General features: G+C 42.9%; 2 protein-coding genes and 1 non-coding gene across 5 annotated transcripts; all 3 read right to left on the bottom strand.

Annotated features, from left to right (window-relative positions):
* Positions 1-31,737: 31,737 nt before the first annotated feature.
* On the bottom strand, positions 31,738-31,844 carry LOC136530031 (small nucleolar RNA R71). The gene has a single exon (XR_010777540.1). It is a non-coding gene; the product is annotated as a small nucleolar RNA R71 (small nucleolar RNA).
* A 9,498-nt stretch (positions 31,845-41,342) lies between these two features.
* Positions 41,343-43,711, bottom strand: LOC136529741 (pollen-specific leucine-rich repeat extensin-like protein 3). 3 transcript variants are annotated; one of them, XM_066522808.1, is made up of 4 exons: positions 42,829-43,711; positions 42,618-42,690; positions 42,337-42,449; positions 41,343-41,630 (listed from the first exon to the last, which is right to left on the bottom strand). In XM_066522808.1, the coding sequence occupies exon 1, from the start codon at positions 43,435-43,437 to the stop codon at positions 43,111-43,113; it is 327 nt and encodes a 108-aa protein (XP_066378905.1). In that variant the 5' UTR covers positions 43,438-43,711; the 3' UTR covers positions 41,343-41,630; positions 42,337-42,449; positions 42,618-42,690; positions 42,829-43,110. The 3 variants fall into 3 exon arrangements, with proteins under 3 accessions (XP_066378905.1, XP_066378904.1, XP_066378903.1); XM_066522807.1 differs by having other exon boundaries at positions 42,618-43,711; XM_066522806.1 differs by having other exon boundaries at positions 42,337-43,711.
* Positions 43,712-45,763: 2,052 nt separating this feature from the next.
* Positions 45,764-53,812, bottom strand: LOC136528911 (pentatricopeptide repeat-containing protein At5g61370, mitochondrial-like). The gene is made up of 7 exons (XM_066521904.1): positions 52,306-53,812; positions 51,794-51,910; positions 51,605-51,718; positions 46,946-47,224; positions 46,674-46,787; positions 46,197-46,269; positions 45,764-46,077 (listed from the first exon to the last, which is right to left on the bottom strand). Exons 1-7 carry the CDS (start codon positions 53,734-53,736, stop codon positions 46,040-46,042), a joined length of 2,166 nt encoding a protein of 721 aa, XP_066378001.1. The 5' UTR covers positions 53,737-53,812; the 3' UTR covers positions 45,764-46,039.
* Positions 53,813-72,089: the final 18,277 nt, after the last annotated feature.

Below are 72,089 nucleotides of genomic sequence, written 5' to 3'. Positions count from 1 at the left end.
GGATGGGCTATCTTGGACAAGTTTTTGATGAATTGGCCATAATATCCAGCCAATCCCAAGAAACTTCTGACTTCTGTCACATTACGGGGTTGATCCCACTCTTTCACAGCTTCAATCTTGGTTGGGTCAACTGCGACACCTTCAGCTGATAGTACATGGCCTAGGAAGGCAACTTCCTGTAGCCAAAACTCACATTTGCTGAACTTTGCGTAGAGCTGATGTTGGGCTAATTTCTCGAGCACAGTTCTCATATGATGTTCATGTTCTTCAGCGGTGGGTGAATAGACAAGGATGTCATCAATGAATACCACCATGAACTTATCCAGTTCATCCATGAAGACCTTATTCATCATGTTCATGAAGTAGGCGGGAGCATTCGTGAGTCCAAAGGATACCACAGTAAACTCAAACTAACCATACCTAGTCACAAAAGCTGTCTTTGGGATGTCACTTTCTCGAATCTTCATCTGATGATAGCCAGATCTGAGATCAATCTTGGAGAAATACTTGGCACCTCAAAGCTGATCAAGCAAATCATCAATCCTTGGCAAGGGGTACTTGTTCTTGATGGTGACTGCGTTCAAGTTCTGGTAATCAATGTGCATTCTCATTGAGCCATCCTTCTTCTTAACAAATAGAACAGGGGATCCCCAGGGTGAAGCACTGGGTCTGATATATCCCTTTGAGATGAGCTCATCAAGCTATTTCTTGAGCTCTGACAGTTCATCAACTGACATGCGATAGGGTCTCTTAGCAATGGGTCCCATTCCCGGCAACAGATCAATGATGAACTCTACATCACGGTCTGGTGGCATACCCGGTAATTCTTCAGGGAATACATCAGGATAGTCTCTGACTACTGGCACATCATGAACTATCTTCTCCTCTTTTTGTGATTCTGAACTTGCTTTAAGGGCACATAGGATAGAGGTGGACTTTCCAGACTAGGGTTCACATCTAATGACTTGGCCTGATGGGTGGGTCACTTGGACATATCTAGGTGAACATGATATGATACCTCGGTGAATGGTTAACCAATCCATACCTAAGATGACATCTAGGTTTGTGCAAGGTAACAGGGTTAGGTCGCCTTTAAAGATAAGACCCTCAATGGTAAGACTCACTCCCTTATAGATGTGGGTGCATTTTAGGTCTCCTAAAGGTGAGCTGGTGATGATAGGCTTTTCACATGGGGTTACAGGTAGGTCATGCTCTTATGCAAACTTGGATGATATGTATGAACAAGTTGCTCTAGAGTCGAATAGAACTGATGCAGTGTTGCCATTAACTAAAAACATACCGTACACCACGTCAGGGGCAGCTTGTGCTTCCTCAGCGTCCAGATGGTTGAGACGTCCATGAGTAGCAGATCTCTTGGGCTAAGACTTCTGAGCAGCTAAGTTCTAAGGGCACTCAGCGGCTTTGTGACCTGGTTGGCCACAAGCAAAACAGGTGAAGGGCGTACCGCCTATAGGGGTCGGTGTGGGTGCCTTCTAGTTTCCAGTGCCTGGTGCGGAGCGGTTCTGTGCTGGGCGTTCATTCGCTGAGTGGGGATGGTTGAAATGGTCCTGAGCATAACGGTCCTGGGTGTAAAGATCCTGAGCAGGGTGGGAGTATTTGGTGGTGTAGCCTCCACTACCCTTACTCGATCCCAGGTTGTCATCCCGGTTGTGGTGAGAGCGTTCCCTGGATGGTGCATCTCTGCAGAACCTCTTGCGATCACGACCACGGAGAGACTCCTCAGGCTTACGCTTCCTCTCCCTGTAGTCTTCTCTAGCTTCAGCATGGTCCTTCTCAATCTGGATACAGCGATCCACCAGAGCACGCAATGTGTTGCTCTCAATACCACCAAATTTCAACTTGATGTGTGGGTTAAGTCCCTTGCGGTAATAGTACAGCTTCTCCTTCTCAGAGTTCACAACATAGGAAGGTGCATAGCGTAGAAGGTTGGTGAAACGAGTAGTGTACTCAGTCATCTTGTCCTTTCCCATCTTGATGTTGTGGAACTCCTCAGCTTTGGCCTCCATGATACCCTTGGAATGTGGTACTCAGTGAATGCTTCGGTGAACTCATCCCACGAGATGTTGGTAGGGTCCTCATGGGAATCACTGAAACTTTCCCACCAGGCATGTGCTGCACCTGTGAGCTAGTGTGTGGTAGCTCCAACACACTCATCATTGGTGAAAGTAGTGAGGTCAAGCTTCTTCTCCATTTCCTTGAGCTAGTCATTGGCTACAAGTGGGTCAAGGTCAGTGCCATCATAGGTAGGTGGCCTTAGCTTCAAGAATCCCTCCAGCTTCCTTTGGAAGTCATTCTGCTAACCTCCCTAGCGACGGTTTGCTCCTTCAACAAGAGTTGCAAGAAGCTAGGTCTGCTGTGCCATCACTTCTACCAGGTTTGGTGGTGGTGGTGGAGGAATGTTCTCCTCAGGCGGTGGAGTATTCTCTAGGTGGAAGGGTATCCCTCCACATCCACAGCCATGGCCACGGCCACGGTTGTTGCCACCACGTCCCCCATTGGGTTCAACTGGTTCAGGGGTGGGTGCACGTCCTTGATTCATTAGGCGATTAGAACGGCGGTTCGGCATCTGCAACATGGATCATAGAGAGTTTAGTGCTTGTGCCCTAAGTGCTTATAATTCAATGTGATTACATAATTTTGATATTTTAAAGAAAAACATTTATGCTATCCAACACTCATTACAAAGAAGCAATAAGATTCATAAAGATGCAATAAGATCCGAAACATTCATTACATGGTTTTTATTACATAGCATCATCTCTAGTAGCTACACTTGAAGACGTGCGAGAATTGTTCTACGCATAGTGTCTCATAATACATCTCATAAGGGGTACATCATGGGGTACAACTTACAGAAGCTACTAACATGACTCATGACCATGCAGGGTCATCTACTCTAACTCATACACCGTAGCTAGGATATGACTGTTCTCGATCTCGATCTCTTCATCAGACTTGTGAAGTTGGGACACGTACTTTAAGGCCTTGGCAAGCTCCTCAGTAGGCTTGGCTCCAGGTAGGGTAGGGCAGGCATCTAGGTTGAGGCGAGTCGGGGCTAACTCAAACTCCTCTATCCTAGGCTTCATCTTGCTGCGAATCTCCTTGGGTAGCTGATCCCACATACCCTTCATCTCCCTGAGGCGCTTCCTATTAGACTTCTGCCAAGCCTGCCATGTCCTCTCACACTTGTCCTGTAGGTACTCAGTCTGCCTGAGTGCCTCGATCAGGTGACCTTGGTTGCAAACAGCCTTCTTCCTGAACTCCTCTAGCTCCTGAGTCAGGGTCTTGTTCTGAGATTGGATCTTTAGCATATTAATCCCCTTGGATCTCTCTCTATCTCCTCTGCGGTTGAACTCGGCCTTCTTGTCATCCAACTCACTCTGTAACTCCAAGACCTTGTTGTCAAGGTAGTAGTTCCTATTGCCTAGGTTGGCTGCTTTGTCCTGTAAGTCAGCGACCTTGGCTCTATGGACTTCCTCACGACGGTTGAGCTCGTCCTGCAGCTTGGCAACTGTCTCAAGTAGACTAGCTCGCTCCTATGCTCCCTGCGAGTCTCGCTCCTGGTACTCCCACTGAAGGGCCTGGTCCTGACATCTCCTCTGCTCTAACTAGGTCACGTACCTGTCCTGCTCCAGTAGGTGGATAGCTGAGACACGAAGGCATCTGTCCTCCTCGGCAAGGATAACTCTGCTGGCTGTGAAACTCTGATCACTAGGGGTAAGGCTGAGGTCGAGGGCTTGGGGAAGTAGACAGAACTCTATCATCTTCAGGTGCTCGTAGTGGTCCCTCATCACTCTGCGAAGTGCCTTATGCGAGATAGCTCGCAGTCCCTCCTCAACGGTGTCCTCTATAGTCAACTCGGTGGAAGCTGGGACAGAAGGTAAGGTAGTGCTAGCTGGGAACTCGACTGAGGTGACAATTGGTCCTTCGATTCCTCCTTCCTAAGCTAGCTTCCCGGTGCAGGTGACCTTAACAAGCTCGTCGGGGACACCTAACGTGATGAGAACTCAGCAGAGGGTTTGTGCAAAACCCCCGAGCTCACGTAGGTCGAAGGTAAGCTTGGCGTGGTCCAGAGGTAGCGGTCCTAGAGGTGGCCAGTCGACGTTCGTTGCCATCTGCATGTTTTAAGGAATAGGTGTTAGCAGGTCCATCATAGATAAGCCTTGCATAAAAGTAAATGCAGGGTCAGTATATAATCGAAAGAAGGGTTGGCCACGTCCTATTCTATCGTCCATTTCTAAGGGTTTCGTCCTATGGTCAAGTATGGCTCTGATACCAACTGAAACAACCCCAATTTCCGCAAAGGGAAATCCACAGAGTTGAAGTGTAATAAGATCGTGGTAGATCATATTACCCAAATTCTAGTCGAATATCACATCCATACAACGACAATATCAGAGTACAAATAGTGCAGAATTATATAAATTATTATATCGCCGCATTGGCAGAATCAAAAGTAGCATTCATTCAGAATAGCTTGAAGATAAGATCACCAAACTCGAGCATAGGCACGAACCCCTCAACCGTCAAACTCCTTGGAGCTATACTCCTCAGCAGAATATGTATGCCAAAATTTATCAGTATGATTTGTACTGGCCACTCCCAACCCTATGAGCATTGCTTTGTGGAAATTGGATGCAGGTTGGATATAGTCAAAAGGAACCTATAAGGCTGGGGTTTCCTATGTATTTTAGCATATCAAGTATATAACAGTATAGTCAAGTTTTAACACCATTCCCACACATATTCCACCCATTCCCATTCCAGAGCTAGGTTTTGATCCTAGGAATCGACATACCACCATCTCCACACCATCATCCTACCATACCATCGCTCAATCGACAGGCCAACTCCCTCTCGGCACTGTCTCAGGGCCCGTAGCCCTGGCTACGATCGAACACTCACTTCCAGGGGGAAGAAAAGAAGGACTCATCTCTCTATCTAGTTTAAGTGAAACCTAGGAAAGGTCCATAGCTGACAAGTCAGCACATGTATCGATCGATCAACCATACACTCTGCAGAGGTTTTACATAACCACAAGATCCGCCTTCCCTGCTGACCGTCGTCAACTGGGGGCTAATTCTGGCCGCTTGCTAGCCTAGGATAATGCCACTCTACCATTCAGCCCTGGTACACCCCAAGTCTAGTCTGGGGTGGCTGAAACTATGAGTCATGAGTTGGGTCCACAAGGTCTCCATGAAGTCTCAGAAGGGTGTAGGGGAAATCCTCCGCACCCCGTACCTCCCTCGCACTGTCCGCTATCAACCTAGCAGTAGTGGCAATATCCTACCAAGTAGTCCGGCCGTCTCGCACCATATAGGGCGAGTGGTACGTAAGGCTTCCTGGTGAATCTGAGTACTAGTAAGTCCTTAGGGTTGACCAAGCCAGAATGTCTTCATCAGGGTTTCCATTTACCATGCCACCATAGCACCTCCATCCCGGGCTCCTCCCATCACAGGTTCACACCCAGGACCACCTCATATACCCTTTACCCACCATAGGTATCCATTCTAGGGGTGCCCAGGTAGCACCTCATGGCAAGACTTGCCCCAGGCTCATCGTATACTCCAACTTGGTCGACACAACCCTCACCCTCCATGCACCTAAGTCACACACGCAGCACTCTCCTCATAGTTCAATTATCACCAGTTTCCAACACGCATCAATGTAGTGTAAGTGTAGTAGAAGTAATAAGCAAGCGTGTGACTAGCCTAATAGTAGGGTGAGCAGGGGTAAGGTTGTGTCAAGGTAAAGGCCATCAAGAAAGCATACTACCATGCAAGTTCTACCATAGTGTGATCATAACAACAAAGTAAAGCACTAGCATCTCTATTTTAGCCATGCGTAATAGGTGCTACGAGATTGGGTGGGATGTGGCATCTTTAGTGTAGTCATCTCCATACTCCTCATGGTACTCATGATCCTCGTCGGTCTGGTGCTCCTCCGAGTCTACAAATGATCGCATTATAGTCGCGTTAGCGATGTCTATAGAATAGCACAAAGGAGCAATGAAAATTCAAAAGAGCCAAATGCACTCAAACACGGGTTCATTGCGTAGGGCTCGATTTTAGATGAATTTTGGTCCTGGTTTCGTATTTTTCTGAGGTCATATGAATTAGTTATGAATTTCTGAAGTTTAAATCTATTTCTAAAAATAGAAAAAGGCTTAATTAATCCTGGGCTGACACGTGTCATGCTGTGGTTGGTCCACGTGGCTTGCTGATGTTAGCATGACATCATCAACGTCATCCACACCGATAGGTGGGGCCAAAGGCTATTGGGTCACTGACAGGTGGGTCCAGTCAAATTCAACGTCGGTCAACGGCGAGTCAACGGTCAACGGTCAACAGTTAGGGTCACTGACATGTGGGGCCTAGGATGATGTCAGCGTGACATCAGCAGCTGATGTCAGCATGACGTCACCTCGGCTGTGCTGGCTTCTGATATGTGGGCCCCACGTGATGCCATCATGACGTCAGCATCTAACGTGTGGGTCCAGAGTGTCTGTGCTACTGACAGGTGGGTCTAGGTCAACGGTCAACATTGACCAGTCAACGGTCAATACGACCGGGTCTCAAACGAGCTTCGGGTTGGGCCGGTCTGGGCCGAGCCGGGCCAAACACGTGGCGTGCTGTGGCGCAGCCATGTCACGGCCATGGGCCTCCACTGGGCCATGGTCCACGGTTCACGGTCCACGGTGGACGGGTGCGCCGGTCTACGGTGGACCGCGTCTTCTTCCGGTGAGCCACGTCCACCCCTCTCTTCCTCTGTCTATGGTTCACGTGCACTAGGTTTACGTGCGGGTGGCCAGCGAGGGGGTGTTCCCCTGTTTTTCTCCCGCGGTGGTGCTCCTACCGGTGGTGAGCTCGCTGTGAGCCTTCGTGGCGGTGCTGGTGCCCAATTAGGGAGGGGAAAGGCTACCCCAAGCTATGATGACTGCGATGGTGCGGGCTAGGTGGCGGCCAGGGCTCACCAAGGCACTGGCCATGGTGAACGGTAGCTCGGCAGTGCTCGCCGGTGGTGAGGTCACATTTGTAGGCTCTCCGGTGGCTTGACTGGGCAGATGTGGGCGTCAGCGGATCCGTGGGTGCACGGCAAAAGTGTCTAGGGCTCAAGGCGGGGCTTCGGTTTCAAGGTGGCCGTTAGGGGCTCCCCGGTGGCCACGGCGACCATGAAGATGACGGCGAGGCATGCGAGTACGCTACGGGGCTCCGGTGGGGTGGTCTCGGGTGTGCGCGTGGGTGCATGTGTTCCTACGGATCAGAGATGGCCCTAGCCTTTGCGCTCTCAGGGTGGAGCGCCATGGCAGACAAGGTAATGTCTGGTGGCGGCAAGGGGGATACCGAGAGGCTCATCATTGGTGGTGTGGAAGAGTGGATGGTGATGCAGTGGAGAGTCGCTGCCGTGTAGCTCCGGAAGCCGTGTAGTGCCGCGTTGCCTGCATCAGTGATGAAGACGACGGTGTCGTCTTCGGCTCCGGCAATCTCTTCCCCCCCCCCGTAGCGGCTTCAGTGCTTCCCCCTCTCCTTCCCCTTTCTCCCTCCTCCCTTGGTTTGGGTGCGTAGTGGATGGCCACCAAGTGGTAGTGGGAGATGGGACGATCGCTAGGGCAACTGAGGCTGTGGCTTTATAGCTAGAGCTCCGAGCTCCAAGGCGGATGCTGGGGATTGCGTCGAGCGCATCGAGTGGCATCGCGAGGCGTGGGTGGTTGGCACGGAGTTTGCGTGGGCGCGGCGCCAATGGGGCAAGGCCATGGTCCAGGCATGACCCCCTGGCCCGCTCTGCCATCGTTATCGGCCTCTGACCAGCTAGCGGTTGAGCGTGAGTGCGAGGAAGATGAGCAGGGGAGGGCTGTCATGCGGGGTCCATTGGCAGCGACTGCGAGCGAAGAGAAAGGGGCGCGTGGGTGAGCAGCGCTCAGTTGACGTGCGGGGCCCAGTGGCAGCGACAATGAGTGAAGGCGGGGAGGCATGGGGCGTGAGCGGCATGTGGGGCTAGCCGCTGGGCCTGCGCGTGTTGGGCCGGCTTACTGCGCGCTGGCGGGGCTATGCTGGCGGGCCGAGAAGCTAGGCTACGAGGCCTGAGCTGCGTGTCCTTCTCCCCTTTTTCTTTTCTTTATTGTTTTCTATTTTCTTTTTCCTCTCCTTTGTTTGAATTTAAATTTGGTTTGAATTTTGAATTCTAATTTGGTGCACCTTATTCATTGGAGTCTTTGGTTATGTGGCCCACTTCATTCTCTTTCATATATTAGGAATTTATTTAGCCATTTTGTATAACAAAAATGGGGTGGTTTTGTTATACAATAAATAGGATTAGTTTTTCCTTTTTAAATATTTATCCTTTGGTTTGAGTCATAATTTCTTCATGGTGTTTTCTTTAAAGGAGTTTTTAGACATGACATAAAATAAATGAAAACCCAAATCACTATTGAGTTGATAATGTGAGCTATGTTTCATTTGTCAGTAATTAAATACACTTGATAACAAATGACATGTCATGCTCATGAAACTGTCTTAGTTGGGTTACTTCTAAGCCAACACTTAGGGTTGGCTCCTACAATGTCACTCATCATCACATGGGGGTTTTTAAGAAAAATTTTGTAGTTGTGATTTTTGGTGTGTGCATTTTTGGGTTGTTACATGTATCGTACTTGTATTGTCTTGGCCAGTGAACTTAGCGAACTCTGGGAGATTGTAATTTGTGGGAAGAGCGACCAAATCATACCATTCTGGATATGGGTGTTTGTATGAAAAGGTCAGCCCTTTTGGCTTCAGACCAAACTGATTCTTCATCATCTCGGTCACCTTCAACAGCAACTCATCAGCATTTGAATTTGGATTTCTCTGTACTTGCTGACCCATCTATGGATTGAAATCCCATATGCCTTGATAACCTGGATTTGGAATCATGTGAAGGGTGTTATAGTCTGATCCATAGTGATATCCTTGTGGAACCTCTATCTGCTGGGTCCTTTGCTGGCTTGTTGCTTGAAGTCTCTGATTATAGACATAAGGATCTATATCTCTATGGATCATTTGAATCGATGGTGCTATTTTTTGGGCCAACGATGGTATGTGGCCTGATGTGCCAAAATTGATCACCTGGTTATGACTTTGCCCCACCGGCTGTTGCACATGCTGTACTGATGGTCTAGGGTTATACTGTATCTGATCCGTAGTAGTTCCTTGAGCATATCCAGATGAACCCTGAACTGTCTGGACATCACCATTACCAGCTGGTGCTGCTTCTTGATGGCTGGTACCAACTTGATTAGTTCCTTGGGTCGACAGATCTGGAATGTTGTAATAAGTCAGCCCAACTTGACCAACTAGAAACCCGTGAATTGCTTCTTCATGGCATTATGGAATATGTCCAAGAAAGCTTCATTTTGGCTTGATATGGCATCACAAATAGATTTGTCTACAACCTCCATAAAGAAATGCCTATCTTCAGCTTCAATTGTATCTATCTGCCCATGTAGTAGAACTCTTGGTAGTGGAAATTTCTGAACAATTATCTTGTCACGTGTTTTGGTGTAGGACAACAAACATTTGCTCTGAAATTCTTCTATAGCTTTGTCGATGACATCTTTATCTCCATTAGGTAGATCTTCATAATGCAGCATAAGGGTGTTGTTGTTCTAGTGAACCGCCATGATGATTGTGGTGTCCCACCGGGCGTGCCAGAAATGTGTGTCGACATAGAATTTTCGTCCCACACCGAGGACACACATAGCAAGCCAGAAGGGTCTGCTCGATGGAGCTAGAGATCCGCCTAGCTTTAGCGCAGGGATGGTCGATCCTGTGCACTCCTCCTGAGACATGCCAGTCAATTTAACCCTGCAATTGACAAGAAGAGAAAGTTTATCAGTAATTAAGGGCGAAACATGTTGGTGTTGCCAGACAGTCCCGAATGTACGGCTCTGAGAGCCGATATGAAAGGAGAACGACTAAACAGTCGATTCCAGCATATTCATAAGAATAAATCGGTTAAAGCTCATGGGGTTGTGTAAGAAGAATCGGTTATCATTCAGGATGAATATCATTCTTTAAACAAGTATTAGTCAATGGCAATAAGATATTAATAATAATTAGTTTATACTGAGCTAATGACTGTAAGTAACCGAACCCCTTTGTAAAAGAAATAGTTCATCATCATTCAACCATTTAATAGAGATAAATCTAATGAACATATTAGATCTCATCTATCGCTATGACCAGTGGGGCATGAGACAGAATTATGCAGGCCATAGAAACAACAATAGACTCGACGACCCTAACTTGTTACTAATATTATTGGGGCATGAGGCTGAATCATGTAGGCCATAATACAATAATAAGATCATGGGGCTAACACATATTTCAACCTATTGCTATTTCAACAGTCATGTGACGTGAACTATTCATAAAAGCACTCGATATCGGCTAAAACAGCCGATTCAAGCATAACGCACAGTTAAGATCATGCCCTCTCAGAAATAGATCTACCAAATTACGATCCCCACTCCTCGGTGCTAACAGTGGGGTGTGAGATAGAATCACACAAGCCATGATAATAGGCCATGGAATGGTTTTCGCTAACCAATAGATCTACTTAAGATCAGATATGTCCTAACCGCGCGCTATGCACGATTAAGATTGATACAAAACAGCCAATAAAACAAAACTCATCATTTAAAGTGCAGATTAGATCAAATTTAGATTAACAAATGATGGGTTAAACAAAATATAAGGCCGGTCTAGATCAATCCTAATCGGGTGAAGTGATATTGCTATAATTAAATAAATAATGGAAGCAATAAGCAATATCAATAACTTAATGAATCTATTCGAAGGAACGCCACCCTTAGATAGAGCCGATAACTTGACCTTAATCTAGTTCGAGTAGTGGAGGTCGATCGGATCAATGCAGCCGTACTTAAACTAGACAAGAGTCGATAACTAACTTATACCAGAGTCGCAGTGGAGGTCGATCGGATTGATGCAGCCGTACGAATAGAGGTTTAAGCCATGATGGTACATACAGACAAGCAGTGGAGGTCGACTGGATCAATGCAGTCATACTTGCTGAAGAACTCACCAAGATCTACTATACTCCTACTTCTAAGGGGTGGCCGGAGCCAAAAAAGTAAGTAACTTGTATTTGATTGATTGTGTGTCTTTTACAATAGCCGAGGTTTGATATTTATACCTAGGACCTGCGCATGGCTCCTGTCTAAGCATGACTCATCACAATTTTTGACCCTAGAGAAAACATTCCTAATTTAAGATAACTAGGACTCTAATATTCCCTTTTTGTAGAGTACAACATGTCTCGTTGAAAGGTCCTAATGGCTAGAGGGGGGTGAATAGCCTATTAAAAATTTCTACAACAACACTTAAGAAACCGGTTAGACAATTATGAGGCAAAGTAAATGTTGCGCTAGCCTAGTAAAATTGCAAGCCACCTACCACAATTCTAGTTTATATATAGTTTCTATCCACACAATAGCTATGTCACTATACTAAGTTAGTGCGCTCTCCAATGCTAACTAAGGAGCCACACTAACCAAACTAACAAGCTCTCACAACTAGCTACACTAAAGAGCTTGACAACTAGTTTGCGGTATTGTAAAGAAAGAGAGCAAGATAGTTATACCGCCGTGTCAAAGAATGAACCAATCAATCACAAGAATGAATACCAACCACCTTGGAATCAAATGATGACACAATGATTTTATCGAGGTCCACTTGCTTGCCGGCAAGCTAGTCCTTGTTGTGGCGATTCACTACCTTGGAGGTTCATGCGCTAATTGGCATCACACGCCAAACCCTCAATAGGGTGCCGCACAACCAATACAAGATGAGGATCACACAAGCCATGAGTAATTCACTAGAGTACCTTTTGGCTCTCCGCCGAGGAAAGGTCAAGAACCCCTCACAATCACCACGATCGGAGCCGAAGACAATCACCAACCTCCGCATGACGATCCTCACTGCTCCAAGCCATCTAGGTGGCAGCAACCACCAAGAGTAACAAGCGAATCCCGCAGCAAAACATGAACACCAAGTGCCTCTAGATGCAAACACTCAATCAATGCACTTAGATTCTCTCCCAGTCTCACAAAGATGTTGAATCTATGATGGAGATGAGTGGGAGGGCATTGGCTAAGCTCACAAGGTTGCTATGTCAATGCAAATGGCCAAGAGAATGGGCTTGAGCCAGCCGTGGGGCTTAAATAGAAGCCCCCATGAAATAGAGTCATTGCACCCCTTCACTGGGCACAACACGGGGTGACCGGACGCTCCGGTCATATCGGCCGGACGTAGGACCCCAACATCCGGTCGTGCGATGCACGCCATGTGTCCCCTCTCTTCAAATACTGAGTGCCCGATCCCAATGATCAAGTGATGACCGGACACGCTACTTGAAGTGACCAGACGCACCAACACCAACATCCGATCGTTTCCAGTAAGCTTCCAGAAGCAAAAAATTATGACCGAATGCGTCCAGTCATGCCCGACCAGACACACCTAGTGTCTGGTCACCAACATCATCATACATCATACTGACTGGACTCAAGTCCTGAGAGTCCGGTCATTTCTCGTGCCAGCGTCCGGTCATGAGACTGAAGAAGTACACTCACTGCTACCACTGACCGGACGCGTTGGTCCTACCGAGACCAACGTTCGGTCACTTATAGTGACCTTCGACTTTTCTTTATAGAGCGCCGGTGGCACCGTTGGACTGTCCGCACTCTATGGGCAAACACTCCGCCGGTGAAGTTCCAAACTCTTGCTTAAATGTGCCAACCACCAAGTGTATCACCTTGTGCACATGTGTTAGCATATTTTCACAAAACATTTTCAAGGGTGTTAGCACTCCACTAGATCCAAAATGCAAATGCAATGAGTTAGAGCATCTAGTGGCACTTTGATAACCGCATTTCAATATGAGTTTCACCCCTCTTAATAGTATGGCTATTGATCCTAAATGTGATCACACTCACTAAGTGTCTCAATCACCAAAACAAAATGGCTCCTACCATTTATACCTTTGCCTTGAGCCTTTTGTTTTTCTCTTTCTTCTTTTCAAGTCCAAGCACTTGATCATTACCATGGCATCACCATCATCATGTCATGATCTTCATTTGCTCCACCACTTGGACTAGTGCTACCTATCTCATAATCACTTTTGATAAACTAGGTTAGCACTTAGGGTTTCATCAATTCACCAAAACCAAACTAGAGCTTTCGATCTCCCCCTTTTTGGTAATTGATGACAACCCTTTCACAAAGATATGAATTGAAATTGAATTGAATCCGTGTTGCTTGTCCAAGCATATGTACTATGTGTAAAAGGATTTGGACAAGTTTCATGAACTCCATATGGTAGCAATTGCTCCCCCTACATATGTGCTAAGAGTTTGGATTGAAGCTTGCACATATGCTTAGATAGGAAATATAGGAGACAATGTCTACCAAATGATGCTAAGGTATAAAAGATGGACCTTTGAAGCGTGATACCAATCGGAGTGCACCAATATACCATCCTTAGCACCATAGTTAGCTCGTTACCACTTGGAAATAAAATCACTAGATAACCTATGCATGCTAGTTTTTCATTCCATCATTCAAACCTACAACTAGCATACACTACACAAGAATGGATATTGAAATTTAAAACTTGTGCCATGCAAGCAAACATATGAAATGCACATTCAAATGTACCATACAAGTTCATGAGCTTGCTCCCCCTACTTGTGTGCTCAAAAATTTTAATTGATCCCTTTTGTCATATCTCTCCCCCTGTGTCAAGTTCTCTCCCTTTGTTGTCTTTTCATTATCTTAGTACACTAATATCTTTGTTTTTCTCCCCATGTACTAATATCTTTGATTTTCACCCCCTTTGTCATCAATGACCACAAAGGTTCAAAATGTAGATAGGTTGAGATTATCAATGTCAATCAATGGGGTGAGGATCATTTTCCCAAATTTGGTCCAATCTAGATCATTTGCCAAAGATATTTAACTCGGTTTGATCCAAGGACAAGCTTCTTCACACCTCCAAATAAGGGTTATCTTGTACCATGTTGAGTTAAACACTTAGAGCTCATTTTCTAGATCAAACACTAGGTTTACAAGCCCACAAACATGTCATATGCTACCACTAGATCAAAATAAGCATAGAAGCAATAGTGGTACCATACAATCATCAAATTCATTTGATTTTCACGAATGAGCCTATTAAATGTAAAAGACGACTAGATGCACTAAGCATGTCCTTAGCAAGGATGTATGCCATGCCAATCAACTTTTACCTTGGATTGCTCGAAGGAGAGGCGGGTCATATAAGTGGGGGTGCATCAACACATATTTGAGAAATTCAATTTGTTCAACTCATTCCTTAGCTTGCAAAACCTTTTCTCATCCAATGGCTTGGTGAATATATCGACAAGTTGATCTTCGGTGCCTACACTCTCAATATAAATGTCCCCGTTTTGTTGATGATCTCTTATGAAATGGTGGCGGACATCAAGTGCTTTATTCTTGCATGTTGAACCGGATTGTTGGTTAACTTGATTGCACTCTCATTGTCACATAGCAATGGCTCTTTCTTGAATTTGATTCCAAAGTCACTCAAAGTAGCCTTCATCCAAAGTATTTGTGCACAACAACTATCAGTAGATATGTATTCGGCTTAGGCGGTTGATAATGCAACACTATTTTACTTCTTTGATGGCCATGAAACAAGTGATCTTCCCAACAATTAACATGTGCCCGAGGTGCTCTTCCTTTCAACCTTGCATCCCACATAATCCGAGTAAGAGTAACCAAATAGCTCAAACTTTGCTCCTTTGGGATACCACAACCCAATATTTTGTGTATGCTTCAAATACCTCAATATTCTCTTTGTAGCCTTCAAATGACTTTCTCTTGGTGAGGACTAAAATCTTACACACATGCATACACTAAACATGACATCCGGCCTTGATGCGGTCACATAGAGTAGGCTTCCAATCATAGACCGATATAATTTTTGATCCACCATATTGCCACTTGCATCACTATCCAAGTTGCCATTTGTTCCCATTGGTGTACTAATGGCTTTGCTATCACTCATGCCAAACTTCTTGATCATGTCCTTGATATATATGCCTTGACTCACAAATGTACCATTCTTCAATTGCTTGATTTGAAGACCAAGGAAGTAACTTAACTCTCCAATTATGGACATCTCAAACTCATTAGCCATCATCTTTCCAAATTCTTCACAAAAATCTTGATTGGTTGATCCAAATATGATGTCATCAACATAGATTTGCAACATAAATAAATCTTCTCCAATCTTCTTGATGAAAAGAGTGGTGTCAACATTGCCCATCAAGAACCCTTTAGAGAGTAGGAAGTCTCTCAATCTCTCATACCATGCTCTAGGTGCTTGCTTCAAGCTATACAATGCCTTCTTCAACTTGTACACATGGTCGGGCTTTTTGTCATCTTCAAAACTGAGAGGTTGCTCAACATATACTTCTTCATTGATGTAACCATTTAGAAATGCACTCTTAACATCCATTTGATAGTGTTTGATGTTGTGGGCACAAGCATAGGCTAGCAAGATTCTAATTGCTTCCAATCTAGCAACCGGGGCATATGTTTCTCCAAAGTCAAGACCTTCAACTTGTGTATATCCTTGTGCTACCAATCTTGATTTGTTCCTTACTACTATCCCATCTTGATCTTGCTTGTTTCTAAAGACCCATTTGGTTCCAATCACATTGTGTCCTTTTGGTCTCTCTACTAATTCCTATACTTGATTTCTTGTGAAGTTATTCAATTCTTCATGCATAGCATTCACCCAGTCAACATCCTTCAATGCTTCATCTATCTTCTTTGGTTCAATGGATGACACAAATAAGAAATGCTCACAAAATGAAGCCAATCTTGATCTTGTTTGTACACCTCTAGAAATATTACCAATTATAGTGTCCAATGGATGATCCCTTGCAATATTTGTTGGTTGGAGCATTGGAACTTGATTGCTTGTATTTACTTGATCATTGGGTTGAGATGATATACTAGCCACTTGATCTTGTTCATTGTCATGAGATTCACTTGTACTAGCTTGATTTGTATCATCTTGCATATTTGAGTTAGAGAGCACTTGCACTTGATCATCTTCATCATCATTCACTTGCCTAGGCCTCAATTCACCAACGTCCATGTTCTTCATGGCATTTGAAAGTTGAATGCCTCTAACATCTTCTAAGTTCTCATTCTCTTCTTGTGAACCCTTGGTTTCATCAAATTCAACATCATGAACTTCCTCAAGAGTACCACTATCCAAATTCCAAACTATATATGCTTTACTTGTAGTGGAATAACCAAGTAGGAATCCTTCATCACATTTCTTGTCAAACTTACCTAATCTAGTGCCTTTCTTCAAGATATAGCATTTGCAACCAAAGACGCAAAAATATGCAATGTTGGACTTTCTACCATTCAAGAGATCATTTGGTGTCTTCTCTTTCAATGGGTGACAATAGAGGCGGTTGCTACAATAGCATGTCGTGTTGATAGCTTTGGCCCAAAAAGATTGACTCACATTGTACTCACTAAGCATAGACCTTGCCATAACAATGAGTGTTCTATTCTTCCTCTCAACAAGGTCATTTGATTCTGGAGTGTACTTGGCCGAGAATTGATGTCTAATTCCAAATTCATCACACAACTCATCAATTCTAGTGTTCTTGAACTCACTACCATTGTCACCTCTAACTCTCTTGATGGTTGTTTCAAACTCATTGTGAATGCCCTTGACAAATGATTTGAATGTTGCAAACACATTACTTTTGTCCACTAGAAAGAATATCCATGTGTATCTAGTGTAATCATCCAATATCATAAAGCCATATTTGTTACCACCAATGCTAGTGTATTGAGTTGGCCCAAACAAATCCATGTGTAATAACTCAAATGCTTTACTAGTGCTCATCATGCTTTTCTTAGGATGGGTGTTTCCAACTTGTTTTCTGGCTTGACAAGAGCTACAAAGCTTATCCTTCTCAAACACAATATCTTTCAAGCCTCTAACCAAGTCATGCTTAACCAATCTATTTAATTGTTTCATTCCAACATGACCAAGCCTTCTATGCCATAACCAACCCATGCTAGACTTAGTGAACAAGCATGTAGATAATTTAGCTTCACTAGCATTGAAATCAACCAAGTATAGATTCTCATATCTAAAGCCTTTGAAGACCAAGTTAGAGCCATCTACACTTATGATCTCTACATCATCTACCCCAAATATGCATTTGAATCCAAGATCACACAATTGAGCCACCGATAGCAAATTAAAATTCAAGCTCTCTACTAGCAACACATTAGATATGCTCATATCATTTGATATTGCAATCTTACCAAGTCCTTTGACCTTGCCTTTGCCATTGTCACCAAATGTGATACTATCATAACCATCATTGCCATTGGTGTTGATTGAGTTGAACATTCTTGCATCACTGGTCATGTGTTGAGTGCACCCACTATCAAGAACCCAATGCCTTCCTCCAACTTTGTAATTGACCTACAAGAGAAGATCAATTCTTTTTAGGTGCCCAAACTTGCTTGGGTCCTTGAAGGTTAGTGACCAAGCTCTTTGGCACCCAAATGGCTTTCTTCTTTGAACCCATCCATGGTTTACCAATGAACTTAGCCTTTACACCATTTGCACCCTTGGTAAGCATATAGAAAGAATCAAGCTTAATGGAGGATACATTAATATTTTTGCTCTTGTTCTTGCACTCATGTTCTTTATGACCAACTTGCTTGCAACTAGTGCAAAATTGACCATTGTTCTTCACAAAACTAGTCTTGTGAGGAGCAAAGGTTGCCTTGCCTTTATTGGGGGTATAGCCCAATCCCTCTTTGTAGAGAGAAGCTCTTTGACTACCCAAGCACATAAGCAAGCGGTCCTCACCACCATAGGCCTTAGCCAAGGTGTGAGTAAGCTTATTGACCTCCTTCTTGAGGTTCTCATTCTCAACCATTAGTGAGGCATCACAAGTGAAACCATCACTACTAGATGAGGTGAAAGTAGAAGTACTACAAGAAGGGTTAGTGGGAGCAACATTGGTAGGCATAGATAATGATTCATCAATTATATCATAAGTTAAGCCTACATTGCAAGCCTCAACATGCTTCTTTTTATTTTGCTCATCAAGCAAAGAGGAATGAGCCTTTTTAAGCTTTTTGTGAGCCTTGCCAAGCTTCTCATGGGCTTCCTCTAGCCTCTCATGAGATGCATTGAGCTCATCAAAGGCTTGCTTAAGGGTTTTTAGTTCCTTACGCAGGCTTTTTCATTCCCTTCTCTTAATGTTAAAGTGTTCTTTAGCATCTTTTAGCATGTCAAATAGTTCATCCTTAGTAGGTTCATCATCATCACTATCACTTTCATTTTTAATTTCATTATCATGTTCCTCATCACTTCCATCATCACAAATTTATACCTTAGTGGCCTTAGCCATGAAGCATGATGGAGTGTCGAAGAGAGAAGGCTTCTCATTGATAGCAATGCTTGCAAGTGCCTTCTTCTTGGTGTTCTTGTCATCATCACTATCATCATCATCACTTGAGGAAGCATCACTATCCCAAGTGACTACATATGAACCACCCTTCTTCTTCTTGAAGGTCATCTTGTCCTTCTTCTCTTTCTTTTCCTTCTTGTCCTTCTTGTTCTTCTTGTCATCATCTTTGTCGCTATTGTATGGGCATTGAGCAACAAGATGATCTTTGCTTCCACAATTGAAGCACCTTCTTGACTCTTCCTTGTTCTTAGATGAAGATTTCTTCCTTCTAGAATGGTAGCCCTTCTTCATCATGAACTTGTCAAATCTCTTGACAAAGAGAGCCATCTTCTCATCATCATCATCATCATCCCATGAGCCATCATCTTCACTTGATGTATCTTGCTTTGCCTTGCCCTTAGATGATGTGGCCTTGAATGCCACGCTCTTTTTCTTCTCATCCTTCTTCTCATCTTTATTCTCCTTATTTTCTTCCTTCTCATCATCATCTCTATATGTATCATTGGTCATTATATCTCCCAACACTTGGTTTGGTGTCATGGTGTCCAAACCACTCCTCACTAGAATAGTGATCAATGTGCCAAATCTTGAAGGCAAGCATCTCAAGAACTTGTGGGAGAAGTCCTCGTCTTCACCTCTTCTCCAAGTGCTTTAAGATCATTAACAAGCACTTGAAGCCTATGGAACATTTCTGGCACACTCTCATCCTCCTTCATCTTGAAGCTTGCAAACTTCTCTTTGAGAATGTATGCCTTTGCACCCTTCATGGCTTGAGTGCCCTCAAATGATTCCTCCAATTTCTTCCATGCCTCATGAGCTCTCTCAATGTTCTTGATTTGCTCAAAAGTTCTTTCATCCAAAGCATCATGGATGGCACTAAGAGCAATGTCATTATTTTGGAGTAGCATTTCTTTGGTGGCGGTGGGAGCCTCTTCATCTTCAATCTCAATCTTTGTCTCTACCACCTTCCAAACCTTCCTATTGATTGACTTGATATAAGTTATCATCTTGGCTTTCCAATAGGGATAATTTGAGCCATTAAATTGGGGTGGCTTCTTGGTGTTGTTGATTTGAGCCATTTTTACACCGAAGGTTGTTAAGCCTCAAATCACGGTGACCTTGGCTCCGATACCACTTGAAAGGTCCTAATGGCTAGAGGGGGTGAATAGCCTATTAAAATTTTCTACAACAACACTTAGCAAACTGGTTAGACAATTATGAGGTGAAGCAAATGTTGTGCTAGCCTACTAAAATTGCAAGACACCTACCACAATTCTAGTTTATATATAGTTTCTATCCACACAATAGTTATGTCACTATACTAAGTTAGTGCGCTATCAAATGCTAACTAAGAAGCCACACTAACCAAACTAACAAGCTCTCACAACTAGCTACACTAAAGAGCTTGACAACAAGTTTGCGGTATTGTAAAGAGAGAGACCAAGATAGTTATACCGCCATGTCGAGGAATGAACCAATCAATCACAAAAATGAATACCAATGAAGACTAATCACCTCGGAATCAAATGATGACACAATGACTTTTATCGAGGTTCACTTACTTGCCATCAAGCTAGTCCTTGTTGTGGCGATTCACTACCTTAGAGGTTCACGCGCTAATTGGCATCACACGCCAAACCCTCAATAGGGTGCCTCACAACCAACACAAGATAAGGATCACACAAGCCATGAGCAATTTACTAGAGTACCTTTTGGCTCTCTGCTGGGGAAAGGTCAAGAACCCCTCACAATCACCATGATCAGAGCCAGAGACAATCACCAACCTCCACTCGACGATCCTCACTACTCCAAGCCATTTAGGTGGCGGCAACCACCAAGAGTAACAATCAAATCCTACAGTGAAACATGAACACCAAGTGTGTGTAGATGCAAACACTCAATCAATGCACTTGGATTCTCTCCCAATCTCACAAAGATGTTGAATCTATGATGGAGATGAGTGGGAGGGCATTGGCTAAGCTCACAAGGTTGCTATGTCAATGCAAATGGCCAAGAGAATAAGCTTGAGCCAGCCATAGGGCTTAAATAGAAGCCCCCACAAAATAGAGCCATTGCACCCCTTCACTGGGCACAACACGGTGTGACCGGATGCTCTGGTCATATCGACCAGACGCAGGACCCCAGCGTCCGGTCATGCGATGCATGCCATGTGTCCCCTCTCTTCAAATTTTGAGCGCCCGATCCCAACGGTCAAGTGATGACCAGACGTGCTGCTCGAAGTGACTGGACGCACCAACACCAGCGTCCGGTCGTTTCTAGTAAGCTTCCAGAAGCAAAAAATCACAACCAGACACGTCCGGTCAGGCCCGACTGGACACACCCCGCGTCCGGTCACCAACGTCATCATATATCATACTGACTGGACTCAGGCCCTGAGCGTCCGGTCATTTCTTGCGCCAACATCCAGTCATGAGACTGAAGCTACACACTCACTGCTACCACTGGCTGGACGCGCCGGTCCTACCGAGACCAGCGTCCAGTCACTTACAGTGACCTCTGTCTTTTCAGTGTAGAGCGCCGGTGGCACCATCAAACTATCCACACTCTATGGGCGGACACTCCACCGATGAAGTTCCAAACCCTTGCTCAGATGTGCCAACCACCAAGTGTATCACCTTGTGCACATGTGTTAGCATATTTTAACAAACATTTTCAAGGGTGTTAGCACTCCACTAGATCCTAAATGCATATGCAATGAGTTAGAGCATCTAGTGGCACTTTGATAACCGCATTTCGATATGAGTTTCACCCCTCTTAATAGTATGGCTATCGATCCTAAATGTGATCACACTCACTAAGTGTCTCGATCACCAAAACAAAATGGCTCCTACCATTTATACCTTTGCCTCGAGCCTTTTATTTTTCTCTTTCTTCTTTTCAAGTCCAAGCACTTGATCATTACCATGGCATCACCATCATCTTGTCATGATCTTCATTTGCTCCACCACTTGGACTAGTGCTACCTCTCTCATAATCACTTTTGATAAACTAGGTTAGCACTTAGTGTTTCATCAATTCACTAAAACCAAACTAGAGCTTTCACTTGTCTCACTCGTCCTGGTGCCGATCATAGCCTTTGTTGTTATCCGCTAGCACTATCTGAAGAAAGCCAATTCTAGTTTTGCATTCGAATTAGCTAATTCTGATCTGCACGCAATTGATTCCTTGATGATATAATCTTAGGAGCTCTCGAGTCCATGTGACCCTTCTTCCAAATTTTGGTGTAAATAGCAGTGTCCTCTATGCTCTTATTATCTAGCCTTGATTGTGAAGTTGGGATAAGTTAGATTTAGTTATTCTCACACATGTTTCCTAGAGTTCGATATAAAACTGGGTACTCTCTGTGAAGTGCTACATCAGTATAATGTTCGTGCGCTTATGGATTATTCTGTGTGCATTAATTTATACCAACAATGCCCCTACCCCACTCCTTGGAGCCATCCTAAAACCCTAATTCATATCCTCCTCATCAAGATCAGAGCCAGCTTTCAAGAGAAGATTAGTCCTCTATAGAATCTAGTCTTGTACCTAGAAAATAGTGAATTAGAGAGTGAGGGAGGAGTTGGGAGGAGGTATCGGCCTCTCAGTGCTACCTCTACAGCATATACTTTGGTGGATCTAGGCTTCTCCAAGTCTACATCTGAGATACCTCTGGTAATTGATTTTTGTTTAAAGTAAGTTTTGTGCTCTTTTGTTCATGTGTTCATATTTTGTTTGAGTGCTCTAGTCCTTGCTATATCTGTGGATTAGAGTAGTAATCGTTAGCATAAGCATGGTGCTTAGGCTATCGACTACCTGTGTTTGCTCCCTGCTTTTTGGTTGTGTGGTAGCAGCAGGAGGTGACAGCCCCATCTATCCTTTGTAGTCCACGCCGAATTGAGTAGGTTCTTAAATTAGTAGGACCGTAGTTGCGTCGGTAGAGTAATCTTTTAATGGTGCTTTACCATCTAAGCAGCGTCCCGAAGTAAACACTAGAATCATAAGCCTTGCTTTGCATAGGAATCCTCTCTACTCATACCTTAAACCTTGATTGCTATCCCTAGACAAACTAGTTGTTAGACAACACACACACGTTGCCCCATGGATACGATACTCAATAATCCTCTGGGTGAAAACTACTTTGATACCTGTGCGCTTGTAGATTTTGTCTCTATGTACCACCACAGGTGTCAACAAGTTTTTGGTGCCATTGCTAGGGAAATGGTTGCTATGATTTTGTCAAACTAGGTTTTTCCATGTATCTTTTATTTTATTTATCTTTAAGCATGGATAACATCACGCCTATCAATCAATTCGCTGCTCCCACAGGCGCATAACTAGAGCCACCAAAATCTTTGAAACCTATCCTTACATTTGGCTATGAGTTGCGTTCATCTTTAATAAATTTGGTCCAGGAACAATCGTTCTTAGGAGAAGGTGATGAAAACCCATATACCCACCTACGAGAGTTTGAGCAAACCTGTGCAAGCTTGCTTATCACAGGCATGTCACATGAAACTTTAAAGTGGAAGCTATTTCTGTTCTCTTTCAAGGAAGAGCTAAACACTGGTATACCTGAACCATAGGGAGTGTACAAAGAAATTGGGAAGCTCTGTGCTCTAGCTTTTACTTATCTTTCTTTCCCATCTCTAGAGTGGTTAGCCTTCAAATAGAGGTTCTATCTTTTAAACAGAAAGAAAAAGAATCTCTTGGTGCGGCATGGGCACGTTTTAATGACTTAGTCAACTCTGGCCCTGACCTTGCCATTCAAGACCCTATGCTTTTACAACACTTTTATATGGGTCTTAGTGGGGAGACCACGCAGCGTCTTGATACAACTTCTAGAGGTGCCTTGTTACACTGCTATGCTAGTGAAGGGAAAAACATCCTTAGAAAAATCCTAGATAACACCCCTGTAACAGAACCATTCAATTTATAAGAGCACAAGTACAATGGCACCCCGCAAGAGGTCACACTATTATACTTGAGCCTATATAAACCTAGTAGTCTGTCGAGTACCACGAAGGGTCTTGATTCATCACCAACATACAACCAAGATTGTACATGATTCAATATACATGCCACATATTACATAGAGTTCACAAATACATTGCCATCCATCAGAGCCCAATTAAAAGTTATTACAACCCTAGTTCAAATAAAGTAGTAGTAGCAGATGCAAAGGTAGTTTTGAAACTAACATCTCACACCATTGTTCAAATACTTGCCAGTTTGTAATCACATCCCACAAAAGCATCATAGATTAGATATATAGAAGCATCTTGCCCATGGCCTACTCCTCGTCCATGGTGGGACAGAAGCAGTTCTTACAATATCCATGATATACTGTGTTATCTGCAACAAGTGGGAAATAAACCCTGAGTACGAAAAGGTACTCAGCTAGACTTACCCGTCATAAACCAAAAATAAAGTGACTCCAAGGATCATGCAAGTCTTTATAAGTGGAGCTAGCTTGACAACATTTTGCATAAAAAGCCACTAATTTAGCTATACATTTTATAATTCGGTCATCAAGTTAATTATAGCTATTCATCTCTAGATTAGCAACTAACCTATGCCAAATATGTGGTATATCATTTAGTAGCATAACAATAGTAACCATAGCTGGTGTAATAATTCCATGTTCAGCATAACCATCAAAATCCATAGTTCAATTACTACGATGTTGGAGCTAGTCAAGTTTCTCACTATCCGAGAGAGACGGCGATTCGAATCGGTTGCGACTAGCTGGGCAGTATTCCTAACACAAACCTAGGTCTACTAGCCATGGTAGCCTTAGGTCACCTTTGGTACAACTCAGGTACACATTTTGTGGGTTCGATCAGCGCCACACAATTAGGGACTCATCGGTTGCCAGGATGATCAGGCCTACCCTACCCTTGGGCTCACGTCTGGCTCCTCGCACATCCTTACTACCTCTAGTGTGCGCACTCTTATAGAACGAGGCCTGACCTGAGTTGAGCTACTTGGCTTTGTGATCAGAATGAGTTATCTGGCTAGCTAAGTGAGAGGCATGTATTCAATCTCGACAGAAGTGCCAACAACGGTACGGTCCTTAATCGACACGGACAGGACCAACATAGCCAACCCAACACCATTGCATATAAGTTCCTACCTAGTCTCCACTTAATAACACCCCATGGTTATTTTCCATGATAGCAATATATAGCCAACCGTGCTCCAGTATCCACCTATATCTCATAGGTGATAGGAAATCACCTGGCTTCTACCAAGCTAAGCATGGCTAAGCATATATTTGATCCTAGACCTACATAGGGTTTAAGGTGTATTTCTAGAAAAGGAAGTGATATGCATCAAGTGTTTCCAATCAACTCCTATAACATAATTCATCAAACATAAAGGACGCAAGTGATATTTGTAAAAACATAGGAGGCTTAAAATGCTCCAGGGCTTGCCTTTCAGGAACGAAGTGGGTCGATGGTCAGGGCACTCTAGAAGTTCATTAGTGGCTGGCTCCTCTCCTTTGGGAGCTATGGTTTGCAGTGTCCCTAGATTGTCCTCTGCCTCTTCTTCGAATTCCAGTAGGGTTACTCTTTCGGGCGATCCTATATGCATGAGCACGAATAAGATATCATGGGTGCATAGGTAATGACATGGATGATATGATATGATGAAATGCATAATCATGAGTGTTCTTAATAACAAGGTATTAGGGTAATAACAAGATTAACTTCTTTTACTGAGTAGGTGCATATCTCCTCTCTCGTAATTAAACAAACACCTATTTAAACATTTTTGGGGCTACAAGACAGCAGCCACTTGTTTTGACCATAACTGGAGTTTTACACATCCAAACAATATGGTTGTGAACTTTCTAGAAAGCTTATGAAATTGTCTACAACTTTCTTTTAATCATCTTAAGGTGATTTAGTAGCTATCTAGGTCAAACCATTCAATCTTTTAGATCTATCCAGAGGACAAGAAAATTTGACAGCAGACTTCTAATAGCTATAACTCTTAAACCATTAGGCCTTTGACCATGAAATTTTAGGACAACCAAATGAGTAAGTTATATATAACTTTGTTATTAACAAGTTTCACAGAAGGGGTCATTATCATCATGCATTTGTCAACACAACAGAAACTACTCATGCAGCCATTTAGTTGAATTATAAAGCAATAATTAACTAGCTGCATATAACCAATTACTTCTATGCCCAATTAATAATATCAACAGATCATATACATCACAAGTACCATAGAAAACATCATGCTTAAGCCCAACTAATTTATTTATATATATTTATTAATTTCCTTATATAATAATGTGATTTAAAGGATAAAAACTTCTAATGCTCAATAACTTCTGAGAAAATTACAAGATCTTACATATGACCCTAATAGTCTATTGTACAAATCTCATGCTATTTGGATAAGTATAGACACCTCCACAAATATGACAAGTTGCATAGGCTTATTTTAGCAAAAATAGTTTAGCCTAGTGAAAAGTGTCAAACAACATATTTCATATTTTTCTTACTCTCGTCGCATCATAAGAACATTGTGTAGAAATTTGTATGATCATAAGTTATGTATTTTTACCCCAATTAATTTCACCAGAAACTAGCATTTAATTAAGGTGAAATAGAAAGACCATATTCCAAGTATACCCACTGTAGGTTTAGTATTTTTCCTAGCTATAGCATGGCAACATAAGACTAGTAAAATTAGAATTACAATGTTAGCACTTCACTAGCTCAAGTTATGCATTTTACAAGATAGAAACTAATTTAAAAGCACTTTACTAGCTTAATTTAATTCCCCTTGAAAAATACCCAAAATAGTATATTTCATATTTTTATCAAATACTACACTATAAGATTAATTCAACAAAATTTGGTTCACCCAAATTGGACAATCCTAGCTCAAGATATCAATTTTTGAAGTTTGCATTCAAATCTAGGAAAATAAATCAAGAAAATCATTTCAACTCTGACTAACAGCCGGGCCCCGCGGTCAACGGGTCCCACCCGTCAGTGAGACCAGCGCAGAGCACGGCCTTTGACCGGTAAGAACTCACCATCGGTGGGGTCATAGGCGACGAGGTCTTCACCGTCGTGCTCCCCACGACACCCCACGTTGAATGGTACCCATGGTTAGCTTGGCAGTTCATCAGAGCGACCTCACCGGCGAGCATGGCGGCTCGGCGATGATGCGCGGCAGCGTACTCACTATCTCTGGTGATGGCACAGTTAGGTAAGCATGGCTATAGCTTCTACTAACCCTTGCGGACCTCTACAATGTAGAACGAGCTACTGTGGCATGGCGGTGAGCTCCGGCCACGTGCATGGCGGCACGGCGGCGCACAGCGCACACGGTGACACTTACCATTCTGACGTGATGGTGGTGGGTGACGGGTCTTCATCATAGGAGATGGTGCTAGGGTTCATGGTGGCTTAGAAATGAACATAGGAGGGGGATGACGTGATCTAGCGAGGGCCAGCCATGGCAAGCTTGAGCTCACAGCCATGGTAGGTGGGCACGATGCAGTCACGTGTTCCTGCATGGTGGTGGCAGTAGCGATTAAACTAGCTACGGCGTGAGCATCAACCAATGGAGAAAAAGGTAGGAGGAGCAGTGGAGAGGGCTAGCCATGGTGAGCTCGGAGCTCGGCAGTGCTCCATGGCCATTGCGGCGACGGCGACGCACAATGCATCTTTACCTTGTCCCGGATGGTGGCACTACTGGGTCGGGGAGGTAGAGGAGATGGTGGCAGAGCTATGGGCATGATGGATTTTACAGCGGTGTTGTGGCTGTGGCGTGCGAGCGCAGTGAAGGTGTGCGGCGGCGATGATCAGCATGGCTCTTGGAGAGCTAGCGAGAGGGAGAGTAGAGCGAGATAGTGAGAATGAGCAAGCATAGTGGCTTCGACTCCCTTTTCTCCCCCTACTAGCCTGACCGACCAAGCCAATGCTGGTGAGCGGCCGCCACATGGCACGCGTGGCCTGGCAGTGGTTGGCCACGATGTGCTCGGCCGGCCGATTCAAATCGGCCGTCAGGTCGACTGATAAGCCATCTTCATACCACTGTTGCTCCTAATCCGTGCACAATTAGCAAAAACTCCCTTACTAAGATTTGTAGAGCTATAGGAGATCTACAACTTTGATTAAAAGAGTTTTGTCTAATTCACATTGGTTTTCAAACTATAATGCTCCAAAGTGGGCTACTTTCAAACTGAAAACCAGCTTTAGACTTAGCAAAATTTCAAAGTCCCTAAACAACATTTGATTACTACTTTGGAGCTGTTTTGACTATGTTAGGCACTGAATTAGCTCATAACCCTTACATAAAATTTGTTACTCGGGTCAAGAACTACAACTTTTATTAAGGATGCACTGCCATGCAAACAATCTATGCTATAGTTCAACTTTGGTCAAAGTAGGATCATGAAAAAAATGACATCATGAGTAAACTAGGACTTAGAAGCAAAATTGGCCCATGTCATAAATACAAACATTGTTCTATTTACCATCCTAGACATGTATAAGGTGTTTTTGTGACCTCACAACCATTTCTTGTATTGGTCACACATGATCACAAGCATATACATGTATATTATCCTCATCACATGTGATAAAGAGAAGGTGAATGACATGAAACTTCATATGCTCATACTCATGAATGCATGGATGATGCTTGTGCTCATGAAATGCGCATGCCAAATGCATGCTTACCACTAGGGTATTACAACCCCCTACACCAATGTGCGTGATGATGGCCCAAAAGACCTAGTTGAGAAAACTCCTAAGGAAGAACCTTTGATAGTTTAGCCCGAACCTTTAACTACTCCACTTGAAGCCTCACCTATCCTCCAAGTTCCTGAACCACCAAAGGAGGAAGAAAATTCACCTTTGGAAAATATGTTCGAATTCGAGGAAGATCTTTTCTCCAATTTTGGAAACACCTCGAATTATTATCAATAACAAAATCTTCGGCACCATCAGCATCTAACTAGCATCTTCCTGATCCAACCAAAGAGAAGTTCCTTAAAAAGACTATGAAGGAGTTGACAATGATCGTAAGCAATGAGTGGTTGAGAGAATCCAAGCTTTCTCCTAAACTTATTCGTTTAGATTCTCCTCCACCTCCATCCATTGTCATATTCATAAAACCTCCTTTGATGCTTTTTATAATCCGGTTGTAGGAGTAAATCTTATGTCTAAATCTTTTACACATACCCTTCCTAAAAATATGCAATTAACTCCAACAGCCAAACTCTTAAAAAGTCTCTCTGGGCAAATCCTTCCTAGTGAAGGAATTTTTTACCTCATCCCTATCAAAGTAGACAAAACCAAGATATATCTTAGCTTTTATGTATTCAATATCTAGGAGTTCGATCTTTTGATAGGGCATCCAATAGAGAGACTTCTACATGAAGGGAGAAAGGGGAGTATAAATGTAAGTCTTGGGAAAAGCCTAAACCTTTCTATCCCCATCACTCGCTCATTACATGTTAAGACTGAGTTCATTCCCGAGCAAGATCCAATGGAGGAGATTAAGGCAGCATCTCTCCTAAAAACTTTCGACAAACATCTTGAAGAAGATGCCCAGGATTTCATCCAAGATGAAGAAGAACCACAAAATCCTTTCCCTTTGGATGAAACTCAAGAGCCACCAAAACCCCCAATTGTGCTCAAATCCCTTCTTTCAGGTTTGAAATACACTTTTCTAAACAACAATAGGGTGTCACCTATGATTATTAGCGATAAACTCTCTGAAGATGAGACCCTCTAGCTCCTTACCGTTTTAGAAAAGCATCGCTCTGCTTTTGGCTACTCATCGAAGATCTTAGGGGGAATAGTCCTGCCCTTTGCACCCATCACATTTCCATAGATCCAGAATATCCACCTTCTAAGAAGCCCCAACATAGGCTTAACAATGCGATGAGAGAAGTTGTTAAGAAAGAGGTTTTTGTTGGCATTCCTTATCGACCAAATTCGACTGCCAAATAAGATACAAAAAGAGGAGAACTAGCATAACTTACACACATATGTTATTCATATTGATATATTTCCACTTGTATTGGAGAATCAATATTTTGTAGGACACATACTTGAATACAAGGGAATTATAGTCGAATACGCCATCAAACAAAGAGCGAAGCAAAGAAATAAGAAGAAGGCCCATCCAAACATCCAATCTGGGCCAACCACCGGTGAGGAAGCAGCCCAGGCCCACTCAGAGACTGACCAGAGGAAGGTGATGGTGAGGCGGCCCTACCTAGGTATGGACACACCTAGGGTGTGCCCGCACCTTGCCTCTACCAACTAGGCCTAGCTTCCTCTGGTGGTATCATCAATGCGCTAGGAGGTCAGTTTTGGTGGTTTCCTAATTTATCTCCAAACCAACCATAGAAGTAGTATATAAGAAGCGGGAGAGCTCCATTCACAAGACACACTACACTTGAGCTCTCTCTCTCTCTCCACTTGTATCTTTTACTATTTTTAGTAGTTTTATTTGGAGTAAGGCAAGTTTCATTGGAGAGCTTAAATCTCTAGGGGCAAACTTCGTATGAATAATATGAAGAGATCCCTTATGTTCTTGTTCTCATTTTATCTTTATAGCTATGTTATGAAATTAGAGAAAAGTTCTTATGTTATTCATTTAGCATATGTATCTTTATGCTTAATCTTTCATACAACATACATGCTTAGACCAAGACCTAGATTGAGGTAGTGAGTTCTACTTTAAGATTAGTTTTGGTCATTATATTCTTGTGGGTTCATCATCTGTCCCTGAGGTGCATGCTCTAGTAAGAGGACTCCTGATAAAGATGAAAGTTTCTAGCCACCGCTAGAGTAGTCACTGATAGCATATATGTGGTGTCTATGTTAGAAGTTACCTTTGTTTGCCTCGTATCCCATGGTTGAGGGGTAGGCGGCAGGTGGTGATAGCCCTATCTGTCCTTCATAATCCTCCACGTTCGTATATGGCATAGAGTCATAGGCCGGTCTCGCCTGGCAAACCAGATGTGATCTGGTGCCTGAAGTAAGTTTATAGTGACCAAAGATGTCTTAGCTTAGAATCTCTACCCTTAGAAATTCATGTATTTGTATGATCTGCTAATCTTAGCATAGCTATACAAGATGAGTCTGCTCCAGTTTAGGTATATTCTTTTATTCTTTATTCTTTCTTTTATCTTTATCCTTTAGTTTGGCTTGAGTGTGTGTGTCACACTATCCAAAATTTATCTTGGATTACCCCTGTTATGGACTTTGGTCTATTATACAGTCATGTTATGTTGACCATGTCCCTACTAGAGACTTTTATACCATGCCTTCCTTTGGAAAAATATAAATGAACGATACCCGAATACTTCTAGGTGAAATGCTACAATGATATATTCGTGTGCTTGCAGAATATTTCTGCATGTGTTCCAAAATATTGTCACAACATTTCTGGTGCCATTGCTATGAAATACCAATCCTAGTGATTGCGCTAAGAAACGCTAATAAGCATTTCTGGCGTCGTTGTCGGGGAGGGCACTGGTTAAAAGAATCTATTAGGACATGTTTATGATAATATGCATGTGTAGTAGCCATTGCTCATAACAGGATAGCTTTCCTTGTTTTCTCCTACTGTGGATGAAAACAGGGTAGTGTTAGATGGGTTTCGATTTGCTAATGAACTTCACCAAAAATCTAGAGGCACTCCTAAGGAAGAATAGGTCTCATGCCATTTCCTCTTTTGCCACTCCACCGATAAACGAACCAATTGCCCCCGCACCATCTGCTACTACTGATATGGCCCAAAAGTCACTCCATGAGTACTCCATCCCCGTTGTTGCCAATGTGCCCATTGGGCCCGCTATCAACACGGGCAACTAAAACTTTGAACTCAGGCCTAGGCTAATGATGATGGTGTAGGCAAACCCTTTCTATGGTTTTCCTAGCGAGGACGCCAATGCCCACCTTCAACACTTCCTTGAGTTGTGCAACACCATTGTCATCAAGGATGTTGCACCAAACGTCATCAGGCTCCGTCTGTTTCCTTTCTCCCTCGTGGGGAAGGTAGAACAGTGGTTCTACAAGGAGAAGGAAGCTATCAGCACATGGAACAAGTGTTCCACAGCATTCCTCATGAAATTTTTCCCCATTGGCAAAACCAATGCCATGCGGAGGAGAATTTCAAGTTTCTAGCAAAATACTATGGAATCCATCCCCGAGGCATGGGAGAGGCTGTAAGAAAACATCCTTGCCTGCCCACACCATCAAATGAAAAATTGGCTAGTCCTCCAAAACTTCTACAATGGGTTAACCCCCATGTCAAGAGGACACATTGATGCTGCTGCTAGAGGAGCCTTCCTCTCACTCACCATCAATGGAGCTATGGCTCTCATTGAGAAAATGGTGTCCAATCAAGGGTGGGGTGATGAGAGGCTCCAAGATGAACAACAAAAAGGCATGCATACCATGAAGGAGACGGATATGCTTGCCACAAAAATGGACCTCCTGATAAAAAGGCTTGATGAGCATACCCATAAGAAGGAAACAATGTACGGCACCATCAAGGCCATGGACTTGCATATCACATGCGAGGTCTGGGATGAAAGTGGACATTTAGGTAATAATTGCCATGAGACCCGTGAGTATGACACCTACATCAACAATTGGTTTCGGCCACAAGGAGGTAATAACGGGTGGAACAACCAATCACATCCACCATTCAAAGAAGGTAACTTGAACTTCAATTCCAATTACAATTCAAATTTTACAAATCAACCTTCCTTGATAGATCTTGTGTTAGGGCAAGCTCAAATAAATGAAAACTTGACAAAGAAACTTGCCTCTAACGATGAAATTTTTAAAACATTAATTCAAATTTAGAAGGCTTACACTTTTCCTTCAAAAATCAACTAAGCCTTAATAAAATGTTTGAAACCCAACTAGCTTAAATTGCTGCTACAATTCATGCATATGATTTTGAAAAGATCCCGGGGCACCCCGAGATTTCATTTGAAAATATCAATGCAGTAATCATGAGGGATGGTAAGTCCACTCGTGATCTACCATATCCTAACCATGCAGGAAGAGCTAAAAAGCATAGGGATACAACCCTGCACCATAGGCTTTGAGCTATCTTGGGGGAGAACCCCAACAAGGTAACATGTAACTTGCACTATCACCGCTTTCCATTACCTTGCCTAAAAAAGAGAGAAATAAATAAAAACTTATAGTCCTTTTGTTCACTATTCAATGTTTTCACCTCCGTTGGATAAATCTTGTTTATCCTTTCATGCTTCCTCTGTCTATGCCAACATGCTTTGGTTTGGAAGTTTTGATTTTACATCTTTTTAAATTAAGCATGGTGCTTAGTTTGAAGTTTGGATGTAATGACCATACTTCTATAGGCTTTTTAATGTAAGCATGGTGCTTAGGTTAAATAGCCTATCTTGATCAAATTAGACATGGTGTCTAGTTTGGTTATTGAATCAAAACTGCTAGTGTAGATTTTGGTTGATTATGTGGACTAACCCTTGTAGGAATTTATCAACTTCATGAGGGTAAGTCTTTGAGATGACAATAGAGGTGAAATTTTATCTGGTGAACCTTAATTAAATAAATGTTAAAAATAAATAAATAATAATAATAATAAACAATAATATTTATTCCACTCTACATATGTAAGTAAGAATGTTTAGTTTCTCCCTCATTGAAATGATGAATAGTTGCTTTGTCTTATAATTCATTTGTGCCTAGTTTATAACTTAGTATTCTCCATGATTTAAGTTTGTTGGCTAAAAATGTCTCATCCTAAAACTTGAAACTTGTGGGTTGCAATTGTATGATCCTTTTCTAAATTGTTGCGAGTTATGATATGGTGCAAATAGAATTTGCTGTGACTTTGTTCCAAGAGAAACTTGACATCCAAAGTTTTATTTCCAAAATTATAAAATTTGAAAAGTTTCTCAGTGATAGCATTTCCTACCAAGGCCATATGACACAAATACAAATATAAAACCTTAGTCATATGCTACCTATTATCATGTTGAGCTTTGTCAAATTGTTTGTGAACCTTATTGAGATTCTTGTCATGCACCCATGATCAAGATTCACATACACCCACAAATAAAATGTTAACTCTTACACTGAGAGTTATGCAAAAACATGTTTTTCCATCCACCGAATAAATACTCCATTCATTTTTTACCTGAGTTTCTCTCTAAAAGTTTTCATATGCAAAAAAGGAGTATGGGCTATGCTAAAAAAAGAGAGAAAGAAAAGAAATCCACGCCAAAGGGCATGAGAGAAAAAAAAGGCATGCCAAAGAGCATGAGAAAAAAAATCCAATGCTAAAAAGCATGAAAAAAAGAGAAGAGAGAAAGGTAGCCCTTACTTTCAAAGGCAACCATCAAAAAGAGAGAGAGTCATGTTCAAAGGTGTACAAAAATATTTAGAAATAAGAAGATTTCAAAATTCCACACACTTGCACACTTCTTGATCAAAGTGTATGACTTGTATCTCCTTGGATCCGGTTTTTGACTTAGCAATATTATGTGATGCAAGTATGCCTCTCTTTCATCCCTACCTAAAACTCCACAAAAGGCCTATTATAATGTAGGATCAAAAGAAAGGCAATATCAAACCTTTGGTGAGGAACATACACATTTGAGCAATTGAGTGAATCATTTGAGGAACTTACTTTTTATTTTACAAAACTCTTAAAAACCTCCAGAAAGAAAGTTGATCAAGGAATGAATGACTAGCGGTTCTATGAGACCGTTCTATCTTGCAACCACCCAAGACTTGGAAAAACAACAAGCCCCACAAGGATTAAGGTAAAAGGGTGGATAAAATGCTGACTTATTTGAATCAAGGAAGAATACTTTGTTATAAACAGGGTACTTGTGAATTGTAATCGGCATTACATCAACACCTGATCAACAACCAATGTCTTAGCTCTTGCACGGGATGAGCAAGGGGTAAGCTTGGGGGATCTTGTTGGCGTTCCTTATCGACCAAATTCGACCATCGAATAAGATACAAAAAGAGGAGAACTAGCATAACTTACACACATATGTTATTCATATTGATATATTTTCACTTGTATTGGAGAATCAATGTTTTACAGGACACATACTTGAATACAAGGGAATTATAGTCGAATACGCCATCAAACAAAGCGCAAAGCAAAGAAATGAGAAGAAGGCCCATCCAAACATCCAATCTGGGCCAACCACTAGCGAGGAAGCAGCCCAGACACACTTAGAAACTGAGCAGTAGAAGGTGGTGGTGAGGTAGCTCCACTAGGGTGTGCCCACACCCCTGCCTTTGCCAACCGGGTCTAGCTTCCTCTGGCAGTATCATCAATGCGCTAGGTCGGTTTGGGAGGTTTCTATAGCACCCGATTTTAAGAATAAAACTAGATACACACTATATGTGAGCCCAGGAAGTCAAATCTCACATATAGCTACAAATAAGGATAATATCGAAGGACAATGCTCAACATATAATGTACTTAGTATCAATGATATAACCTTAGATAGCCAACAACGGAAAGACAACTCCGATCTTTAAGTGAAGACTCCACTTCCATAGGGACAACTAACTGGTTGATCACAAGCCTAATTCCTCTAAACTCTAGCAATCTGGTACCCATCCGAGATTTTTATCCAAATAATTGAAAAATAAAGCAAGTGTAAGTACATGTCGTACTCAACAAATATAATATGGGGTTCATGAGGCTCAAAAGGCTAACACTGGTTTAACTGCGATTAGCTTTTAATGAGTTATCTTTTAGCAATTGGGTGGCAACAAGTTTATTCACAAGCCCATATAAACACATGATCAGGTAAACATGAATAATGAATAGCATAAACAGTAATCATTAGTAAGTATCTTCATCATCAGTATCATCTGTGTTCATCATCTATTCCGTAAGGGTTCCAAGGCCACTTGTGACCATTAGCACGGCTGATATGCCAGTTTTACACTCTGTAGAGGTTGTACACTTTCACTATGAGTCGTGATTTACCCTTTTGCCCAAGGTGATCAGCCTCTTTACCCACTACCAAGGAAGGTCAGCAGCGTTCACTATGAAGCCTTTTAAAGGTTCATCTAACAAGTTAGGGCCGCTAGGTTTCCCCATCAATAAGCATGAACTCCCCTCCAAGGAGTGATTGACAAAAGGTTAAGAAACCAAAATGCACTCAACCTAGCAGGCAAAGGTCATACCTGTCGGATCTCCTCTTGCGCCATAAAGGTAACCACTAAAAAGCTAGAAAAGGTCCTCATACTTGACTAAAGCTAGAGCCATGTAGCCCTCATAGTTGTACTATAAGTCCCGGATGATCACTTACAGATAAGTCCTTATGGAGAGGAATCTAGAGCACCATAAAATAGCCCAATGCTCTAGCCCCCTTGTTCCATGTTGCTAAAAACATCTTTTAGTGTTTATTGCATATTCCATTAGTCAAGTTACAAGATCATGGTCTTTAATTGAGCACTAGCATCATACTACCTAATGCATAATCACCCATGGTGTCAAGGTACAAGATATCAAATATCTAGGATATCCTTATTGGCAACAAGGTAGACACATGCAATATGAATTAAGTGATTAAAGGTGAATAGATAACAAGGATGGTCACATGCTATACTTGCCTTAAACTTAGATCCTTCTTCTATTGATTCGTAGCCTCCAAAGAACTGCTTCTTGATCACCACGTAAAACTCACCGACTGGACAAGATCATTAAGATCCACACAAGCATCCGAACAAACATGCATAGCATTCAAACATAACTATATTAGAACAATACACCAATCAGTCAAAAAGAATTTGAAATCAAATCTACGCGTTGCTACAATCACACAGACGTGAAAAGCATGCTAATCGGAGCTACGGTGAAAAAGATACAACTACCGAAAGATTTGTTTTAAAAAGAAAACTATAGGCTTCATTTATTTTAATTATAAAACATGTATAAGATACTTAAGAGAAATATCTAAATTGTTTTAAGCCAAATTATATTTGTATTAGAAAACCAATATAAGATTTAATCTTATTTTATTTACAAAAGACAGAGGTAAAAAGCCTAAGTTGCTTTTAATTAAAAAAATCCAATTGCATAATCATTATTCAAGTTAGGCATTAAACCATAAAATTCTCGAGCTCTTGACTTAGAAAACATTGATACTAATGTGTAGATTATGTCGTTACGAATATAACACAACTTGAATGGGTCAAATCGGAGTTAAAACGGAGAAGATAGGGCCTACCGAAGGTAGTGGCAATTTTGTAAATAGATGAAACTTGATTTTCAAATTTAAAATAAATAAAATCTGATTTTAAACCGGCCAAGGACTGCAGACACTATTTTATCAAAAGACAAGGGCTCTTTAACAAAATTGCAGGGACGACGGTTAGAACTTAAAATCTTGTGGGGGGCCTTTTGAAAATTTGTCAGACAAAAGGGTATCGCGTGATCTGGATCGTTGGATTGAGATTGGACGACTGAGATAGAAGAGAGGGAGATGGGGTCGTCGGAGTGGCGCTGTGCGCGGCGGTGCCATGGTCGGAATCGGCCCGACCTCGCCGGAGTTCGTCGATACAGCGACTCCGAGAATCATTGGTCCAAATAAAAAGCATGGGGAGGGAGAGAGGAGTACAGTGAACTCAAAGCAGGGATCGGAAAAGGCCACGAACAAGTGGAGGCAGTGCCGAGCTCGATTAGGTGGCTCGAGTCATCGCCGTTGCTCCAACAAGCGTGTTTACGCAAGAGGAAGGGAGGGAGAGAGCAAGGGAGGTACCGGTGTACTCCTTACCAGCTTGTGAAGCTCAGGGATGTGGTTACGGTGGCAGAAGAACAACAACGGCGGACATCAAAGCGGCGGCGGTGGATTAGGGTTCTGCGGCTGCTGTGGCTCGAGCGATGGTGGCACACGCGACTAGGGTCTTGATGGGATGGTGGCGCGGCACGAGCAACTACTATTTATGGTGTGGAGCGGCATGGGGTGCAAGGCAAGGGAGGTGACGGCGTGGACGCGGAGTTACCGGCGGCGGTGTCTAGCTCGGGCACGAGTGGGAGATAGAAGACGGCTGACAAGCGGGCCCGAGGTGGCAGTGGTACAGAGCGCAGGGCTGGGCAGTCAAAGAGACAGAGCACGGAGAGAGGGACAGCGCGGCAACGTTGTGCATAGATTCGGTCGGCGCATGGGGAGACGCGATGCAGGGCAGCTGGGCTGATGCGGCTTGCTGGGCTACGCGGAAGAGAGGGAGAAGAGTGAGAAAAAACATCCTTTCTTTTTTTCTTAAACACATTTTCAAATCCAAATTCCAATCAAATTTAAATATAGTTTCAAATATACTTTTCAAGATGAGAACTTTTGGGAGGTTTCCAAAACTGAACTTTTGCAAACTTTTTAAAAATTTTTTATTTTCCAATTCTCTTTTTCTTTTCTTTTCTTTTATTTCAAAGCCACTTTCAAATTCATTTTCAAAAGCATTTTGAATTCATTTTGAATTTTGGATTCAACCACTCATTGCAATAAATCAAATGCACCGGCATGTATGCACATCCAAGTTGCTACTCCTTATGATGAATTTTAATATAATGAAAAATATTCTTTTTCCTATATTTCATGTGCACAAAAATTCATAAATAAATCATTTTAATCCTATTCTCAAAAGTACAAATTTTAGGGTGTTACAATTCTACCCCCTTAAGATGAATCTCGTCCCCGAGATTCGGAGAAGAAGAGCAAAGGAGAGAGGGATGCTACAACTTGAGATCTTCTTCACTTCCTTGAGCAACACCATCTTGATACTCACCTTGTGTTGTATAAGAACTCTTCATGTGGCCACACTTGCAAGTTCTTATTCCATCTCATTCCAAGTCCGGTCTTGTTACTTCTCTTAATTTGTTCCAATGAATCTTATTATCCATATGTTAAGCTTCCAAAAGGTCTTACTTAGCTTGAATCAGAACTTTGAATTCTACGGTTCATTTTGAAAGATTTTACCGTTAAGAAGGAATACTTTAAACCAAACAAATTTTATTTTTCAATTCCTTTTGAAATAGCTTTCAAAATAGAATATGTTTTATGTTTAGAACTCAAGAAAGTATTTCAACTATGTTTTGAAACTCTTTTGAATATATATTCTTAAGGTTTTGAAACAAACCCAACCATTTTTAAATCATTGGAGACTTGGAGAAACATATTAAGCTTTGTTTTTTTAACTCTTTTGAAAACTTGACTTTACAATCAAATCTCAAATAAAAGAGCAGACAAATCAACTCAGGTTCTTTCGAAATCTACTTTAAACAAGGGATTTTCAAGATTTTAGAAAACAAATGAAATATTTGAACTTTATTTTCAAATCACTTTGAATGAACTCTTTTGGGACTTTTGAAATCAAACCAAATCAATTTCAAAGCTTCTTTAGAAATGAAAAGAGTAAGTCTTCAATTTTCATTCTCTTTCTGAAGTCATATAAAAGATTTACACCACATTTTCAAATTCTTTTTGGAATAAGCCTTTTGAAACCCTTTTCGGAAGACTTGTTTTCGATATACACTTTTGAAATCAATCTAACCTTTCCTTTTCAAATTTTATTTTGAAATCAAACTTAATTCAAATTTAAAACCAAAAGCGCTCATTTTTCCAAATGCAAAAGGTTGCAAACCATTGAACCAAACTTTTTAAACTTTTGTAAAATATCTTCAGGGCATTTTGAGCACCTTTCCAGTAAAATTTGAAATAAGACAACTCAAATTGATTTTTTTAATCGGTCTTTTCCAAACAACCCATTTAAAAATATTTTTGAATCATTTTCAAAGTTTTTTTAGAATAAGACTTTGAATAGCAAATGAAAAAACATTTTTTTTTGTTCAAAGCAAAGTGGGTTTGCAAATCTAAATCCACTTTCAACTTTTGAAGTTTTAGAAATAAAATACTTTCAAACTCCTTTTTTTTAAAATAAACCTTGGGTGAAGTAGTTCAAATCAAATTGTTTTTGTTTGAATGACCAAAAGAGTCTTTCAAAATTCAAAATTTTTGAAATGTCTCAAATATAGTCTTTAGCAACTCTTTTTGAATCTTTTCAAACTTTAAATATGGAAAGCGCTTCGCAGACATGGCGACCGGGATCTGTCGAGGACCGCTGCATGCGCCTCGATGCTCCGGCGCCTCCGCCGAGGAAAAGGCTCAGACAGTGACGTCACACATACTATACGCGTTATCCAATTGTTGCGTACGTTTTAGCCTAAAAAAAAGATGCATCCCGTAGATCCATGTCTCCCATGCCTTTTAGTAGGGCATTAATTAATTGATGTATAGCAACCGAGAATACATGTTGTCGGAGAAATTATTAATGAAGTTATATGACCTGTTCAGCAGCACTTATTTGCAGCTGGCTGCGGCCAGCCTGTTCGCTTGCTCATAAATGATCGTAAATTTTCAATCGGGAACAGTGTTTTTCTCTCACACCAAACCAGCCAGCAGTAAATAATCCACGATACGATACAGCCTCCCGAACAGGCTGTATTTTAATAATGTTCTTTGAGAGAGAGATTTCGGCTGCTGCTGCGGCTGATAATTAAGCGTGGATAAGTTTAAGCGAACATGTTGATATATGTTGTTTTTTTAAAATACTTTCTCAAACTCTAAAACGTGTCGATGAAAATAAAAAAACGGAGAGAGCTAGAGTAATAACCCAAGTTCGTAGTTGGACACAAACTCAACGGAGCCTGCCGACGCGCGTGGTACGTCGCGCGCGCGCGTTTCAGCGGACGGACGGGCCCGTTTGTTCGTTGGGCAATGCATGCATGTTGATGTTTCTCCGTGGTGCTGTAGCAGTAGCACTGAGGACGAACCTGAAAATTTTGTATTTTGGTCCCTTTTTAAATATTTTTTACAAACAGACCCTTACCGAAACATTTGAAAAAAATAGACCAAAGCTCAACGTCTTAAGACACGCGCCGAGGTACGTGGCTCGACGTCATGTCAGGCGATGCCAAGGGGGTGCCACAGTTAGCGCAGTCTCTGGTCACCGTGATGCTCGGTCCCACAGACCTCGGCGTGCAGCTAGTTAACGGCTTAACGCCGGAATTCATACCTTGGCGTGGTTCAAGCCAACGACAAGGTCTGGGCACTTAGCCGCACCGGCCTGAGCACTTAGCAATGTCGACCAAAGCTCTGCGTCAATTAACTCAACGCCGAGGTTCCTAGCGGTTGCATCAACTCAACAGTTGTTGGCGTTAATTGGTTGTACGCTGATATCTGAGGCTTGGTGTCCCATTAATTAGCGCCAATGTTTTTGCAGGCCATCCAACATAGCAGTCAACACAACCAACATATTTAGAGCCTGTTTAGCAGGGCTCTGGCTCCTCTGAAAAAAGACTCCGGCTCTGTCTTCTCTGAAAGAGCAGCTCCTCTAAAGGAGCTGAAGCCGTTCTAGAAAACATTTGGCAAAACAGCTCATTCGCACTAGACGACGTGAACTCACAGCAAGAAGCCGCGTAAAGCTCATTTTTTAGGCTTCTCCTGCCCAGGCAGAAAATGGCTCCTGCTCTTGACCGGCTCCCCATGCGGAGCCCTTTCCAAAACAGACGTTTGACACAGCTCCTACAGGAGCCGGAGCTGAAGCCCCTGCAGAAGCCCTGCCAAAGAGACGTATGGCATAATGCATCACTGAGTTACTCCTTTATAAGTTAAAAACATAATATCATTATATACATTTTCTTTGGGCATTTTTATACCATAAATAGTCTTACTTAAAGACACATTTATTGAAAATTGGTAAAGTTGATTCTTCATATAGATTTGGAGAGCTACTTCTCTTTTGCCCTCCCTATCTCTCTCCATCTTCCTGTTTATGGCAACATATTTATCTCTCTTTGCATCCCCTCTATACATATGCAACATCATGATCACCATCTATGTTGATGTGCTTTATTGGGTTTGCCCTTCAGTTGGCAGATCGAGAGCGTTTGAATCAACTGAAATTGAGGGCACATTTGCTTTCTCATCCTTCTTGGAATAGGCTTAAGTGAATGGTTCCTACAGACAATACAGGAAATACAGGAAATTATTTTTTATTCCCAACAACCCAACAACATATATTTATGAGTTCTGATGGCCTAGTGCAGTTTGAATCAATATATAAACATTTGTTTAATGATAACATGATAACTATGACATTTATTTTCTCATATTTAAATGGTATAGGAACAGCACCATCAAGCTTCAAATCATCTTAGTGTCAAACCTGGTTAGTTCAATAGTGGGTATAGCTAAGTTACTACAGAATCTAACTGCATGCCATAATTTTGTTTATTAGACGATTACAAGCAAAATGCTCCTTTGTAGGGCTTCTATTTTGTGTTTTGTTCTAGGGCCACAAAATTCTAGGTACGGGCCTGAACTACAGAAGATACTCAAAGCTAGTTGTGTCCTACAAATAGACTTACCAATTTCATTCTCTCATTCTAGGTACCGGCTGAACTATGGAAGCTAACTGCATGCCATAATTTTGTAGGAAAAAACTCAAAGCTAATTGTGTCCTACAAATAGACTTACCAATTTCTTTCTCTCATCTTGCTACATTACATTTATTTGCTACATTACATTTATTAAATTGATCTTATCTATCTCAGCTTGCTACATCAAATTAAAATCTCAAAGCAATCCTGTAATGAACTTTCTGCAGGTAGTCAATATCTTTGAAGGGTGGAAAGATTTAATTTCGAGGATTGTTTAGGCTTACCTCCTGTTTTTCAGAATGCTCACATGAGACTGTCACTATGGTGTAGACCTTAATCTGGAATTAAATTTCATTTTTTGAAGTCATATTGGAACTGCCTCTTTTCCTTTGGAATCCTGGAACAGATTCAGAACCAAGTAAACAACCAGGATCAAACTTTAATCAGTGCTACTGCAATGCATATTTTTTGTCATTTCAAGTAGTCAGGTGAAGTCATATAAGAATCTGCCAATAGTAAGTAAGGTTAATTCTGCGACAGAACAAATGTTCCTGTACCAACTGACCTGAAGTTAACTTTCAGAATGATCTCTCTCTGATCATAAACAATCTAACAACCTGAATTCCGTTGATGGCATCCTTGAAGCAGAGGTTTATGCAGATTAATAACTATTCAGTTTTTATACATGAAGACCAACTAATACAGCCAAAAGCTCAAATAAATGGGCCACTGTGAAGATGGCTCAGGTGCATTGAGTTATTAAATTTATACAATACCTTTATGTTAGTAACTTCTGAAATTTAGCCTGTGCTAGTGGCTTTTGTTGTTCTGCTGGTAGCTAGGTCATATCTAGAAAATGAAACCCATGATGAAAACACACTACTTATAAGAAAATGAAACCTATGATATAGGAATAATTCCACTGATTGAACACAATATACTACCAAAAGATCGAATCTGTATTTCAGTCTGAAGTTACTAAAAATTTTAGTCTGAGTGGTAGCTCCACATTTCGTCAAACACCCTAGCTGCATGAGCGGAGTGAGCACTTGACTTGCTCAAAGCAGCAACCAGGACCAGCGAGGACGCTTCTCGTGGTGGAGTAGAGATTGGTGAAGCCGTTGCCGCATCTCGTGGTGGTGGTGGTGGTGGTGGTAGGAGAGTTGGCGCTGCGGCGTGGCGGCGAGCTCGGCGAGGAGGTAGGGGGCGCTGAGGTGCGGAAGGTGGCCCTCGGTCTGGAGGAACTCCACGGTGGTGCGGACGCCCAGGTCGGCGTAGTTGAGGTCAATGGAGGCGACGACGGTGAGGTCGGGCTCCTGCGGCGAGGGCGCGCAGAAGCAGTCGTGGTAGGCGCACGCGTCGGGCCCCAACCACGAGCCCGTCATGTTGTACGGGTCGGAGAGGATTGCGCACCTCCACGCCTGCAGCGTGACGCCTTCGTCGAGCACCAGCTGCGCGTGCTCCCGAAGGGACGCCGCCGGGGTCCGGGAGAGCTCGACGCGGACGCCGGCGCGCCCAAGCTCGTCGGAAGGGGATGCAGTGCCCACGCCCGCGGTGATCTCGCGTGCGGCCTTCTCGACCTTGAGGTACAGCGCGGCATTAGTCGATGCGGACGAGAGGGGTTAGGGTTCGTGGAGATAGAGAGGAGAGAGAGAGCAGCATGCGGGCACAGGAATAGAATGAAGAGAGGAGAAGAAGGGCCGCTGCCGGCTTGAAAGCCCAGACCTCGGCATTAGTCGACCCGCGCCGTGGCATTAGGCCCTGATTGCTTTCTATAAGTCAGGTGACTTATTAAGTCAGGTGACTGAAAATTAATAACTTATAAGTCATGCCTGTTTGGTTATAGATGACTTATAAGCTTACTAAAAGTATGGGCCCCACACGAAAAAGGGTGACTTATAAGTTTTAAGCAGGGTGAACCAACTTAAAACTTATAAGCAGGGGTGGCTTATAAGTTGGTGGTGTTTGGTAAAATAAATTATTTTTTTTACTTTTTAACTTATAAGTAGGTGACTTATTTGAAACCAAACAGAGCCTTAGGCTCGGCGTTAACTGAAGCGACGCCCGAGCTCTTTGGGGGCCACCACCATGCCGGATCCTGCGTGGCTAAGACGACCAGCGACCTTGCTGACGCGACATTGCACAGGCGTAATCTGATGCAACGCCGAGCAGCGTACCTCGGCGCCATTTTGTATCACGTCGAGTTTGGTCTATTTTTAGAAAAAATTTGGTTGATGATCTATTTATAAAAATATTTTAAAAAAGATCAAAATACAAAATTGTCGCACTGATATCTTTGTCTGCGAGCCTTCTCCTCTAGCGGTCTAGCCTCTAGGCCCGCCACGGCGCCACCAGACAGGGACAGTGGCGAAGCTACGTGATGTGGTCGGGGTGCCGACCCCGACGACTCAACAACAGCCTCACGTACTCTACAAATTTTGGCCAGCATAGACCCCAACAAAAAAAAAAAACTGTTTGACCCCGGTAGACCGCAGCGGCAACGCAGCAGACGCGACTGACTGTGCAAGCCACGTAATAAACCAAAGGCAAAAGGCAAGCCCAGTAGTGTCGGCCTTTTTAAGCCGTCTTGCCTTCGTAAACGAACGTGCTGTACCAGCACAGCTGGAGCCGGATGGCGGAAGCGGTAGCGGCAGATGGAGCGATCGAACGAGTCAAGTAGCTCTCTAGTAGAGTAGTAGTAGTGGTAGGCTGGTAGCGGACTATGGATCGGATCGGCCACTGCCCACTGATACGTACCAGTATTGATGATGACTGCAACTGACGATCCGGCACACACCTTTGCCTTCACTTCCATTCCCTGCTGTCATTCCCACCCTTTTGTCGCACATGCATGATACTCCCTATATACTATGGCCCTACTTGGTTTCTGCTCATAAAATTTCTGTCATAAAGTATTAAATATAAACTAATTATAAAACTAATTACACAACGTGTGACTAATTTACGAGACGACTATGATTTAACAACGTATTGCTACAGTAACCATATGATAATGACGGATTAATTATACTTAAAAAATCTTCTCGCAAATTAGCATTCATCTATGTAATTGATTTTGTAATTAATCTATATTTAATACTGTTTATTAGTATCTAAATATTTGATGTGACATAAATTTGAGTAGTGACTAAGAAACCAAACACACACTCCTGTATTAAATGCATGCAGTACAGTGTAGCGCAGGCATGGACCACCAGCCTACTCCCTTGCGTGCACTCGCAGCAGCGACTAGGCCCGGCCCGGCCCCCCACGTCCCTCTGTGCCTGCCTTCCAGCTGGGGCCTCTCCCTACCCCTCAACCACCGTACCCGGCGTCCTTTCTTCTTTCGGCCGCGGAGACATTGAGCATGTCGTGATCGGGTGCCACGAGCCAGCCATCACCATCAGCAGCACTGCACTGCACTGCAGAAGGGAAAGACTAGCACGCAATCATCGCATCATGCTTGCTACTAATGGAAAGCCTACCCTAGGACCGAGACCGAGACCGAGAGCGACTAACACATGCATGGCCTCACAAGGACAAAGGAGTGAGGGGCCATTTATTTCCAACTTCCCCGTCCCATAAATACACACGACGAATGTCTGTCACATTCGGCCCACAAGGCCCAGTGATGGGACCCACCCTTTGCCCACAGAACTAGCAACACATTTGCCATGATCAATTCAATGGAGGGAACAAACAAGCAGACGATACCCCAACCACGCCTCCCAGTTATTATTTTGCACAAAGAAATAAATAAAACTTCTACCACTTCTGGACGAAACGACGCTGCTTCTGAGTTCTAACCAAATGGTGGTGGTGGGCAACGAAATTCCAAATTTCCATCCACAAAGTCACAAACGTTACAGCAGCCAAAGCCACTCACCCGCTACAAAAATACAGCAAGTAACAAAATGGTGGTACAATACTCTCAGTTTAGATAGTCTTTCTAATAACATCCAGCCATTCCATGCCACAGAATTTTCATCATCCGACCATTGTGCGCTTCCTGCCCCGTTGCCTCACTGTAAAAAAAAAAATCGATTGCAAAGAGTAGATAAAAAGGTCATTACTCACGTCAGCACAGCTACATAAGACAGCAACAAAGGCCATGCGCTGCCACAGGTCCAGGACCACGCCATACCTTGAGCCAGCTTGTTCTGGGTGGAGCACCACTGCTTCGAAGCCTTTCTGTACGCCGCCAGGATTTTCTCCATCTGGTTCATCATCAAAATCAGTGCTGTTACCCACATAAGATTGCTAAGGCATGATTAACACAAGATACCAAACCAGCATCGAAACCATTGGAAACAAAATGCCACGAACAAAAGGAAAAATCATAAATCCACATGGCAAATGAACTAATTTTGTGCTGTATAGTCGAAAATGTTTGCACAGATCAGTTGGACCCCAGTGCATAATAACAGTCAAGCAAAACCAAATATTGACCAAACATTTCAATGATTGATGAATCCAATATCGTGGGCTGCTTGTGTAACCCTAACCCGCCAAAATAAAGTTACGGAATAATTTCCCTATGTCATAACTAGTATAAAGGAATCAATGTCCGCATATAATCAGAAAAAGGCAACTGGAATATCAATTTATGCAAACTCCTCACCACATCCCCACAGGACGAATGCATGGAAATCAAAGCTCTCTCCAGCACATATAGGTCCACCGCTTTGTCCTCGGGAATTGTTGATGTGAAACTCAGACCAAAATCAATAAGAACCTGCCAAGATTAACATATATAAGTTGCAAATCAACAGCCATGATGCAACTCTGCCGGGTTGATTGCTGCTGATCTTGATTATCATAAACTTGACTTCATAGCACAATAAAGTGAATACGTTAAATAGAAGGCATTGACGAAAAGGATATTGTACCCACCAATTGATTGTTACTGTTCTTAATTATCATGTTTGACGTGGTCAAATCACCATGAACAAGGCCTCCATCATGTAGTTTGCCGACGGCATTCCCTATCTGTGTGGCAATATCATTCAGGCGTTCCTCATTAACCCCATCTGAACCAAATCCAAGAAGTATATCCTTGACAGACAAGCCATCCACATACTCAAAGGTCAAAGTATGCAGAAGTGGATCCACAGCATAAAGCACTGGGGTAGGAACGCCAAGCCTTCTTGCTTTTGTCATGCACCGAGCTTCCTGCGCATGGAAAAGACCAAACTAATATACTATCTAAATTATAAAAGAGCGAAGGAATTGAAAATAACCTCTCACCCTCATGTTTCCTACCCACCTAAACTCTTGTCCCTTAGATCACAGATCCAACGCATCTAATCCCCTGTCATAATCTAACAAACGGGCCTGGCCGGAAAACTTTTAATTGTTTACGCGTGTTTCTCTCTACGTGCAACTCCGGCACCTCACGTTTTTTCACCCACGCCGCTTGTACCCGCCTGCAATTTCCGCCTTCTTCCACGATCTCGCACTGATATCTTTCCCCGTTTCGATGCCCAGCGCCTCATCATGATCCGTCGCCTCCATCTCACACGATGCTGCCGAGGAGGAAACGGCGAGCGCCGCCTGCTAAGTCGCAAAGACAGACGGAGGCACGGAGCCGGACCCGCTGGTGCCTCCTGGCGCCGACGCGCTGTTGGAGGAGCGGCTGATACGGGTTAGCCAACAAGAAAGTACGGCACCCTACCCCCCTCTCTACCCACGTTTCATTAATTTAATAGCACTATTGACTTACAGTACTATTGTATTGTGCTGGTATGGAATGTGCAGATTTGATATACTGGGACTTCATGAGTTTGATAGTGATCGTAAGAGAGAATGTCTGTCATAGTGGGCTGCGCTGAATCCCTGATAAGAGACCGTAATTTCTATTGGCTACTCATGTAATGCAACAACTAAACCAATGAATGTTCTGGACTTCTGGTTTCGTTTTGACTTTCTGTCACGGTCCGCACTGTTGGCAACCAGAAGACGTCCAAGGAGAAGAGGAAGAGGAGGCCCAGTACCAAATATGGCGGCCCAGAATGGAGCAAGTGGTTCGGCCCGCTGCGTCGGGTGCTCGTGCGGTCCGTGGTCACCGCTGTAACCGTTTCGTTAAAAGGGAGAGCCGTAGGGAACTTGTCTTCGTCTTGGTTGGCGTCGGATTTCGGTGGCAAGCTGCGGCTCGAGAGGACACCGGCGACCACCATTACCACTGCTACTTGTAGCTTGCCACTATCTGAGTTCTAAATCGAAACACTATCGTTCATAGTATCCTCTATTGTTACACTTTCTTAGAACTAAGTGTCCTGACTGATGCATGAATTGCCTTTTATTATTTGTGGCAGCTTTTCAAACTAGCAACTGAATGTAGTGTTGTCTTATGTTGCTTAGTGGCTCCATTACAGAAGGCATGGATAGTTGCCCTTATCAAGAACAGGACAGATGATATGACCTTAGCAATTGGTGATGGTATTATTCCCTCCTGCTTCTCTTATCATGGTGTATTTTATTCTCTATGAACTAATATATATGTTCAAATCTGATATATGAATTTCCTTACCTATGGCATTCAGGTGCAAATGAAGTTTCAATGATTCAAATGGCCGATGTTGGGATTGGCATCAGCGGCCACGAAGGACGACAAGCTGTTATGGCATCAGATTTTTCTATGGGACAATTTAGATTCTTGGTTCCTCTTTTATTACTTCATAGTCACTGGAATTATCAAGGATGGCCTATATGATCCTTTACAAACTTTTACAATAATGCCACGTTTGTCTTGGATTTTGTCTGGTAAGACCTTTGGTTTCTTAATATAGATATCCACATTATGAACCTGAAAAAAGTAGTAGGAGTTGTCCTCTATTCTATGTCTAACGTAAATTAGTTTGGAAAAAGGCTAGGCTTCAATTATATTACAATTTATCTCTTAGTAAATGATTTCTACTAGGTTTACAAATACTGTATCTGGTTATGTTAAGTTGGATGGTTCAAATTTCTTGCACTAACTATTTTTCTTATAATTACTCAGATATTTCTGAAAAACTAATACTCATGTGTGATCACAAGTATGTACTTTATACAGCATTCACTTTGACAACTGCTATCACTGAATGGAGTAGTGTCCTGTATACTTTCCTTTATACATCGCTTCCAACAATTGTCCTCGTCATTCTTGACAAGGATCTTAATAAGGCAGCCCTGTTAGCTTATCTAAAGCTATATGGATCTGGCCAGAGGGATGACAAGTAAAATGCGAATTTGTTTGTGAACTCGCCATGCTTCTCAATTGTCCTCAAATTCCTCATCAAGCTAACTAGAGGGAGGAGGATCCTCGAAACATGCTCAATTATAACCTCATAATTACACTGCCATCTGATTTACACAGTCTAGAAGCCATTTACCGATTCCACAGTTTAGAAGTCCTCATGGAAATACCATTTAAAATATCAAGGGTTTAAGAAACAATGGTTTGTTTGTTGAACAAAGAGTTTTTATCCAGTTGAGAGCTCTAATATTCACACGACCGTAGTAAGGCCAAGTAGCAATATTGCCTTCTTTAAAATAAGCTTGACTTATAGGAAATGAATCCAAAATGTCAAGGATTTAAAAACCAATGATCTGTCTGTTGAATAAAAAGAGTTTTTATCCAGCTGAAAACTCTAATATTCACACTTGACTAAGAGATATGAGATGTCTAAACAGCTAATTTAAAATAAGCTTGACCTACATGAAATCAATTCAAAATATCAAGGGTTTAAGAACCAATGATCTGTTTGTCGAATAAAAAGATCTTTTATCCAGCTAAAAACTCTAATATTCACTCTTGACCAAGAGAGCCTAAACAAATAATTTGGCCCGCTCTTTAGGGGCAAGAATTGATGCATTTTCTTAATTCTTAATTATTAAATTATATGGTTTTCATAGTTTATCACCTGAGTAGAGCCAATTGCTAAAACTTTAATCCACTATATATTATCAGATCATTTTAATGATTCCCAATTTAACATATTTTAATTTATACATTGGCCTGTTTTGCGGAAGAAACATACTGCAAGAAATAGGTTATTGGAACTATGAGAAACTCCAATGCAAGATGAGTCTTCTGAACTGGATCAGCCTTGCCCAGTTGCCCCTCCTTGCTGAGAGGTAAATGTTTTTATTTTAGCAAAAATACTAAAATACATAAACCCAAGCTATGTGGCCCAAGATGTAAAAATCTTTATTTGTCTCTTGGCGTACATGGGTATTTCATAATAATTTGGTTTTTTCGCAAAATGGCAATTTTCGCAGTATGATGCTTTGTTCTCTTATTTAAGCAAAATCCTGCTACAACAACTCAAATCTGTTCATGTCAATTTTTGGGAGGCTTGATCATGTATTTGTCACGGATGATAGCTAGGCAAATGCTGCGTTTTTGGAACTGCTTGGTAAGGTATAGGGTTTGGGGATGTAGAAAAAAACAGAGACGGTCGTTGGGGAGGGGAGAAATTGATTAAACCCTTGTTGACATGTATATTTCTGAAAATGCAGCACGCCATTTAAGTTGCAGGATGAAGCCTTTGTATTCAAAGTAATGGGATTATATGGCAAAGAACAAACTGTCCGTACCCAAGCGGCCAAGCCCCTGTTGCCAATGAAAATGAGTCCTAAAGTACATAAAAAGGGCGTGTCAAGCATAAACACTAGGCTTGGATATGCTAGGTGGTGTGTCCCCATGGATTCTAGCTTCTTTGGAGACATTTTTGTAATCTGTCGGCACTAGCATGTTGACGATTTCTGCATATTAAATTGTTCTAATCTCAGTCCTATTTCCAGTTAGTCCATTGGAGAAGGCGAGAAGCAATCTCGGGTAGTGGGAGAGCGAGGTATTGGCATCTACATCTCACAGAGCTGCATGAACGTTTAGTATTTCAGACCGCATAGCAGGAGCAATTATCCTGCATCTATGCTCATGCAAGATGACATAGAGCAATTACTGTTTGGTTACTATCAGTGATATGGAATGAAGTTTTTTGTTTACCTGAACTCAATATGCACCGTACATAATATACACTGTTTGCTAAGCTTAATAATATGGGAATATACTAAGCTTTTGTTTACTAGCGATGTCCATGCTTGCTGCTGCCATGCAGCCTATAGGAACTGAATGTCGCACATTTCTGTCTTTTCATGGAAAACCATATTAAATTGCTGACATTATGACTCATGAGTAATGAATTTACAGTAGAATGTATGAAGGCATCCACTTATTCATATTGATTTTCTATTTTATGATATGGTTATAATTGTTTAAAAAATTATTTTTATTTACACGTGCGTGCCGCATTTGCATGTTTACTAGTACTAAGCTAAATCTCGGAAAAATCAGTTGTTATGTGCAACTGTTCAACTCATCATAACTACAACTTAATCAATAAATTATCCTTTGGAACAAATTGAAATTTTTGTTTGTACATAAACAAGACAAAAATAGGTAATAATCCCAAGATTGACATTTCCCATACAAACAAAAGTAGATTTTTTTTTTACATATGGAGAAAAGAAAAATCTGATAATAACATGTTGGTTAGAGAGACTAACAGCATTTAAGCGCTTTAGAGTCAACTTCGAGTCCAACAATGGGTGTCGGTACTTTTTTGAAAACCGCTCTTTGATTACACATTTTCGTCCCACAAATGTCGAAGCAAATACCCTCTGCAGAGAAGCAAACAAACTATTTAGAAAGCAAGCAAAGGACAAGCAGCAACTACATATCGACTCTTGGCTCACCCCTTCTGCCCCCTGCTTCAGCAGTACGCCAAAATCTTGTTCTTGCTCCTGAGACGTATCCATGAAGCCTAATAACCACTTGAAACAAAGCTGCAATAGATGAAGTAAAAAAAGAAAAATTAAAGAATGCCAAGCAGAGATTAAAAAGAGAATAACAAATGTAATAGACAAACTGAAATCATGAGAACCAGCTGTTCTGCCAGATTACCAGTCATTTCAAACTAGTGTTTTCGGAGAGCTGTTTCAAAACTACCAAAAATTGCTAGGCTACAGGTTCCATGCCTTTTACCATAGCTGCTAGTCCTGGGATAGTTTTAACATTTGAACTAGTACAGGTCAAGATTTGCTCAAAATGGTTTTAACATTTGAACTAGCACAGGTCATCATCACAAAATTCCAAGAGTAGTAAGAAGATTTGCTCAAATTAACAAATTCATTAGTACATACACTCCCTACTTCTTCCTCGAGGCTGCAATAGCAGTGTTATTTTTGGCTCCAACAGCAGTAACCTTCTTTTTTCGGGCCAAAAGCTTATAGTTCTGAGGGCTTAATCTTTGTGCTGGACAAACTGGTCTGAATACCTCTGTCTTCAAGGGATCCAGCAGATCTTGTGAGCATTCTAATACAAGACCACTCTTTGTAGCCTCATCCCACAGCTCTCTTCCAATTTCAAATCTACCAATCCTACAAAGCTTTTCTATAAGCAGGTCATATATACGAGCATCCACAAATTCACACCTCTTCATAAGCTTGAACATATCAAGAGCATGGTCGACTTCCTCTGTTCCAAAAAGGACGCCTATAAGACTATGGAAAAACTTAGCAGTCGGAAGCACTCCAGTTTCAAGCATAGCATCTACAAGCCTCTTCCCTCTAACAATTCTCCCTGTTAAATAGAGGACCCTAACCACAAGAAAGTAGCTAACCCAATCAGGGGAGCAGCCTGCTTTTCCTTCTGTCATCAAGTACAAGATTCTATAAGCTTCTTTCACTCTTCTTGCTCGGCCTAAACATGAAAGTAATATGTTGAAGCTAGAAGCAGCCGGGGGAACACCACAGGACCTCATCTCTGTCAATATATCCATAGCCTCTGGAACAAGGGCAGAGGGATTGAACTTAAGGTTTCTGTGGCACACACAATGGAGAAAATCGTTGAACGATGGCAAGCCCAAGGGAGCGCCTGACGACTTCATTTCATTGAGGACTTTCCGGGCCTCCTTAGCGTTCCCATGAATGCACCAACCATGGAGGAGGCTACGTTCAACGATGCTAACCATGGGCTCTGCCGAAAGCTCGCTCTTATGGTGCCACACAACACCCTGTGCCTTGCGAGCATGGCCCCTCTTACACAATGCCTGGACCATGGCAAGGCTGCTCGACCATACGCCATCTCCTCCAACACTGCCCCCACGCTCAGGCAGCAATCTCTGACGCTCCAAGCCTCTAAACAGGCGAACTGCCTCATCCTCCCTCCCCGCCTTGACAAGTGCGTCGACCACGGTGGAAAATGTCTCAGGAGCCATCCTCCGCCCGTCCTTCTCAGCATCAGTAATGGCGATTCTCATCGCAGTAAGGTCCCCAGCCCGCGCAAGCGCCCCAATCGCCCTGTTGAGCGCCTCCTCCCCCAACGCCCCGGGGTGTTTGGACCGGCACCACGCCAAAAAGCGCAGCAACCTCCTGCCGAAGCATCCACCTGTCTCGCCGCACGAGTCGATCACGCGCCCCACCAGGTGCGGCGAGACGGCCACGCCCAGCCGGTCCAGCCTGCTCCCCACCTCGTCGAGGCTCCCGGACCCGAAGCACACGACGTCTCGCACCGCGGCCTCCATCTCGCCGTCCTGCGGCGCGCCGGGGCACAGAGCGCGGCCGATTGGGCGGCCGCGCGGAGGAAGGGCGTTTCGAGTAAGCCCCCCCGTGAATCTCCACGACGCCAATCTGTTCATGGGCTCTAGTGCACGAAACCAGCCGGTGGCTAGAACAGGAGCACAGAAGCGGGGGAGCGGTGGCGGGTCGGGAGTGAAACTGACCTTCGGGAGGCTGCTGCTGGGAGGAGATGCGCCAGGTTAGGCTTGCCGCGGCAGGTCGCGCCTCGGTATCGCTCCGGGCGGCGGTGACGGGGATGGAGGTTGCGGTTGCGGCAAAAGAATGCGTTGTTGGTCCAATTGTGATTCACCAGAAGCAGGCCAATAGCTTTAGGCCCTGTTTGGTTCCGCTTACCCCGACGGTGGGGAGGGAAGGGCAACCGGTGGTGAGGAGGGAAGGGCAGCTGGCGGTAGGGAGGGGATCCGGCGCCGGCAGCTTGGTGGAGCTAGAGATCCGGTGGAGGGGAGGGAAGGGGAGGGGAGCCGGCGGTGGGGAGGGGATCCGGCGTGGCAGCTTGGTGAAGCGAGAGGGGAGGAGAGGGGAGGGGAGCGGCGGTGGGGAGGGGAGCCGACGGCGGGGACGCAGGGAGGAAGTGGCCGAGCGTACGGGAGCGAGGCGGCGGGGATGGAGCGTACGACAAGGAAGCGGGTGCGCGATTTCCAAATGGCGGGGCAGAGCTCAAGCGTTTCCAATCGCTGTTGCGGGGTGGGAATCGAACGCGAACCCCGCTTCTGCGATGGGGGCCGTCGCCGGCCGTTTAGCGGGCTTATGCCGCTTAGAATCAAAGCAAACGCTGAACAAACAGAGCCTTAGGGCCCGTTTTTTTCCACTTCTCCTAGCCACGCTTGATTATAATCTAAGCGAAGATTTTCTCGCTTGTCGCTTTTCGCTTCTCGTAGTTCAAATCTCTGAAGCGGCTTACCACATAAGCGAGAATCGATGGAAATAAGCAAAGCGTTTGGCGGGATTCTCGCTTATTTCCACCGACCAGCCGCTTATAAGCGGAAACAAATGGGCCCTTAGTTGTTGCGTATAATCGTAAAAAAAAAGCTAGTTGGATTGGTGAAACCTGCTCACCGAGACACAAATGTTTATGTTTTTCTAGATTTATTTTAAGATTTTATAGCATTATTCTTTTAATGATAAACGATGTGTTTACTGTGACTGCGTTAATTGGCCAAGACACTTGGTTTCACTTCTAACCAAACTAATCGAACTTTTGCAACAAAAGCTAAGACATAGAATATCAATTATGAGGCATCACACATAAACCAAATATAATCTTACAAAATGCAAATGGCAAAGTGAAGTACAACTCATATAATTCGGTTCTTTGGGTTGATGGCTTGAAATATGGAGGTTTAGGAGTAGAGTTGTAACCTTTTGATCATGTTGATTACGCTGGGACCTGAACCAGACTACAACATCTAATCTTGCCACCACACAACAAAGATGAAGACCGCAGTACCAATCATGATAGGTAGAGGTACGATTAAAAGAGACAGGATCCGATGGACCCCTTCTTCGAAGGTGTTTGGATCAAGCACACACGGAGGTGGAGTCATCCCACCTGTATATTCCTATAGGTGTGGAACTTGATCATTCCTAATATATTCGTGGACTTTCTAGTCCTAACTTGAACTAGACCTAAATATTTTGCGGGCTGAACCGAAAACAATCTCAGTTATTTCGAATAAAAAAAAATCCCGTCCGTTACGTCCCACTGGACAAGTCGGGCCTCATTTTTCGGGCTAGACTCAGGCCGGGGTCCGAGGTTGGATGGGCCACCCGTGCATTTTATAGTGTAAAATAGCTAAAACAGCATTTGACTCTGGGTTTGGGCCAAGAAATTTTTTTTGGACAGCGGGATTTGTGCCCAGACACTGTTGAAAAGTCCTAATATGGCAAGAGAGGGATGAATAACCTAATAAAATTGCTACAAAAACACTAGTAAATAACAAAAGCAAAGCTTTTTGCTCTAGCTCTAATCAAGGGTTGCAAGCCACCTATCAAAGCAATTCTAGTTGATTATAATTCTATGGCACAAGCAATTGCTATGTCTTTACTTCTAGTTTAGTGAGCTAACTATCAAGAATACAACCAATTACTTAAGCTACTCACTACACTACTTCTACCACTACACAAGTATATGAACAAGTAAATACAAGAGAGGGTAGGAATGGTTATACCGATGCCGGGCAAGTGAAATGTCAATTCATAATATGAATACCAAGAAACCCAAGGAGACGAGGATGACAATTCAATTTTCTCCTGAGGTTTACTTGCTTGCCGGCAAGTTAGTCCCCGTTGTGTCGACCTTTCACTTGGTAGTTCAGTGGCTAATAGGCATCCACAAGCCTAGCCCAACAATTGGGCACCACAAGAACTCACCATAAGTGAGGGTACTCAATGACACGAGCAATCCAATAGAGTACATTTTAGCTCTTCGCTGGGACAAGGTCAAGAACCCTCACAAAATCATCGGAGACCGGCCATGAACAATCTCCAACTCATGTCGGACCTCCACCGCTGCTCCAAACCATCTAGGTGGCGGCAACCATCAAGAGTAACAAGAACACCGCAGCTCAAACGATCCCTAAGTGCCACTAAATGCAATCACTCAAGCAAATGCACTTTGGATCACTTTCAATCTCACTACGATGATGAATCAATGATGGAGATGAGTGGAAAGTGTTTGCTTTAGCTCACAAGGATGTATCACTGATGAAAATATGCAAGAGAGTGAGCTAGAGCCAGCCACAATCTATTTATAGTGCCCCTCCAACAAATAGAGCCGTTGCTCTATGCAGGGCCACCCGGATGCGCTTGACCGGACACGCTGAGTCTGGTCCAGCCATCGTCCGGTGCTCCAGAACCGACCACGTGTCCCATAGTATGAATATAAGCTGTTGATCTCCAACGGCTAACTACTGCTCATTTAGCCATTAAGTTGTGACCAGACATGTCTGTTAGATGACCGGACGCGCGCTGCCCCAGAGTCCAATGTGATCCAGAGAGCTCCCAGAGCGCTCCAAATGTGACTGGACTCACGCTAGAGTCCGGTCACTCTTAGGCACACTGCGCGTCGCCACGTCACGCTGACCAGACTCGCTCGTCATGACATAGTCGAGTCCAATCCCAAGATTTCACTAGCGTCCGATCACAACACAGGAGTGACCAGACGCACCCAGAGTCCGGTCAGCTCAGCTAACGTAGCCGCCGCCTAGGGTTAGGTACCGGACGCGTCCGGTCATGCCAAGACCAACGTCTGGTCAGTGCTGTGAACCCCCAACACTTCTCCAATCTTTTCATCCTTGCTCCCATGTGCCAAACACAATGTGTATCACCTTTGTGAATGTGTGTCAGCATATTTTCAAAGCATTTTCAAGGGTGTTAGGTTAGTACGGCTATCAATCCTAAACATACTCACACCCTCTATGGTGTCTTGAGTGGTAAAACAAAAACCTATTTGATACATTTGCCTTGATCAACATGGTTTTGTTTTTCTCTTTCTTCTTTCCATATGAGGAGCACTTGATCTTCATTTTCGGCCATCACCATCTCCATGACCATCATCTAGCTCCGTCACATGGCTTGGACTACCTTTACTAATCTAGACACTTAACTCAAAGGTTAGTCTAATAGGTGTCATCAATTAACCAAAACCAAACTAGGGCTTTCAATCTCCCCCTTTTTGGTAATGGATGACAACCTTCACAAAGAGATATGTTCAATTAAAATTTTGAATGTGAGTTGCTTGTCCAAGCATTTAGATCATGAATATGAATTGGACAATCAACACAAATTTGATTTTGGTAGTACTAGCTCCCCCTACATATGTGCTACTTGAGTTTGGTTCAATTGTTCAGTTATGCATGAAATGGAACTTTGGGAGAGATACTACTACCAAATATGCCAAGGTATAAAGAATAGACCTTTGAAGAGTGATACCAATTGGAGTGCACCAATATACCATCCTTAGCACCATGAATAGCTAGATACCACATGTAATCACAAACACTAGATACCTCATGAGATCAACATTAGATGCAAGGTACTAGAACCACTTGTGAAAAGCATGGTACTTCATTCATCATTCAAGTCTATTACTAGCATACACCACACAAGCAAGTATATCAAGTTAAAAACTTGTGCAAATGCAAGCAAGTACATGAATATGCACATTCAAATGCAACAATTAAGTTCATGAGCTTGCTCCCCCTACTTGTGTGCTGAAATTTTAATTGATCCCCTTACTTTGCCATTCATTATCTTTGTGACTTTTCTCTCCCCCTTTGTCATCTATTTCCACAAAAAGTTATGGTCAAATTGTGTTTTAGGTGGAGAGAGTCATCTTTTAAGATATGTAAGTGAGATTCCTTTTCCCATATTTGGTTCAATTTAGATCACTTGTATCAAATGAATTACTTGGTTTGATCCAAGGACAAGCTTCTTCACTCATCTTGCAATGGTTATCTTGCCCATGTTGGTTAAACATTTCAATACTCATGTTCTAGATTAAACACTAGGATTGCAAGCCCATGAATAAGTCCTATGCTACCACTAGATCATATGAAACAAAGAAGCAATAGTGGTACCATACAAGCTTCAAAAACATTTGATTTGCAAGAATGCTTCATTCTACCACTTATCATGACTATATGCACTAAACATATCCTTAGCAAAGTATGAATGCCATGTCAAACAACTTTGTAATACCCCAATGTTAAGCTTTGCATTTGGCACCTGCATTTCATGAGCACAAGCATCATCCAAGCATTCATGAACATGAGCATATGAAATTTCATCTCATTCTTATACCTTATCACATGAAATGTTGATTTTATATATGCTTATGCTTGCAATCATGTATGACCACTATATGAAATGGTTGTAAGGGCACCAATATACCTTAGACACATCTAGAATATTGAATGGAACAACTTTTGTATTCATGACATGGACCAATTTTGCTTCTAAGTGTTGGTGTACTTTGAAATGTCATTTTCATGATGCTAGTTTGACCAAAGTTGAACAGTACCTTAGAGTGTTTGCATGGTTGTGTGACCTAAATAAAAGTTGTAGTTCACATCAAGGGTAACAAACTTTATTTAAGGGTCATGAGCTGAATCAGTGTCTAACTTAGTCAAATAGGGCTCACAAAATCAATAAAATGCTATTTTGAAACTTGGAAAATTTTTGCTAAGTCACGTGCTGACTATAGTTTCAAAGTACTCTACTTTGGAGCTTTGTAGTTTGAAAACCATTGGGAATTAGGCCAAACTCCTTTAAGCATTTTTGTAGTACTCACTTAGCTTTACAAATTTGATTAAGGAAGTTTTAAAAAATTCGCCACGAATTAGGAGTTATAGAGTCACGAAGTCGCGCTGTCAGTCGGGTTCAACGACGTCCGAATTGACACCGCGCGCACATGTCGTGGATGACCGGCGCAGGCTGCGCGCACCGCGTGGTGGCCGTACACCGGCGCTAGCCCCACCGGTCAGGCCGATGTGGGCAAAAAAGCCACGCAACGCCGCTGCCCTCCCTCGCTCGCCCACATTCATGTTCCTTTGCCTCTCTCTCACCGCGCCAGAACAAAGCCACCGCACACCGCGCCATCGCCGCTGAGCTCCACCGAGCTCGCGCCCCTCCATCGTAGCACCATTTCCTAATAGCTCATGCACACCGCTCGACCATTTCCCCTCCACCTCGCCGACCACCCATCGCCTTAGCCCGAGCCAAGGTAAACGCCTAAGGGCAAGTCCGCCATCGTCGCACCCTCACCGGAGTGCCGTCGAGCTTGCGCTCGCTGTGGCCATGCTCCACTGAGCCATCTCGGTCATGCGTTCCGCTTGTTAGGGATAGCCTAGGGTTAGGGTTAGGTCACGCCGCTGGCAGTTGAGTCAACGCCGGCACTCCGGCACCGGAACACCACTGCGCACCGCCATGCTCGTGCCATTGTGCCACCATGCACGTGTAGCAGAGCTGACCAATTATAAGAGCACAAGTATAATGGTAGCCTGCAAGCGGTCGTACTATCATACTTGAGCCCATATAAACCCGGTAGTCCATCGAGTACCACGACGGGTCTCGATTAATGATCAACATACAACCAAGATCGTACATGATTCAACATACATGTCACATGTTACATAAGGTTTACAAATATAGTTCATTCATCAGAGTACGAATTAAGGTTATGACAAACCAAGTTTAGTAAATGGTAGCGGAAGCAAATTAAAGTTTGAAACTATCATCTGCCATCATAGTTCAAATATAGTGCCAACTTGTGATCACACTCCCACAAAAGCATATAAGAAGGATTAACAAGAGATGCCTACCTAGGGCTCACTCCTCGTCCATGGCGGGATAGAAGCAGTTCTTGCAATAGCCGTGATAAACTGTACCATCTGCAACAATGGGAATAAAAACCCTGAATATGAGAAGGTACTCAGCTAGACTTACCTGTCATATACCAAAAACAAGGTGACTCCAAGGATTATACAAGGCTTTATAAGTGGTGGTAGCTTGACAACATTTTGCATAAAAATAACTAATTTAGTTGTACAATTATACTTTCATCATCAAGTTAATTATAGCTATTCATCTCTAGATTAGCAACTAACCTGTGCCAAACATGTGGTATATCATTTAGTAGCATACAATAGTAACCATAGCCGGTGTAGTAATTCTAGTTTCCTCCTCCACCTCACCGACCACCCATCGCCTAAGCCTGAGCCAAGGTAAACGCCTAAGGGCAAGTCCACAGTCGTCGCACCCTCGCCGGAGCACCGCCAACCTTGCGCTTGCTGTGGCCGTGCTCCACCAAGCCATCTCGCTTATGTGTTCCGCTTGTTAGGGATAGCCTAGGGTTAGGGTTAGGTCATGCCGCTGGTCGTTGAGCCAACGTCGGCACTCCAGCGTTGGAATGCCACTATGCACTACCGTGCTCACGCCACCGTGCCACCATGCACATGTAGTAGAACCGACCAATTTATAAAAGCACAAGTACAATGGCAGCCCACAAGCGGTCGTACTGTCATACTTGAGCCCATATAAACCCGGTAGTCCATCGAGTACCACGACGGGTCTTGATTAACCATCAACATACAACCAAGATCATACATGATTCAACATACATGTCACATGTTACATAAGGTTCACAAATACAGTTCATTCATTAGAGTACGGATTAAGGTTATTACAAACCAAGTTCAGTAAATAGTAGCAGAAGCAAATTAAAGTTTGAAATTATCATCTGCCATCATAGTTCAAATAAAGTGCCAACTTGTGATCACACTCCCACAAAAGCATATAAGAAGGATTAATAAGAGATGCCTGCCTAGGGCTCACTCCTCATCCATGGCAGGACAGAAGTAGTTCTTGCAATAGTCGTGATAAACTGTACCATCTGCAACAACGGGAATAAAAACCCTGAGTATGAGAAAGTACTCAGCTAGACTTACCCGTCATAAATCAAAAATAAGGTGACTCCAAGGATTATGCAAGGCTTTCTAAGTGGAGGTAGCTTGACAACATTTTGCATAAAAAGCGACTAATTCAGTTGTACAATTATACTTTGGTCATCAAGTTAATTATAGCTATTCATCTCTAGATTAGCAACTAACATGTGCTAAATATGTGGTATATCATTTAGTAGCATACAATAGTAACCATAGCCGGTGTAGTAATTCCATATTTATCTGAACCATCATATTCCATAACACAGTTACTACGATGTTGGAGCTAGCCAAGTTTCTCACTGTCTAAGAGAGACGGTGATTCAAATCGATTTTCAACCAGCTGGGAATTTATTCCTAACACAAACCCAGGCAGACCAGATCAATAGTCACCTTAGGTCACCTTTGGTACAACTCAGGTCCACATTTCGTGGGTTCGCCCAGCGCCGCACAATCAGGGACAACCAGCTGCCAGGATGTTCTGGCCCGGCCTGCCCTTGGGCTCATGTCTGGCTCCCCACACATCCTTACTACCATCCAGAGTGCACACTCTAATAGAACGGGGCCTGGCTTGAGTTAAGCTACTCGGCTTTGTGGTCAAAATAAGTTATCTGGCCAGCTAAGTGATAGGCATGCATTCAATCTTGTCAAAAGTGCCAACAATGGTATGGTCCTTAACCGGCATAGACGAAATCACATGAGTCCACCCACACAGACTCCACCCGGCCTCCATTTATATTACCCCATGGTTCTTTTCCACGATAGCAAATATAGCCAACCGTGCTTCGGTATCCACCTATATCTCGCAGGTGAGAGGAAATCGCCCAACTTCTACCGGTCTAAGCATGGCTAAGCATATATTCGATCCTAGACCTACACAGGGTTAAAGGTATATGTAACTAGACAAGGTAGTTCTATGCATCAAGTGTTTCCAATCAACTCTTATAACATAATGCATCAAACATAAATGACTCAAGTGATATTTTATAAAACATAGGAGACTTAAAATGCTCTGGGGCTTGCCTTTGAGGAAAGAGGTTGGCCGATGATCCGGTCACTCAGGGAGATCATCGAGAGTTTGCTCCTCTTCTCCTAGAGCTATGGCTTGAGATGTCTCCTGCTGATCCTCCTCCTCTTCTTCGTTGAACTCCAACAGAGTTATTTCTTCGGACGATTCTATATGCATGAGCATGAAATAAGATATCACGAATGCATATATGATGACATGTATAATATTTTAATATGATATGATGTGATGAATGCATCCTCCCAAGTGTTTTCAATAGCTTTGCATTAAATTAATAACAAGTTGCTTCTTATTTTACTAAGTAGGTGCTTATCTCTTCTCTAATAACTAAACAAATACTTATGTAAATCATTTTCTGGACTACAAGATAGCAACCACTTGTTTTGACCATAACTAGAGTTATATACATCAAAATAATATGGTTGTGGACATTCTGGAAATATTATGAAATTGCCTACAACTTTCTTTTAATCATCTTAATGTTATTCAGTAGTTATCTAGGTCAAACAAATCAATCCTTCAGATCTATCCAGAGAGCATGCATTTTTGATAGCAGACTTCTAATAGCCATAATTCTTAAATCATAGGGCCTATGACTATGAAAATTTAACACAAGGTATATAAGTAAGTTATCTACAACTTTGTTATTAATCATCTTTACAGAAAAGATCATTATCATCGTGAAATCATCACCACAACAAAAACTATACATGCAGTCATCTAGTTAAATTATAAAGCGATAATTAACTAGTTGCATACAACCCATTGCTTTTAAACCTAACCAATAACATCAACAGATGATATGCATCTCAAGCACCATAGAAAACATTATGGTTAAACATAACTAAATTATTTATATCCATTTATTAATTTCCTTGGATAATAAGGTGATTTAAAGGATAAATATTTTTGTTGCTAATAAATTCTGAGACAATTACAGTAGCCTACAAATGACCTCAATAGTCTAATGTACAAATTTCATACCATTTGGATAAGTACAACTACCTCTACAAAAATAACAAGTTACATAGGTTTATTTTAGCAAAAATAGTTTAGCATAGTGAAAAGTGTCAAGCAACAGATTTAATATTTTTCTTAAATTCCTCCAAGCATAAGAATACTATGTAAAAATTTACATAATCATATGTTATGTATTTTTACCTCAATTAATTTCACTAGAAACTAGCAATTAATTAGGATTAAATAGGAAGACCATATTTTAATTATGCTTATTGTAGGTTTAATATTTTTCCTAACTAGAGCATGTCAACACAATACCAGCAAAATTGGAATCATAATTTTATCACTTTTCTAGCTCAAGTTATGCAATGTACAAGATAGAAACCATTTAAAAAGCATTTATTTAGCTATATTTTATTCTCCTAGGAAAATATTAGAAACAGTGCATCTCATATTTTTATAAAAGACTACACTTCATAAGGAATCCAACAAAATTTGGTTCACCTAAATTGGACACTCTTAGCTCTAGATATTAATTTTTGAAATATGCATTCAAATCTAGAAAAATAAATCAGAAATTCACATCATCACACAGACTAACAGCTGGGCCCCCCAGTCAACAGGACCCACTCGTCAGCGAGCCAAAACAGGGGACAATGCTGACTGGCGAGAACTCACCGACGGCGAGGTCTCTAGTGGTAGCGTCTTCACCACTGCACTCATGTCACCCCCGCGCATCTACTGGTAGGCTTAGTTGGCTCAGTGGCTCGCCGGAGCAAGCTCGACGACGGCCATGGTAGACGGTGGAGGTCTAGCGGCGGTATGCCGGCCATCTCTGGCTACAGCACACTTAGGCAAGGATGGCTATGCCATCTTGGTGACCTAGCAAAGCTACATGGTGTAGCTAAGGGTTCGAGGTGACATCGTTGAGCTTGGCCGAGTGCATGGCCGTGCGGCGGCGCATGGAGCACAGCGGTGCTCACACTATTCTAGCTAGACGGTGGTGAAAGGTGGATCTCTATCATGCTACTAGCGAGGTCTAGGGTTACTCGACCTAAGGCGTGAGAGAAAGGAGGGAGACGGTGAACCAACTCGGCGGCGGCGAGCTCGAGTGCCACGGCGGCCATGGCGGGCGCGCGTGGAGCGGCGACTCATTTTGGCGCCGTCAAGCGGTGGCATCATTCCTAGCTCTGACCTAAGCATCTAAACTCTAGTGTAGTGCTAGACCAAAGGAGGTGGAGGCATGCAGTGTAGTGAAATGGCATGACCACAGTGAGCTGCGAGCACGGTGGCGCTCCGGTGATGAAGGCGGCTACGGTGAGGCAAAATACCACAGTACCTAGGGTCGGTAGGTGGTGCTGGTGGCTCGAGGAGGTCGAGGTGATGACGGAGTAGCCATGGTCGAGATGAATCGGTCGGTGAGGCTACGTTGATGGCGAGCAGCTATGGCGGAGCTACGGCGGTGATGCGGCGAGCTCGGCGCTACGCTTGGCGAGGCAGTGTGAGAGGGAGAAGGCGATGGCAGGTGAGCGGAGTGAGTGGCGAGTGCGTGGCGTTTATGCGCCTGTGCTGACTGGCCAGGCCAATGCTGGTGTGCTGTCGCCATGCGGCAGCCATGGCCTATGGCTGGTCGGCCACGACGCCACGTGTGGACACGGGTTCAGACGTCGCCATTGATGACTGACAGCATAACTTAGTGACTCTATTACTCCTAATATGTTCATTCATTGCAAAAACTCCATTAATGAAAATTGTAGAGCTACATGCCATCTACAACTTTGCTTTAAGAACCATCATCTAATTCTCACTGGTTAACAAACTACATTGCTCTAAAGTGAGGTACTTTGAAACTAAAAACCGTTTCAACACTTAGAAAATTTGCAAGTCTCAAACCAACATTTTGTTGATATTTGTGAGCTATTTTTTAGCATGCTATGCACTAAATTAGACCTTGACCCAAAAATAAAAGTTGTTACCCTAGTCAAGTACTACAACTTTTATTTAGGTCACATAGCCATACAAACACTCTAAGCTACTATTCAACTTTGGTCAAATTAGCATCATGAAAATAGCATTTCAAATGAAACCAACACTTAGAAGCAAAATTGGCCTAGGTCATGAATACAAACATTGTTCCATTTATCATCCTAGATGTGTCTAAGGTGTTTTCATGACCTCACAACCATCTCATACATTGGTCATACATGATTGCAAGCATAAGCATATATATATAAATCAACATTTCATCTGACAATGTATAAGAATGAGATGAAATTGCATATGCTCATGTTCATGAATGCTTGGATGACTCTTGTGCTCATGAAATGCAAATTTCAAATGCAAAGCTTAACACTGGGGTGTTACAGCCCCTCCCCCTTATAGGAATCTCGTCCCAAGATTTGAAAGACCTACCATTCCTCATAAAAGGCGGGATAAACCTCATGTAAATAATCCTCCCATTTCCACGTGGCATCTTGTTCACTGTGGTTATTCAACACCACTTTGTAGAACTTAATGACCTTATTTCGTGTTACTCTTTCCATTTCTTCTAGCACTCAGATTGGTTTCTCTTCATAAGTTAAATCCGATCGGAGCTTAATGTTGGTGGGTGCAATGGCTTCCTTAGGTATGCAAAGACATTTTTTCTACTAAGAAACTTGGAAGACATCGAATATCGCACTCATCTCAGGAGGAAGTTGTAACTTGTAGGCAACATTTCCTTTCCATTCAATAATCTTGTATGGCCCTACATATCTCGGCGCAAGCTTTCTTTTTACTCCAAATCTCTGCACTCCTTTCATAGGTGACACTTTTAAGTACACATAATCTCCCACTTCAAAAGTTAGTGGTCTTCTTCTTTTATCAACATAACTCTTTTGTCTTGATTGAGCTACTTTCATATGCTATTGGATAATGCCTACCTGTTCTTCAGCTTCGGTGACAAAGTCAATGCCAAAATATCTTCTTTCTCCGGCCTCAATCCAATTCAAAGGAGTTCTACATTTCCGACCGTACATAGCTTCAAAAGGAGCCATCTTGATGCTCACTTGATAACTGTTGTTGTAGGAGAACTCGGCTAAAGCTAACCACTTTTCCCATGAACCCTTGGAGATATAACACAAGCTCTCAACATATCTTCTAAGATTTGGTTCACTCGCTCGGTCTGTCCTGAAGTTTGTGGATGATATGTGAACTTCTGATTAGTTTAGTTTCCAAGGCCTGGTGCAAGTGTTCCCAAAAATGAGCTACAAACTGTGGTCCCCGATCTGAGATTATGGTCCTTGGTACTCCATGTAGTCTCACGATCTGAGAAACATACAGCTCAGCGTACTTCCCTACGTGATACGTTGTGTTAACCGGTATAAAATGTGCTAACTTGGTGAGGCGATCTACAATGACCCAGATGGAGTCATGACCTTGCTGTGTCATCGGAAGGCCTGTAATAAAGTTCATACTTATTTCCTCCCATTTCTAGCCTGAAATAGGCAATGGCTGAAGTAATCCAGCAGATTTCAAATGAACAGCCTTTACTCTACTGCAATTATCACACTTAGCTACATAGGCGGTGATCTCTTTCTTCATCTTGGTCCACCAAAAATGAGTTTTCAAATCTTGATACATTTTCTACTATCTGGATGGATAGACAACTTGGATGAATGAGCTTCATCTAAACTTTGATTTCTAAGCTCACGGTCTTTCGGTACCACAAGTCGGTCCTCAAACCATAGCACACCTCTTTCATCTAACCTGAAATGCTTGGTTTCTTGTTCTTTCATCTTTCTCTTGATGTGAAATACACCTACATCTGTCTTCTGTAGTTCTATGATTTTGCTCTCAAGTGAGCAACTGATAGTGATATTGTGCAGCACAATAGGATGTAACAAATTAAATCCATCTTCCAATGAGGCTTCCAAAGTGTTGCAATGAGATTTCTGACTAAGTGCATCTGCTACAACATTGGCTTTTTCTGGATGGTAGTGCACTTCCAAATTATAGTCCTTGATCAGCTCTAACCATCTTTGCTGCCTCATGTTCAGCTCAAGTTGAGTGAAGATATATTTGAGACTTTTGTGGTCAGTATATATGTGACATACGTTTCCCAACAAGTAGTGTCTCTAGATCTTTAACGCATGAACAATTGCTGTAAGCTCTAAATCATGTGTAGGGTAATTGACTTCATGCTTTCTCAACTATTGAGAAGCATATGCAATGACTCTTCCTTCTTTCATGAGCACACACCCCAAACCTATGCCTGAGGCATCACAGAACACATCAAAAGGCTTTTCAATGTTGGGTTGTGCTAAAATAGGAGCTATAGTTAACATGGTCCTTAGGGTGTGAAAAGCAGCTTCACACTCTGGCATCCAACTGAACTTTTCATCCTTTTGAAGTAGTCTGGTCATGGGCTTAGCTATCTTGGAGAAATCAGGAATGAAACAACGATAGTAGCCTGCTAACCCTAGAAAACTCCGAACTTCATGAACCGAAGTTGGGACCTTCCAATCCATGACCTCTTGTACTTTGGATGGGTCTATCGAAATTCCATCTCTAGATAAGATGTGACCCAAGAAAGGTACTTTGCTAAACCAGAATTCACACTTGCTAAATTTGGCATATAACTTATGTTCTCTCAATCTAGACAAAACAATTCTCAGATGCTCTGCCTCATTCTTTGAGTAAATCAAGATATCATCGATAAACACAACCATGAACTTATTGAGCTCGGGCATGAATACCGAATTCATCAAGTACATGAAGTAGGCAGGAGCATTCGTCAGTCCAAAAGACATGACCAAATACTCGTACAAGCCGTACCTAGTGGTGAAAGTTGTTTTAGGTATATCCTCTAGCCTAATCTTAATCTAATGATAGCCTGACCTTAAGTCAATCTTAGAGAATACCTTTGCTTTTACCAACTAATCGAACAAGATATTGATACGAGGGAAAGGATACTTGTTCTTAAAGGTCATAGCATTAAGTGGCCTATAATCCACACACATTCTCAAGGATTTGTCCTTCTTCTTTACAAATAAAGCTAGACATCTCCATAGAGATGAACTAGGTTGAATGAGACCTTTGTCCAATAGTTCTTGTAGCTGAATTTTAAGTTCAGCTAACTCATTTGGTGGCATCCTATAGGGTCTTCTAGAGATAGGTGCCGTACCTGACACTAACTTGATCCTAAATTCCACATCCCTATCAAGCGGTAAACCTAACAACTCTTCTGGAAATACATAAGAAAACTCATAAACCACTGGAATATCACAAAGGGTAGTGGCTTGGATAGCACAAGACAAGTTTTGGAGATCAAAACTTCGGGGAAGTGGTACTTGAAAATCATTACCTCCCTTTGGTTCTCTCAACATAATTGTCTAAGTGGATGTGTCAATGAGAACACCATGGTCACTCATCCAACTCATGCCTAAGATCACATCTATGGCTAATCCAAGCAATACTATCAGATCCATTGTGTACTCCCTCTCTTATATAGAGATGAGCACATCCCTAACTATCTAATTTGTAGAGATAGTAGCCCCAGCCGAACTTATACTATAACCACCCTTATTTACCTCAATTACTTTCTAATCATACTTAGATGCAAATGCTTGGCTCATAAATGAATGAGAAGCTCCAGAATCAAATAAAACAATGGCGGGATGTTTGTTAACAAGAAACATACCGGCTATGACAACTTCTCCCGCAGGAACTTCTTCAATAGTGGTGTAATGCATGTATCTAGGACATGCTTTAGAATTTGCTTGTCTCTGATTGCCCTAGTTTTGATTGCTATTCTTCTTAGGATGGGAGCATTTTTTGGCCCAATGACCCAATTGATTACAGTTGAAGCATGGCTGATTGCCCCTCGGTCCGACTGAGCTTCCTTGCCCTCTGTTTCCCATGGGTAGGGCAATGGTGAACGCCTTACGAAACACCTTCTGAGGTTAGCTAGTCTGGGCTTTCGGTGGTGGAGGCCTAAACTTAGGTGTTGGTGGATGAAACTATGGCCTAGCCACCACATAAGTTCTGGACTAGGAAGATCCTGAGGCGCCTGCCTCAACTGCTCTTTTACAGCCCTTTGCTGCCGCATGCAAATTGTTTTGGTTCTCCTGAGTCAAGGCATCACTGATGAACTCATTGTATGTGGTGCACCTCGAGTTGGCCATAGTTTTCATTAGCTTAGTGCTAAGGCCTCTCTTGAAGCTTTCAATCTTCTTTTCCTCTGTATCGATGAACCCTAGGGCACAACGGGACAAATTATTGAAAGCATGCATGTACTTCGTAAGAGTCTTGGTCCCTTGTGTGAGTCGCATGAACTCGGCTGCTTTCATGCGCATTAGCCCCGAGGGAATGTGATGTCCCCTAAAGGCTAACTTAAATTGCTCCCATGTGACCTGAGAATTGGTAGGTAGAGATGATAGGAAATGGGTCCACCATATTCTGGCCGGTCCCTACAACTGATGGGATGCATATTCTGCCTTCTGATGTTCTGTAACCCTTAATAGACGGAACTTTTGCTCAATTGTGTTTAGCCATTCATCCACCTAGAGCAGTTGTTCGGCCACCTTGAAGATAGGAGGTTTGGTGTCTAGAAAATCCTTAAAAGAGCTGTATTGATTTAGCTCAGGCACTTATTGTTGCTAATGGGCGTGAGCAGTGTTCTATGCAATGAGGCATAGTGTTTCCTCCATTGTTCTCTGACTACCCAAGAACTATGCGAAGAATTCATTTGCAGACGGTGGTGGCGGTGGTGGTAAGTCACCATCGTTGCCACCTTGGCTGTTGCCGACTCTAGCACGAGTGCAAGTCATCTGCAAGGTTGCAATAATAAGTGATTATTGGATGATGTCAGGAGATTGCAGATGAATTGTATAATCATGCCAAACTGAAATTACTGGAGAGAATCTTAAATTCATACAATAAAATAGAGGCATAATAATTCATTCTCGCAACATGACATCACCAATTTGATCACTTATCGGGCTCGCAGCGCATTAACATGCATGTCATAATCATCAGTAAAACGAAGCTAGAATTTCATTAAAGTTCAACCCATCATGAAACAACATGCAGAGTGCCAATATTACATGGAAGTCAAATCACGAATACCAAACTTCATGCTACAAGTCCATTACATAAATAACAGGGATACATCTAGCGCTTTAACTAGTCACTAGGCGATTCTAATCTTCTGCATGCTCGCTGTCGAGGCCAGAGATAGGATCGTCCTCATCCTCTAGCTCTACTTCTTCTTCCTCCTAACCGTCATCCTCGATCCACATCTCTGGATCTTCTTCTTTCTCATTAAGGATCGGGTGCAGTTGGTTGTTCAGGAAATGCACCTCATGCTGAAGATCGACCACTATATTCTAGGTCTATGCAAGCTGCTGATGCAAGTCCCTCTTAACATGGTCCTACTGCACGTTCAAGGCTTAGGTCCTATCTCATTCTACTTCTGTCATAGCTGCATGGTTGTTTGCTAGGATCCGCTGGCGTGTAACTGTGAACACCTCAGCATGAGCGGCCTCCAGCTTCTCCCGTAGTCCTGCTAACACTGCCTGATCATTCGCTCTTGCCTCTTGGGCGATAGCTCTCTGCTGAGCAACTTGCTCCATTTGGGTGTAGAGATTTCCCAATGCTACATATGCCTGATCAGTTTCCCATCGAGCCTCACTTGCTGCCTTTTTGTGCTTGCTCACGTGCTTCTTTAGCTTATGCTGTGCAGCTTCAGCTCTCATGAGCTTATCCATGCAAGTGGTATAGGACTCCTGCCAGAAGTCCTTGGTGTCTTGACAAGTGTAGAACATCTTCATTACTACAAACATGGCTGTGGGGGGTATGGCCCCAGATACCCACAATAGACTACATGGGTGCACCCCTAGGGGTGGTCCAGCCCATAAGACAAAGCCTTGCAGAGCATAGTGCTGCTCGGCACACCTCGCAAGACACCGGGAAGATATCCTGAAGATACTACGAGATCTGTTTGGATATGTTCGATCCTGTGATGCCTATAATCTGTTATTACTTTCTAGTTATCTCCTAGATCTAACCGACTTGTAACCCTGCCCCCCAGACTATATAAGGCGGGCAGGGACCCCCTCAAAACACACGTAATATCATATGAAGCCAATACAATCCAACAGACCATAGGAGTAGGGTATTACATCACGCTGACGGCCCAAACCTATCTAACTCTTGTGTCTCTATTGCCTTCTTGTTCTCGATTACACGCATCTCTGTCGATCAATCTACCTTCGTGGGATACCCCTCAGAGGACTGCTGATGATATTCTGTTGACAGTTGGTGCGCTAGGTAGGGGTGTGCGTGCTATTTCCATGTCGAACAAGATGGTGCGTTTTGCAAGCTCTTCGTCCCTCCCATAGCCTGGCCAGATCTTTATGGTCGGATCGATCTTCTGGGTCATCAACGCTGACGGAGATGGAGAGCTCATCGAGCCGATGTAGATCGATTCTACGCTGACCACCCCAGCACCTATGACAACAGATCCGATCTTGAAACTACCTCCGAGGTCATCTTCACTAACAACCCACCGCCTGCTCCCCCGCTATCCAAGGAAGCAGATCAACAACAAAAGATCTATTCGCGTCCATCGATCAGGTTGGCTAGAAGCTCACCAATTGCCTCTCCATCGTAGAATCAGCTCTGACCACTCTAGTTGAGCACCGACCACCCTCCGATTTAGATCTATCGGAGGCAGATCAGGAAACTCTAGAGGTTACGGCCCTACCCTTTGGGCCCACCAGTGTCGCCGCCACCTATCAAGATGCCCTAAGGGGCAAATTCACCGACCAGGCAAGAGACATCTATCCTCTCACCAACCAGATCACCGACCAGCTCCCACCGACTGTTAATACGCTATAGATTGGCCGACGTCCTGAAGCATCCCTCCAAACCTTCCTAGAGGAAAATCTAGACTCTGAGTCCTAGGGCTCTATGAAGGCTGTCACCGAAACCACTACCGTACAAC

The sequence above is a fragment of the Miscanthus floridulus genome, chromosome 19 (assembly GCF_019320115.1).
Source record: "Miscanthus floridulus cultivar M001 chromosome 19, ASM1932011v1, whole genome shotgun sequence".
Taxonomy (NCBI): Eukaryota; Viridiplantae; Streptophyta; class Magnoliopsida; order Poales; family Poaceae; genus Miscanthus; species Miscanthus floridulus.
This window is presented reverse-complemented; position numbering and strand designations above follow the sequence as displayed.

Bases quoted from the DNA above. Each gene is read 5' to 3' on its own strand.
- LOC136529741 (XM_066522806.1), bottom strand. From the start codon at position 43,437: ATGACGGGCTCGTGGTTGGGGCCCGACGCGTGCGCCTACCACGACTGC.
- LOC136528911 (XM_066521904.1), bottom strand. From the start codon at position 53,736: ATGAACAGATTGGCGTCGTGGAGATTCACGGGGGGGCTTACTCGAAAC. The intron at 51,911-52,305 runs AAGGTTACTGCT...CATTCTTTAATT, and splicing joins AGCTTTTGGCCCGAAAAAAG to TTTCTTTTTTTACTTCATCT. The intron at 46,788-46,945 runs GTGGGTACAATA...TAATCTTGGCAG, and splicing joins AGAACAGTAACAATCAATTG to GTTCTTATTGATTTTGGTCT.